Here is a 72,089-nt window from a genome sequence, read left to right on the forward strand (position 1 = left end):
GCAACTAAATAACCTCCCATCTAATAAAATCGTTCCTCTGGAAACTCTTTATATTCATTCCGATCTTTCTAAAAAGAAGTCACAGTTTTTTTGCCCTTGGATCATTAAGGCCATTTCCATGCCATTGATTCACTTTTAAAAGCTATATGTCTTCTAATTATGTAGGCAAGATAAGGTAGGATAAATCTTGGAAAGAGATAGCGGTAGCATCTTTAGGGATTAAATAATGCAGTCGATCTTTAGACTTTAAATTTTAGATGGAAAAAGTTTATATAAGATTGCAACCTTAAATTATAAAATTAAAGTGCGGCTCAAAAATCCATTGACAAAGGTTGTTTTCATATTGGAAAGCTCTTTGATTGATCATCTAGACATCGGGTTGTATGAAAATAAAAAAAAATATGATTTCAAGTCCCAAAGATAGTGCCTATTACAACACCTTATTTGGACTGTCTATTTTTAAGATTTTCATGTGTTTACATATCTATTTGATTTGAACTAATTTTTTATTTTAAAATTTTAGAATTAGATATGAAATTAGATTCTCAAGCCGTCATAAGAATTTTTAACACCAAAATTATACATCGTGATAAAATTTAGAGGTGTGCCTTTTATAGTTGCAAACTAAAATAATATATAAGAAATGGGCTGGGGTTGTGGTGATAGTATCTCCACATCCAGTTACCACATCGTGGTATCCATTCCAACCATTGACACCCCAATTAACACTTTCAAAAAATAACTTCTAAATCTATTGAAAAAACGAGTAGGGGTCTGTCTTCTCTATTGAATTACCCAAAAAAAAAATGCTAAAATAATATATTTGGGAATGGGGCTTGAGCTTGGGCTATGGTGATAGAACACCACAACCATGTTGTGATTTCCATTCCTACTGCTAACATTACCCCACTAATACTTTCAAAAAGCTAACTCCTAATCTACTTAAAAAACAGGTAGGGCCTTTCTTCCCTACTGAATTACTCAAAAAAAAAAAATAATAATAATATTGTGATCAAAGTTAAAATGCCAAAGAAGTTTTCCCTACAAGGAACCCCTAATTTTTTCACGCAAACAAATAACAGCCATGTTAAAGCATTGCTAGCAGAAAATCCATGACCATTTTCCTTTTGGGGTAAAATTTTGACCCAAAGCCCGTCATTTTATGAAAAATAAACATTTTCTCAATATGCAACTTTTTCTAATAAGAAAAAAGACCCAGTTTCTATGTGGCTAAGCCCCGCACATGTAGAAATGCAGAGCTCTTCATAGATCTATTTTTAGATGGATTTAAAAACTTATTTTTTAAGGACACGTAATCTCTAACATGGATATCATGAATATGAAAAAATAAATAAATTTTAAAAACTAGAAATAATAATTGTAGTAAGAAACCATTTGGACCGTTAGTTTCCATTATCTTATAGATAGAACACCTACTTGCATCCATCTTTAAGATGGATGCTTTACATTTTTTGGTCCGCATATGTAGAAATGCGGTCCAGCCCGCATGAAACAATTTTCCATAAAAAATGCTTATTGGACGGGTATTAGTGCATTAAGGCAGACAAAAATGGCCACAACTTTTAACACCCAACTTCTAGCAATTGATTTATCATTGGGTGTGGTTTGTATAAGACTAAGGCTTTAAACAATCAAAGTAAGATGCACCTTCAAATAGTGGCGGAATATGCTGTTTTGCTATAAAAAATCTTTATGATGGCCATAAAATTTATTTTCATCTTGAATTATATATTTAAAGAATAAAAATTAGTATAGATCGAGCAGATTTATGAACACTTCAAAATCTTGAAAATTGATGATCGAGATAATTATTTACAAAGTGCTTTATTTCCAAAACCTGAAATCTATTCTTTCTTATGTCCATACATCTAGAGATCGAGATGATTGAATTGATGGCTTTTTCGTATCGAAATAACCTTTCTTAATGAATTTTTGAGGTCCGCCATAATTTGATTGTTTAGGGCCTCACCCTTATATAAACTTTTGCCTTATCATTATCTCATGCGAGAGACTTGAGAAAACATATCTCTTCTAAATCTAGATGAAGAATCAATTGGTCGGAGTCAATAATTTGAACCAATGTGACCTTAGACAGGTAGCATCATATGGATTGGACTCTTAAGATGACGACATTGACGTTTTGCATTGCTCATATGTCATGTGTAGCACACCTAGGTTGATTATCATTTCATTTGATTATGTGGTAGAAAAACCAAGATTAGAGCTGACTATTTAAGTTTCGTATCGAGTGCTAGATGTGAACTCGGAAGCTTGATGAAGTGTCATTGACCAGGCACAAAATTCAAAATAAATTTTTTCGAATCACGAGACACTTATTGAAATGGTGATGTAAATCTCCCCTATTTTGTATTTTCTCTTTTGTTAAAAGATCTCATAAAATGCATTTTTTGAAAAAGATAATATTAAAAAAGAAAAAAGAAAAACGTAGAGAAGGTTTGGGAGGTAGAGATTGGGGGTTTCTTTTACAAACCTTAGCACCATTGTGACCCTTGTATTGGGCCGGATTTGATTGGGATTTCTTTACGGCAACGGTCTTGGTCGACGGAGACGAAAAGGAGATTCGATTGATGGTTGTATTGTGGTAGAAAATTCCTATTTGAACTTTCCTTTTTATTGTAGGACATAATCTCTACAAACCTCCAAACTTGTAAATTTCTTCTTCGGATAGTGAATGCATCATTGCCCTCGTTTCTGTAGACGTAGCCCATCTTGGGTGAACCACGTAGATATGTGTGTTCCTTCTACTCTTATTTGTGTTGTGGTTGTTTTTCTTGTTTTTATGTTTTTCCTAAATATATTGTTTACACATTGTTTCTTTTTGGTATTTTATTTGGGTGTTGGATTCATTTTTGTAGGGTGCTCACCACATCAAGTAGGAATTTTGGGTTATCCCTATTTGCCAATAAGGGGTAATCGAGATAGCCTCAGGTGCCAACAATTGGTATCAGAGATTAAGGAAGTGGTGTAGTATTTTTTAGGAAAATAGCATCTCACAAGTTTGAGGTGTAGAAGTTTAATGGGAAAAAAGATTTTGAAATTTGGAAATTAAAAATGCAAGATGTATTAGTACATCCAGGGCAATGCAAGGCACTACTTGGAAAATATAAGAAACCGACCGATAATGATTGGGGTGAACTTGATATAAAAGAACGGGTCACTATTGCTTGTGTTTAGCAAATGAAGTATTGTTTAATATTATTAGGGAAAAGACATCAAAAGATTTGTGGGAAAAATTTGAAATTTTATATCAAACAAAATTTTTTACAAACCAAATTTTCTTAAAAAGAAAATTGTATTCCTTGAAAATGAAAGACAGTGCAACAGTTTTGGACTACTTGAATGAATTTAATAATATCATTTGCCAACTTGAAAGTATTGGTGTGAGAATGGAAGATGAAGATAAGGCGGTCACATTACTTTGTACATTGCCGGAATCCTATGATATCCTTGTTACTATGTTGAGTTGTAGTAAAGAAGATTCTCTTGATTCGGGATCGGTGTATAGTGTTGTTCATGTCAATGAATTTCGAAAAATGATATCGATGGATGATTTGATTGGTTCGATGATGAATGTCATTATGGAAAGAATGCTAGTTGGATGAATAGGTTGGTTCATCAGGAGATTCCTCAATTAGCTAATCAAAGTCGATGGGGTCTTATGACAAAGGGTGTTGGTTTTGTGGCAAGCTTGGCCACAAAGAAAAATTGTTAGCAAAGAAAAAGGCAAAATTCTTGAGTCTTTCAAATTGGGAATGGAGGAGAAGGGTGAGGCCAATAATGAAGCTCACCAAGTTGAAGAATCAACATCCAATTATATTGAATATGAGGTGTTGAAGATGTGATGCAATTCCTTGTGCTATGAAAGTTGGATACTCGATAGTGCAGCCATACATAATATGTGCTCACATAGATCGTAGTTTGATGTATATGAGCTATGTGAGAGTCGTTTAGCATCAATAAGAAATAATTCAATAAGTAAGATGATCGAAATGAACACGATTTGCATAATGATGTATTATGAGATGGTTCAGACACTTGAAAAGATGTGGCATGTGCCATATTAAAGAGGAGCTTGATTTCACTATCTTCTCTAGCTATGGAAGGCTACAAATTTACCGGACAAGGTGGAGTGCTCAAAGTTTCAAAATGGGCTCAAGTTATGATGAAAGGAGTCTGAAAATGAAACTTGTATAAATTTTTAGAGAGCATAATTGTAAGTGAAATGATAAATTTGGTTGTAGAGAAAGTTGAAGCTCAAAAGGGGGGACATGATTTGGCAATTGAAGATCTTAGTGGCATAAAACAATGTCTTAATGAAGCTATTCAGCAAGGTGGAGAAATTGAATATATGATACTTTAACAAGGGGATGTGAAGCGGAAAACACCACATGAATTTTCTTTTGCCCAATGTTCAAAGTTTGGTGAAGGAAAAGCTGATGTAATTAAAGTGTTGCATACTACTCTGATGTTGATTACAATTATTGCCACGATTTCTATAAAATTTGTTATTTTACTTATTTATAGCTTTTTTGAATGACTTATGTTTAGCCTATGAAGAAAACATTGGAATGGAGTGAAAATGGTACTTCAAAGTTTGAGAAGTATGGACAAGCATTACAATGTCATGAACATAAAGAAGGCTTCATGAGAGAGACTTATGCAAGGGATCTCGGTGATATGAGACCAAGCATTGGTTGTGCTTGTACGTGTATAGATTATTCACCTAGTGCATGTGAGAATGCAAGATGACCTCAAGAATAAGAGTGTTGAAGAAGTGGAGTTTGCATGAGAAGCACAAGTATAAAAAAAGATGAGCAAGGCATGCTCATGTGGGTTATTGGGCTAGAGAGCTTGTAGAATTGGCTAAGTTCTTTAGGTTCTTCAAAAGGAAAATAACCAGATATGTTTGGTAAGGCAAGGGTATGACTTTGCATCAAGGTGGAGATTGTTGGGAAGGTGATGCAAATGACCCCTATTTTGCATTTTCTTCTTTGTTAAAAGGAATTTTTGTCATAGAAAATAGGCCTTTATGGAGGCTCATAAAAGGCATTTTTGGAGAGATAAAACATAAGGAGGAAAAAGAAAAGTGTATAGAAGTTTTGAGAGATAAAGATTGAGGGTTTCTTGTACAAACTTTAGCACCATTGTGACCCTTGTAATGGTTCGGATTTGATTGGGATTTCTTCACAGTGACGGCCTTAGTTGACGGAGGCAAAGAGGGGACTCGATTGATGGTGGTATTATGGTAGGAAATTTCTAGTTGAGTTTTTTTTTGCAATTGTATGAGGTAATTGTTGAAAAATTGATGGGCAAAATAGGGAAAAAAAATGATATGATTTTTGAAAAAATTAGAAGCTCGAACTGTTCGTGGTTTCGACATGCATGAGTGCTATCTCAATACGATATTTTCCCTCTTGGATACTATATTTGATGTGCATAAGAAGGGCAATTCGTCCTTGGGATACGAAAAAACAGAGATGTTCCTTTTATATTCCTAAGCTCTTTGTACCTAAGCTTGGAACCCACACACTTGACACTAGAGTCTTAATAGTTTAGAGAGAGAAAAACAAAATCAAATAGAGAGAGAGAGGTTGAGATATGTTACACTCCCTAGAATTTACAAAGACAGGTGTTTGTAGAGAGCTTTAAAAGGTGTTCAGGTCTATATTTCGTATCAGAGAGAGAACCAATTATATAGAGCTGCATAGAGGCTGCACATTTACTATAGTAGTGATTACATGCACCATCAACAACTATAAGTTACCTTGCCACCCCTTAACTCACTTGCAGTGGTGGTTACATGCATCACGAACAACTACAAGTTACATGCACTTTAACTCTCTTGATGGTTGTTGTTACAACCTCCTTTTGCCTCAATTTCATCAATAGCTAGATGACCGTTGGATCCCCACACGAATTAGGCTCCCAATAAGATAACGAGTGACGAGCCTGACCCACACGCGTGCTTGGGCGAGGGGCAACTCATGAGAGCATGTGAAATGCAAAGTGCACCATCAAATGCCCTTGCGCCCATGCCCTCGCCTTCGCACATGCACACACACGTGCACATGCACATCACATACTTCATGTGCTCTGCAATACACCATCTCTCTCATCTTTGTACTAAGAGTACAAGGCATGTGAATACGTGCTCTTAAATACAACTCAATTAACTCTCTTCTCTTCAATATGGGACTCAAACCCACAACTGTCTTTCTCTACAAAACAGCTTAGAAAAAAACCATAGACATATTGTTATTTTGATATACACACAAGTATTTTACAAAACAAAAATACTAACATTTTCCACCACTATTTCAAAATAACAAGAAAAACATAGGAAACATATTATTTGCATACCATGAAATTATCTTTCAATTTGAACTTTCACTTGGAGTGTACACTACAAAGTTCATCAAGTACCATAGTAACGTATAACTTTGAACCTAGTTGCTTATCTAACAAACCTCTCATAAACAATATTCAACACTGGTGTCTTTTTAGCTGCCAGCATGTTTTGGGCCTTGTGCTTATATCTTGATTTCATAACTACTCAAAGACAAGTCTCATCTCATAGGAAGCAACCTCACTTCCACACTTAAAAGTATTATTATTATTTTTTAACTTCTATAGTGATTTATTTGAAATGGCCATAATAAATTGACATATTCCAATTTATTATTAGTTATCAAAAAGTCTTTTATGAGGGCATTTTTGTCCATTCCATAAAAACCCGTTTCTTTCACGGGAGGATTGGGTATATCCTTGTGTCTGAAAAAAGGGTTTTTATGGAATGAACGCCCTCATAAAAGACTTTTTGATAACTAAATATAAATTGGAATATGTTAATTTATTATCGGTATTTCAAAGAAATCACTATAGAAGTTTTTTTTTTTAAAAAAGAAGACTTAAAACAAATAGCCCAGATTTTTTTTTTTTTTATTGACACAAAAAAAATTTCTCTGTGCGTTGATCTTTATGACATATGCAAAACAAAATATAAATAAAAATGAAAAGATGATCCAACAAGTTGTATTTGGAAGTCGACTTAACATCCTGACTCTGATACCATTGTTAGTCCCAATAAAATAAATAAATAAAATAAAATCGACAAACAACTTACTCGGATTTATCCTTAAATCATACTAGGGACCTACGGTTACATACCAAATCTTATAGACTAAGTCATCCGGTGACAGACAACCTTGAGAGTCCTCTTTGATGAATTTCATTCACCTGTTTCTTATCATTCTCTCTTCGTTTTTTACTTGAGGCATTAACCTTTTTTTATAGAGAGACATATTTTATAACTTTCACATTCATGGTTTATAGGAGTTGAGATCCAAGTGTAACTCCTGCCTTAATTCCCTTAAGTGCATCCAATTAGGATTAATAAGTTGTCACCAAATTGTTAATTTGTCATTAGTGCACTAATGACTCACATAATAGGATATCATCCAAGCATTACTACAATTTGATAAAAGATATTTAGAAATTAAATAATTTTGTACATCTATAATAAAAATAATAATTATTTTAAAAGATCCAAACACATCACTGGATTTTCCTTTCAATGACATGGGGTTTTCTCTTTAGTGCAAATCCTATAAAAGCTTCAAAATGGATTTTAGTATATGACATTACCTTATGTCAACCACATGAGATTTCACATATATTATACAATATGACTTTTGTACCATTATTGAAAAAATAAATTCTCGAGATAAAAGGGCCTGATAGACCACATTTTCAACAAAGTGAACACTCCGACTTATATACAGTTCATAGATAACATTAAGAGCATAGTTCATCCTACTAACATACAGGCCATCGCTAGATTTATTCGACGTATGAATCCTTCGAATGAGTGCTAATTATATTTTGTCATTTAGTAAGTTTGTTTTTACCATTTTGAACCTAGAATTTTGAGGTTACAAAGTTGGGTTCCCACAGTAGATAATTACTTAATGGACTATAGCCGCATTCATTTTGACATCTTATTAATATCATCCCTTGCAAGGCATTTTGTCAAGGGGTCAGCCAAATTTTCCTTTGATCTAACATATTCTACACTAATCACTTCATCCCCAATTAACATTTTAATTGAGTTATACCTTCTAGCAATATGTGTAGATTCTCTATTATAGTGAGAGCTTGTAATAATGTACATAATAGCAAATTATTTAGCCATTCTGCCTTTTTGCTGGTAGAGTCTAAAGCAATAATGTCAGAATCCATAGAAGAGCGTGAAATACACATTTGTTTATTTGACCTCATGATATCGCACTACCCACTAATATAAACATCCATCCGGATGTTGATAGTGAATCTTTGATTCTTTGTTCCAATTAATATCATTATACCCTTTTAACACTTTGGGATAACCCATTTATTTTAGGGTGTGGTTTGTATAGCGCCTAGGCTCTAAACAATCAAATTAGAGCCTACCTTCAAATAGTGTCAAGAAATGTGGTTTCAATATTGAAAATCTTTGTGATAGCCTTAAAATATATTTTTATATTTATTTATAAAGTTTAAAGCTTAAAAAATAATGTAGATCGACATATCTATGAAAAATTGAAAATCTTGAAAATTGACGATCCAAAAATGCATTACAAATAATCTATTTTTGAAACTTGCAATCCATTTTTTTCTCATGTTCATACATCTTGAAGTCGAGATGATCAATTTGAAGATATTTGGGCATCAAATCAATCTCTTCTAACTAAATTTTTGAGGTAGGCTCAAATTTAATTGTTTAGACCCTCGGCTCTATATAAACGTTTCCCTATATTTTTTGCCATAATTGGTAGTTCATTTTAGGCATTTTAGTACTCAAGATATAACATTACAATGCTTTTTACTTGGGCAACTTGTATATCTATTAAGTTTGCCCACTGTATATGCAATGTCAGGCCTCGTGCTAGTCATTGTATACAGTAAACTACCACTTATGCTCGCCTATTTAAGTTGAAATATACATCTCTCGTCATTTTTCTTTAACTTAATATAAGGATATATAAGAGTCGAGACTAGCTTACTATTAGTATGTTCAAATTTATGAAGCATTTTTCAATGTAATGAGATTGAGTCAAAATTAATTAATTATTTTTTTTTAATATTTGATACCAAGTATCACATCAGCCTCTCTTAAGTCCTTCATATCAAAGTTAGATGTGAGGAATCTTTTTGTTTCACCCACAATTTCTAGATTAGTGCCAAAGATACGCATGACATCTATGTATAGATAAATAATGACATATAAAGAATTTATTTTCTTCCTATATACATATTTATCATCTTTATTTCTCTTAAAACATTTGACCATCAACATTATCAAATTTCTTATGTCATTGTTTAGGTGCTTGTTTTAGTCTATAAAGATATTTAACCAATTTACAAATTTTATTCTCATGACCTGATATTGCAAATCTTTCGGGTTATTCCATATAGATTTCTTCATCTAAGTTATTATTTAAGAAAACAATTTTTACATCCATTTGATATATGATTAGATGGTTGATAGAGGCTCTTGCTAAAAGCAGTCTAATAGTAGAAATTATTGCCATAGGTGCATATATGTTAAAATAATCAGTGCCTTCTTTTGTTTAAAACTTTTAGCAACTAATCTTGCTTTATATTTATAACTTTGAGATGCCAAGGCTTCACTTTGTGATGTAGTATCTTCCTCCACATTTGAGACTATAGATAATGAATTTAAAATCTTATTCTGATTAGCTTCAACTAGATAAATATGAAAATCAGGTCAAAAGTTGTAAGATGGATCACCTCTAATTCTTTTACTTCTTTTTGGTTTTATTTTCCCATCATCATTATTTTTTACATGTTCTTCATCAATATGTTGATCTTTTTCATGATTATCTTCATTAAGCATCATACTCGATTTACTTAATTCACTTTTACAAGTGAGATACTAAAAATTCCGCATCTCTATATTCCATTATTGTGTTAGAATTTATTTATATATATATATATATATGACTTACTATTTTGTGAATATCCCACAAAAACATATTTAGTGGTTCTAGGATCTAACTTATTTGTTTTAGGATCTAGAAGTCAAACATATGCAACGTAACCCCATATTTTAAGGAAATTCAAAGAAGGTTTTCTATTAAACCAAAGTTCATAAGAGGTCATATCACTTTTTTTGTATGGAATTCTATTCAAAATAAAGCATGCAGATAATAAAGCTTTACCCCATAAATTCAATGGAAATGAAGATGAAATCAACATAGCATTTACCATTTCAACTAAAGATTTATTTTTTCTTTCTTCTAGTCCATTTTGCTGAGGAGTATAAGGAGCAGTCACTTGATGAATAATGTCATTATTTTTACAAAATTCATTAAAATCATTTGATAAATACTCTCCATCCCTATCACTTCTTACAATTTTAATTTTCTTATTTAGTTGATTTTCAACTTCTGCTTTGAAAATTTTAAATTTTGCAAAAGCCTCATCTTTATGTCTATGCAAATAAACATAAGCATATCTTGAAAAATCATCAATAAAGGTAATAAAATATCTTTTACCACCTCCAGTCAGAATATTATTTAAATCACATTTATCACTATGTATAAGTCCTAACAATTCACGATTTATTTCTATCGAAGAAAATAGTCTGACATTTATTTTAGCTTGTGCACATACTTTACATTTTTCTTTAGATAAATCATTATAATTAGATATCAATACTCATTTAATCAAAGATTTAATAGAACCATAGTTAACATATCGTAATCTACTATGCCATACATTACAAGAAGTCATAATATAAGTAGAAAACTTATTCATTTCATTAACTAGATCAAATTTAAATATCACATCATAAGAGTAACCATTGCCAACAAATACATCATTTTTGGTCAAGATGAGTTTATCAGACCCAATGAAACCAAGCTACCAAGGCAGTACATATTTTCTTTGTATTTATTGAGGAATTTTTATCAAACCATCATAAAATGTCACCACTCAAGACAATAAATATAACTCAAACTCCACTGAGATGACTGCACAAGTCCGAAGTTTGCAGGTTGGATCATTACAAATTGTCAAGTGGAGATGACTGCACAAGCCCGAAGTTTGCAGGTTGGATATTGTAAATTATCGAAGTAGAAAAACTAAGTTTTTGTCAATCCATCACAACATATTTCGATAAATTATCTGCATGGGCAATATTTATTATTAGTGAAAATGAGATTCTATTAAAAAATGTCTTACTATATCCATAGGTATGACAGAAAGGCCAAGTCCATGGAACAAAAAACGAATAAAGCTAAACAACTTCCAAAATCATTGACCTAATAAAACCAACTAATGAAATCGACCTTGAAAACTCATTCACCAAAGGTTCCAAGTGAAAGACACATGTAAATCTCTCTCTCTCTCTCTCTCCCTATCTCTCTCTCTCTCTCTCTCTGTATACCATGTAATGCAAGGTAAAGTTGTTGTTTACTGTAAATATAAAGTTAATATTTACTTAAGTAAAGAAATTTCTAAGACTCTTAAAAGTTGTAGGCATGGTGAAACACAACTGGAAGCAAAAATTTGTCTAAAATTTAAATAAAAGTGAACTAAAGACAACATTCAATTTAGGTATTTTTGAGGAAAATTTATTAGCAAAATTGAGAAAGCCTAGTTACCAAGGCAGTGTTTCTTTGAGAAAAAGCATATCATTAAATGCCCTTTAAGCATTGGATAGAAATTATATTTAGTATGAACATGCATAGTAGAGTGTCTCAACAAAAGATTAAGGAATTTGATATAAAGTGTTATATGTACACAATGCTGCTTTCATTATAATTAGTTTTAACTGCCAATAGCATAAGTAACTATATGTATGTATAGTATATGTATCTCAATAGCTTTTTCAATGAAACCCTAGTTTTAGTGAAAGAACGAAATTTCTTCTATATCCTGATTTTGTAAAATATAAATTTGTAATAAACTTCAAACTTAAAAGAAAATTTGATCTTATTAAGAAATATCTCTGTACAAAATCTTACTTCACAACAAAGGTAAAAGATAATGAGCAACATACTTGAGACGAAATGCTTCCTCTATTCTGGTGCGAATAGAGAGTTGATTTTACAACAAGGGGGTGAAGGAGAGAAATACATGAAAATTAGCAACAAAAATAAGTGTTGTTTTTATGGAAAAATCTAAATGAAAACCCTAATTTAAAAATATAACATACTTAAAGAGAAATATAAAAATACCTTGTACCTATCAAATGATTTACACATTCTACCTGTTCACTGCCCAGCCTCTTTCTTCCCCATGACGTGCACTGACTTTTCTCTCCCTATCTTTCACTTCCTAAGCTCGAGCCTCATGTTTTTATTTCATTCTATACTGCATAGCCTAAACCCCAAAGCTAACCCCAACGCTGCACCCGAACCTACCGTGTTATCTTTTAAGTCTTCTATTGAACCTATCTCCGAAACTGAAGTGCATTTCTTGATCAACATGTTGCAACAACCATCTTCATGTTATATATAGAAGATTAGGGTTAAAGGATACAACTCCACTCTTTTGACCAGTCTATTTGGTTATTATTAGTTAGATACCATTCTACTAGTGCGCTAACCTTCTCATCAACATTGATCATATGACCCGCTCCTGAAATAGAACATGTGAGTTTAAATGTTAAACAAACTAAATAAATTAATCAATATAATAACCAAAGAATATGATATTAAACATGTTATTAGGAGTTGAAGGGACTCGATACATTTAAATACCATTCTTTCCAGACTTTTTGTGATATATGATGCTCTTGTATGAGCGATATAGGAATATTAGGCCCTCCAATGACAATGCACTCCTTGGGCCATTGTTATCAAAACTTTCAATTCCTTATTATAACTATACATATGACTGTAGATGCTAAAATATTTGATATTCAATTGTATGCATCAAAAGGAATCATAATAGAACAAAGAAAATGGGCACTAGTGATATTCCAATGCACCAATTTCCATTTTGTTTGGAGTACGTACAACCAAAAACCCAATGATGATATGACTGTAGGGGATAAAATATTTGATATCAATAATATGCATCAAAAGGCATCATAAAAGAACTCACCATCTTTATGCAAAACCAAAACTCTTACTAGGGTAGGTTTGAGGCCAGTTTTCATATACACATTGAAAACCATATGAAAACCGAAATATTCCAAGTCTCTTAATCAAATTCATGGGAGTGAGATACTTTGAAAGATTCATTCTTCCTTCTCTCTTGTTATTTGATTCTAAAGACTGGAATTTTTCCCAGTTAACGAGGATACAGAAATAAGGCATGCATTTAAGAAACCATGTGCACTAAAACAAGAGAGGATTCCTTGCAAATTGCTTGACAAAATACAGTTTTAAGTTTTTATTTCATGTTTGAATTGATTATTGATCACTTCATTGGATTTCTAAGCATTTGCTTTTAGGGCATCAAAGGCTATTTCTGATTACCTCACATCTATGGAATCAGTTAAAAAGCATACAACAACTAATGACAAAAAAAAGGACACGTGCAAGTAAATTTAAAGAATGAAGTAAAAGTAATTGAAGAAAGTGGTTAGGAAGTTGCAAACTAATGAATATTTGCATGATGGCGAATGTTAAATTTACTTCAGAAAGGTTACCAGGATGAAGAGATGCAACTGCAAGAAAGCCTAAACCATTGAGAAGATTCAATTCTTTTGCTTGTAATTATTATGGACATCGACATGCTAACATGCTCAATGCCTTTGTTAACAATGTAAAACTCCACCACTAATAATTAAAGAAATACGAATAAATCCTACAAACGTCTTCCCCTTGAATACAATTTGATTGAATCACAACACATTAAATGGATAGAGAGAGTTCAAATACATGATCTGGTTAGCCAATATGGTCACTACCAAAATTGAGTTAACAAGCTGAGCCAAATGCTTAACTTGGAATAACTTGTCAATTTTTTTTAAATTTTATATGAAAAATATTAACGAAGTAGAATATCTATAATGGGAATCAGACACAAGTGTGAACTAAATCATAGCATAATGCTGTAATGTTGGGAGATATCATATAAGCATCGAACCAACATAGTAAATTATATTTAAGGAAAAACTCCGACACATGCGATGTTTAAGGAGCAGGTAGAAACAAAAAACCAATGATCATCGCATTGTTAGAAAACCACATTAAGAAAAAAACTAGAATCAATATGACAACATAATCAAACAATAAAATTCAAATGGAAACACATCCAAATAGAGTAAACCCACATACCAAAAATAAAATAAAATTCACACACATAAAATATCGAGATTGAATAGAGTGTTTCACATTCCATTTAGAAAATAATGGGGAATAAAAAAAATTATAAAAGGTAATCATTCATGGTTAGACAATAGAATCCTACATAGATAATCAATTAAAAAAAAAAATTCCATTGGTAAAAATAAACAAGCCAAAAAAGAAAAGAGGAAGCTCAATTAACAATACCATTACAAGAACATAATCTACATTGAAACGAGATGATATGTTCTAAATTTTGGATCCTCAAAGGGGAGGATAAGAGAACCGTCTTTTTACCTCGAGCTATGGTGTCTAAGTGTTGAGAACACGACTCAAAAGGAAAAGAACATAATTTAAGGAGAATAATCTCAAAAGGGGGATTGCACCAACTCAATTTTATATTTGATAATTCAAGATAATCTTCTTTAGCTTCTTCACGTTCTTAAATACAATAAAAGATACCCCACTTGGCTACAATATCTCCTACTAAATAGCCATGATCTATTAACAACAATGACTCCTACTAAATAGCCATGATCGACTAACAACAATCAACTCTTACTAAATAGCCATGATCTACTAACAATAATTGACTCTAATGTTAACCTTTGAACATGGCTTACATACATGGGAAACAAAAAATAGAAAATAAATTATTATATCAATCCTCCCCCTTTTGACAAACCTTGTCTACAAGGTTAGCTTCTGGAAAATTTTCTTGGATTTTTGTAAGCAATTCCCATGTTGCATTAACTTCATTGGTCACTTGCCATTGTACCAGTATCTCTGTGGCAGCTACATTCCCTATGCATAATCATTCTCCTAGCTAAAATATCTTCAAGATATGGATGCAAATACCCTTCTTCAATTAAAGGAGGAAATGTAGGATATGGATAAATATTTTGGTCAATCTTCTTTTTTAGTTTAGAGACATGAAACACTGGATGTAGTTTGCTTCCTGTACGCAACTCCAATTTATATGCTACTGTCCCAACCTAATGCAAAATTTTGAAATTATACATATCTCACATAGAGTTTATGAGACTTTCGAACTACCAAAGATCCTTGTTTGTAAGGCTGGAATCTGATATACACCCAATCACCTACATCAAACACCCTTTTTGATCTATGCTCATCAGCAAATTGCTTCCTTTTAAATTGAGCTTTGGATATTTTCTTTCAACAATTGTAATACCTTCTCTCAATCCCTTAATTCATCATCAATCGCATGTACCTGTGTAGTTCTTGGAACATATGATAATAATGTGGGAGGGGCTACACCATATACAGCTTTGAAGGGTGTGGTTTGTGTAGTTGCATGATAAGTGGAATTATACCACCATTCTGTGAGTGGATCCACCTTACCCAAGACTTAGGTTGATCGCTGGCATAACATCTTAGATAATTCTCCAAACACCTATTAAGAACCTTGGTTTGGCCATCTGATTGGGGGTGATAAGATGAGCTCACTTGCAATTTGACCCCTTGTAATTTGAACAACTCGTACCAAAATTTACTTGTAAATACTGAATCTCAATACAAAATTATTGAAGCAGACATTCTGTGTAGCTTAAATATATTTTCAAAAAATATTTAGCTAATGACTGAGCCGTATAAGGATGGGTGAGAGGTATGAAATGAACATATTTACTCAAACGGTCCACCACTACTAAGATAACCTATTTGGAGGATGAGAGAGGAATTCCATAAATGAAATCTAAGGAAGTATCTCTTCATACCTGTGTAGAAATTGGAAGTGGTTGAAGCAATCTAGGTAGTAGCACATTTTCAATTTTTTCTCTTTGACACATCACATGCTTTCACCCATTTTTTTACATATTTTCGCCACCCAACCCAATAAAAAGATATAGTCGCTCTTCTAGATGTATTGTGAAAGCCATAATACCTAGCTGTAGGTGAAATATGCAACTCCATGAATATCTCCTCCCTCAAAAGAAAGGTAGGTCCCACTAATAGCATTCCCTTTCCCCATAGAACTCCTTCTTCCTCTCTGTATTTAGATGAAGATAGATTCTTCCTTTTAAGCTTATCTTTTAGTTGTTGAAAATATGGATCAATTTTGACTTTTCCCTTGATTCTAGCTAATTAAGTAGGAGTTGAACTTCCTATAGCCAGAAATTCTCCATATGGGACATATGACAATGCATCAACCGCTCCATTATCTTTCCTTTCTTATATTCAATAATGTACTTGTATCCCATTAATTTCGATAGCCAACGCTGCTAGATTGGAGTGGTAATTTTCTGTTCAAGCAAGAATTTCAAGCTTTTTTCATCTGTTCTCGTCACAAATCTTCTTCCTACAAGGTAGAGTCTCCATTTTTGAACGGCTATAATGATAGCAAGCAATTCCTTCTCATATGTGGAGAGAGAGATATGTTATGACCATGTAAGGCATGACTAAGATAGGCAATGGGTCGACCTGCATGCATTAAAACTGCTCCAATGCTTGATCCACTTGCATCACACTCAATCGGAAATGGTTAAGAAGGAAGAGCTAATACTGGGGCTTGCACCATGGCTGTCTTGAGTTGTTGGAAGGCTTGATTTGCATCATCATTCCATCCCCAAGCATTCTTCTTTAATAGACCAGTTAATGGTGCTGCAATTTTCCCAAATTCCTTAATAAACTTCTTGTAATAGCCTATTATGCCTAAAAATGCTCTTAAAGCCTTAAGAGATGTGGGTTTCAGCCAATTCACCATGCTTTACATTTTTTGTTGGTTGACTACAACTCCATCTTTTGAGATGATGTGTCCCAAGTAGTTAACTTCACTATTCCCAAACGTACATTTGCTTACCTTAGTAAAGAGTTGATTTTTGCGCAAGATCTCCAACACAATCTTTAGATGCTGCAAATGCTCAAGCAAATTTCTATTATACACCAAAATTTCATAGAAAAGGACTAGTACAAATTTTCACAACTAAGGTCTATATATATAATTCAATAAGGACTGAAAAGTAGAGAGAGCATTTGTCAACCCAAAGGGCATCACTAGAAATTCATAGTGACCCTCATGAGTTTCTAAAGCAGTCTTAAGAATGTCTTCTTCGTTCACTCGAATTTGATGGTAGCTAGACCTTAAATCTAACTTTGTAAAAACTTTAAAACCTCTTAATTCATCCAACGATTCATCAATTACAGGTATAAGGAACTTATCAATCACAGGTATAAGGAACTTATCATTCACAATGGCTTTATTCAAGGCCTCCATACATATCCTGCAAGGACCATCTAGTTTCTTTACCAAGAGTATTGGTGATGAGAATGGGAATACACTAGGCCTGATCACACCATAATTCAATAACAATTTTTCTATTTCAGTTTTAATGAAATAGGAGTACCTGTATGGTCTCACGCTGATGCGTTGGGTACCTTCAATGGGTTGAATTTGATGATCTTGAGATTGGTAGGTGGTAATCATTATGACTTGTTGAATACATCTTCAAAGCCATCTAACACCTTTTGGATCCTTGGGTTACGTAAGCTTGGCTTGGTTACCATATCTACGCTATGCAATTGTAGTACATAGGAGTTACTCGATTTGCTCGTCTCTTTAGTCATTTGGTTGAGTCCAACGCTTTGTAGATTTGCAGCTGCAATCCCCTTTGACAAGAAGTCTTTTCCTCCGTCCTTGAATGACAAGAATGTCATGGACAAGGAAGAAAAGCCCCACAGGATTGGTCCCAAAGTGCTAAGCCATTGAACTCCTAAAACTGCATCATGCCCTCCTAATGATAAGAGATAGAAATCAATCTTGATTGGGACCCCCTATGAATGAAGGAGTACTTTGCATCGTCTGTTCCCCTTCAACCCTTCTCCATTTGCCACCATGACTTCAAATGTGGCATTGGATTGAGTTTGTGTTCTCCGGATGATAATGGGGTCAATATAATTGTGGGTAGACCCACTATTCAGATGGTGAGAGGACAATGTTTTATTGTTCCCAAAATTCTCACAGTTTGGGGAGCTTTGGTGCCAGCAATTGCGTGTAAGGAGATTTGAGGTGCTTCATCCAGATCTTCTCCCTCTTTTATTTCCTTACGAGTGGCTTTCAACTCAGGTTCATCATCGTCATCTTTTTCATCGTGCTGTAGTCCTTCTACCCAAAACAATTATTGGGTTTTACATTTATGAAAGGGAGTGAACCGTTCATTACAATGGTAGCACAATCCTTTCTCTCTTTGCACTCTAGCTTCAACTATAGTTATGCATCTAATTACAGGTACCAGATTCGTAACTTGGCTAGTGGTTGCCATCAGACTAGGTCATGGAACTTCAGGGTTCAATGACTTTCACCAAACAATCACATCTTTCTTTTGTAGTTGTGCCAAGCTGAAGGCTTCAGGAAGGGTAGTAGGATTCAACTTCTGGACTCCCACCCTTATTTCATCTTTTAATTGGCTGAGGTATACATCAATTGGATAGCTTTTTGAAAGCCCCTTGACTTTGTTAGATAGTCTTTGGAACTTTTTTTGGTACTCCATTATTGTATGTATTTGGTGAAGTTTGGATAGTCGACTGATTCTTGTAGGTTCGAATCTAGCATCCATAACTTCAACAAATTGTTCCCATGAAGCCCCCGGTTGGTATTCAACATATCATTAATACCATTCAAGTGCTTCTCTGTCTTCATTAAAAGATGCAATGGTTAGCCAATGATCTGGAAGTACCTCATGATAATTAAAATACTGTTTGTCTTTGAAAAGCCAATCAGTTGTGTTAGTTCCATCACAACAAAGAAATTCTAACCTCATGGTACACGTTTAGATGCCTCCATTGCTGCCAAATGTTTGACTAGCTCCAGTGAGAATGTGATATCGCCCTGTTGATCCTTTAGGGTCCCTAGGTACTCCTCTCCATTCGTCCAATCAATGTAAAATTTATACAAGTAATGCTCGATTTCTTTCAGAAGTTTCTCTAAGATCTTCTTGGGAGTTGGTATGTTCTAAATTTTGCATCCTCAAAGGGGAGGATAAGAGAGCAAATTGATAAGTTCTATGTTTTGGCCTCGAAGGGGAGGATAAGGAAGACTTTTTTTTACCTCGAGCTATGATGTATGAGTGTTAAGAACACGGCTCGAAAGGAAAAAGCACATAATTTAAGGAGAATAATCTTAGAAGGGAGATTGCACCAACTCAATTTGCTATTTGATAATTCAAGATAATCTTCCTTAGCTTCTTTACGTTCTTAAATACAATAAAAGATACCTAACTTCGCTACATTATCTCTTACTAAATAGCCATGATCTACTAACAACAACTTACTCCTACTAAAGGGAAAGGTTTCTATACTTCCCTTAGAACATAGAAGATCTATGCTTCCCCTACCATCCAATGGTCCAATTTTGATCAAGAGTGCCACTCACCATTTGATCTTAGATCCGATGTCTCAAAGTATTTTATTTTTAGTTTTGTTTATACAATTGTATGAATATTAAATTTGTTATGTGCCGTCTTTCATTGGGGCACACTTATAAAAAATATTAAAAATAAATTTTCGATAAAATATAATGAACAAATTACCCCTGAAACATTTTGAAATTTTCAGGGGTATTTTGGTTATTTTATTTTATTGAAAATATTTTTTTTTATATTTTCTGCTAGCATGAGTTTAATAGAGGATTGAACATACAAAATTTGGTATCAAAATAGTTTATAAAAAAAAATTAAAAATAAAATAGTGTAGAGATGTGATATTGTGAATGGGGCAATCTTAGCCCTCGATTCTGAATGAACGGTTGGATAAGGGGAAGTATATAAGTTTTATGTTGTAGGGGAAGCATCTAAAGCTTGCCCGCTACTAAATAGCCATGATCTACTAACAACAACTAACACCTACTAAATAGCTATGATCTACTACAATAACTGCCTCTAATGTTAACCTTGGACTCCAAAGGTTATATGGACTTATTCAATTCAACTAGCTATCCCTATTTACTAGGAACTAACAAGCTTGCATACATGCGAAACAAAAACCAAAAATTTGTTTGTCGTATCACAAGAACTCCATTTCTACATAGTATTTATAAATTCATAATTAAGAAAACAAGCATTTCCCATCCACAATGTTAAATATAAACAAATGTAAACACAAATAGCACTACTAATTGAGAAAACCGAGTAGAAAAAAGAGCAAATATGAAATATTATTACACAAGCACAAAATAAAACTTAAAAATATAGGTTCTTATCTTTTAACCATTCAATGTCATAACAAAATTAAAAATAAAATTAACAGAACATTGCAATCAAGATAAGAAAATGAAGCGGGAGAGAGACAAACATCTTTGTACGTTCCCGACTTGATATCTTTTTTGCATTCTAAAATTGGAGAATCCCCTTCCAAGGGGTTAGGAAGAGGGAGAGGGGGGGGGGGGGGGGGGGGGGGGGGCTCAATGCTGTTAAATAAAGAGGGAGAGGGAGGCATGGTGATGTGTGTGTGTGAGAGAGAAACTAGTACTACTATAATATAATATAATTATACTATAGTCATAACATATAATGTCATTATATTTTTATATTATAATATTATGTTTTAGGCCTTTAGCATAATATATCAATATCATATTATGTGAATACTAAAATATTGTATACTTTATTATAACATTTATGAATATTAAAATATGTATACTTTATTATAACATTTACGAATATAAAATATTATGTAATAAAAAGTAAATTATTATATAATGGGTGTGGTTGCTATAACGTTGCAACCTTAAACAATCCAATTAAGGCGCACCTCCAATTTTATCATAACATGTAATTTTGATGAAGAAAATTTTTAGGAGTATCTCAAAATCTATTTTCATATCTAATTATAAAAGTTTAAACTTCAAAAATGGTTAAAATCAAGTAGATCTATAAACATAAGAAAATCTTGAAAATGGATGGTTTAGATAATGTATTACAAGATGCACTATTTTTGGGACTCAAATCTTTTCTTTTTTTTCTTCATATTTATACATCTCGATGTGGAGATGATTTTAAGGTTGCAACCTTATATAAAATTTTTCGATATATAATTCTTATATTATGATATTATTATATAATTATAATATTTTTTTGTATTACTATTATTATTATTATTATTATTATTATTATCATTATTGTTATTATTCTCACTATTCTTATTAGATTATTAGTGTTATTACTGTTATTAATAATGTTATTAGTATTATTATTATGATTAGCATTGCTACTCACTATTATTAGTATTTAAAATATTTATTATTGAATTGTGATAATTTAATTATGATATTATTCAGTATAGTATTTATATGTATTATTATTTATAATATTTACTATGAAATATCATCAATAATTATCATATTAATATGCAATTATATTATTTATATTTATTTTTACTATTATTATTTTCTATGAAATATCGTTAGCATCAATAATATTAGTTTTATTTTATTAAACCATTTATAATGATATTATTATAATATAATTATATTATAATATTATATTAATACTAATGAAATAATATTATATTATATAATTATCATCTTAATATATAATTATATTATTTATATTTTCTATTATTTTCTATGTAATAATATTTAACATAAATAATATTAGCATTATTATATTTTAATAAAAAATTATTTTACTATCAAAACCTGGTTTTACATATAGATAAGCCAAACAGGAGATTTGTCATCGACCATGTTAATCTAAAAGCTAGGGCATTGTTTATGAAACTGTGTTTTATAGATATGAAATTTGTATACCGAAGATTTGATGTACAATCAATTTTTGCAAATACCAAGCCTGAAGACCCATAAATTACCATTATTACAAAATTCCTTCATATTTTATTTACGTTCAAACTCCATTTTTTCTTGAGAAAATTATGAATATATTTATTATATTTAGTGCTATTACGAAAATACTTTCGAGTTTCTATTATTACATATATCCGTTTTTTCACCATCCTAACTATTTTTTTTTTAAAAAAAAGATAGCCATTTTTAGTTTTTCAAAAATCCAAATTTTGTGTTCCTCTCTCTTTGAAATGGAGCCTGAGAACACCCCTTTGAAGCTTTGTTGTTCTAGAAGCAATCTTCGCACCATTATAAACTAGAGAAGAATGAGAAGCCGTACTTCCTCTTCCTTCTGCTATTTTATTCCCCTTTTTGTTCTTCTTTCCATAAACGAGTTGAAATCCATCTTCAAAATCCTCAAACCACTAGCCATTTTCCCATCTTTCTTCTGCAATTTTTGAACTCATCAGCTGAAACGACGATTCTCTCAAATATTTCATCATGGGTATCTACAAGCCAGTCGTATCTCATATGAGGATCACTAGGCAACATCAAAAACCTATTCCACAGATTCTTCGAAGCACTGATATCTTTCATGAGAGACAGATTTTTGGTATATCTCTCTAACTGGTTTCTTGAATTCCTTGAAGTTATCGTCGAAATGGAAATCTTCATCGCATGGAAAAGGCTTCGCAGAAGCTGAAAGCTTTTTAATAGACGAATTCATGGGGCATGAAACTAGGGTGTGGGCCTCTCTTCGACGGATTGGTTGGAAACTGAGAGGCCATTTCTCCCTTGAAAACTGAGAGCTGAGGTTTCATTCCTCCAACTAAAGATGATGTAAGTAGTGTGTGTGAAAGAGAGAGAACAAGATGTGCATATCAAATAAGAGAATGAGAGAATGATGGAAGTAGTGAGTGAGAGAGAATATTAGTTTTTTCAAATATTTAATTTAAAATTGAAAATAATTAGTAACATTTTTTTTTAAAAAATCGTTCCAATGGTAAAAGCACACACATATATATAAATAACAAAAACTTAAAGAGGCATTTGCGTAATGATGATAAATATATAATTTTTTTTCTATATTAAAAAAACAAAAAATCTTCATCCTACTCACAAAGCCAAAGTGATAATACTAAGAGTAATGATCTTAAGACCCTCCTACATCTATGGATCTAGAATTTTAGTAGATCATCATTAAATTTGGCACAAATCTCTAAAAAAATTTTCATATAAATATAAATTTTTTTTTTTTAAAATAATGATTACAAAAATATAGATCTCTAAAAAGACGTTATCACAAAAATGTAGAACTCGATTTTTTTATAAATCTTTGATAAATTGAATGGACATCACTATGGACGTAGGAGGGTCTCATCCCTTGTAGTAAACCCAAAACTAGAGCGGAGATGGAAAAAGGGCCTTTTGAAAGGTCAAGCCACGCAGCATTCGACGACGGAGGGAAATAAGGCATCCAAGAGTTGGTCACTTATCCGCGCACTATCACGCGGAACCCGCTCCAAGAAAGGAGCGATGACACGGCGCCTGTTCACTCTCACTCACCTCCAAAAGCACAGAAGAGGTTGATCCCTTCATATTCTTCCACTTCTCTCTGAAACACCTCCTCCTATGTTTCTCTCTCAACAATTCGATTGATCGTGGTTTAGATGGATCGTAAAGAAGGGGGAGAAAAAGAGATGCAACAAGAGCAGCAGCAAGAAAAGGGAGGTGGAGGTGGAGGAGGAGGAGGAGATGGAGAGGAGGAGAAGCAAACCCTAATTATCCCGGGCCTCCCCAACGACGTGGCGCGTCTGTGCCTGGCATGCTTGCCCTTCTCCCACCATGCGCGCCTGAAATGCGTTTCCAGGTCGTGGCGGTCGGCCCTCTCCTCCAGATCCCTCTTTGATATCCGCTCCCAATGGGGGAAGGGGGAGGACCTCCTCTGCGTCTTCCCAGAGGACCCGTCGCTGAGCCCTGGTGGCCTCTTCGACCCAAGGAGATGCGTGTGGTCCCCCATCCACCCCATGCCCTGTGACCCTTCGCGTTACGGCCTCTCCAACTTTGGGTGCGTGGCCCTCGGTCCTACTGTCTACGTCCTCGGGGGCTCCCTCTTTGATGCCAGGACCTTTCCCATGGACCGCCCCACTCCCTCCTCGGCTGTCTTCTGCTACGACCTCGTGCGTCTCTCGTGGGCCCCACGGTCCCCGATGCTCACTCCCCGTGGGAGCTTTGCGTGCGGTGCCTGCGGCGGGTCCACCATTGTGGTGGCTGGGGGTGGCTCCCGCCACGCCCAGTTTGGGGTTGGTGGGAGCAGGGTGAGTGCTGTTGAGAGGTATGATTCAAGGAGTGATGTTTGGGAGGCCGAGAAGGGGCTTCCTGAAGTCAGGGCAGGTTGCACGGGCTTTGTTTTGGGCGATGACTTTTGGGTGATGGGGGGTTATGGATTGTACCGCACTGTATCGGGGGTGTTTCCAGTGGATGATTATTATAGGGATGGGGCGGTGCTTGGTTTGGAGAGCGGGCAATGGAGGGAGATCCTGCCCATGTGGGAAGAGGGCGAGAGGTCGCGACTTGGTCAGGTTGTTGTGCTACGAAAAGGAGGAGATGATGGTGCCTCTGCTTCTTGGGCCATTTTTATGCTTGATGGCTGTTTTATATTCAGGTCAGTTTCATCTTTTTACTGAACCAAACTAAACTCGATCCCACTGCTTTCTTGCTTGCCATAATACCCCTTTTACTCTTAATTTAGATGATCTATTGATTCGAATATTGGCTCTCACTTGCTATGTGTACTTCATTTTAGATTTCCAGCATTGGCTTCCACTTGTTATGGCTACTTCATTTAGATAATTGACTTCCTTTTGAGTGCTGGAAATTTCTTCAGACAAATGGATGAGCAAGACTCTTTAATGAGCGAATGCCACTCCATGATTGTCTCAGTTAGTCATTGACTTTATTGTAATGGTAGACCATTGCCTTTTTTTTAACTGATTGGATGGATGATTGAAATAATTGTGCTTGCGATGGTTTGGTTCTTAACTACCTTTTCTTCTTCAGTGCATCTATATTGCAATGTCCAGGATCGATATTCTTGTGATTGATGACATATAGATAGCTTGATAGCTAGATAGCTTTTACTACAAAAAGCACTACTGTGCATGAGCAATGAAGCGTCCTCTTGGTCCAAGGTTCACTTAAGTATCTTCCATACTGTGGGAAACGATGGAAAGGGAAAGAGATATTTTTGAGGGTTATTTTTGACTGGTCTGGGTTTTATATACCAGAAAGAGGGAGAGGGGTTTAGAAGGGCTTAGAGAGGCGAGAGTGAGTTAGAAAGAGAGTAGAGTGGCAGAAATTAATAAGAGAAAGGAGAGAGAGCAAAGGATTGGATAGCCCTTAATCCTTAATTAACACTCCTTAATGAACATAATTAGAAGAATTTGGGAAAGAGAGTCAAAACCATTTTGCGGTTTCTTAGATGAAGCAATAGACAACAGAAGAGGTAGAAAGTAATTAAATAGGAAGATAGACAAAAGGGGATGACTACTGTGCTCAATTGCCAACAGTTTGCTAAGATATCATTTCAAGGGCCGCGATTTGTTGGCCTTCTCAGGTAGATAAGCTACCGAAATAGTTAACAACACCTTACGGTGTCCCTAACTGATATTACGCTTGCAATAGAAAAGAGCTTCGATATCCCAAGTTTCGCCCAGGATTAGGGTTGGACGCGTTTACCAAAGAACTATTGGAGCACGATGAACTTACCGGACTTGGTTATCCAATTTGTTTTGCACTAGCAAACACAACTTCACTTTTATCTCATTCAATGAAAAAATGATACATATTTATAGCCAAAGCAAAGTAAAAAGTAGTCCAGAATACCACACAGTGGTTTACAAAACAATAGGCTAAAACGATGGGCAGCAAGTAATACCACCCTAAAAAAAAAAACCACATAGTGATACATGTACTTGTCACTCATTCTTACATCCTCTCAAAAAGTAGAAGCAAATAGTACCTTGAGTGTTTAAAACTATTTGTGAAAAGTAAAACGACTTTCTTAAAGTAATACCACTAAGAAAACCATAACCACTCTCTTAAAGTAATACCACTAAGAAAACCATAACCACTCTCTTAAAGTAATACCACGAAGAAAACCATGGGCTGCTTTTATTCTGGATTTTTACGCTTCATCTTTAGAATTGATGATTCTACAATATTCTCCATGATGTATTGTACATAAATGTTCTCTAATTTGGCAACTATAGCATTTTTAAATATTTTTATAGAAGCGGTCTAATAACTGTATTGCTGTAGGTGCCCTTATGCTAGATGCTTCATGTTTGTAAAATAATTCATCTTTATATCTCCAAATAAATCCTTGCTCAGTGAAATTGATCCTTTGGAAATATTTGCATAAATCCTTTCCCAATTTGTATATCCTAATAATTTTGTCACGAAATCTCTGGCAATATGATTAGGATATAATTGTCTTCTAAAAGTTATCAAATCATCCAAGGCTTCCTTTTTAATAGTCCAGGCAATTAATTCAGGTTCTAAGGGTGTTCACCTACATTTGTTTATAACTATACTGATTCTTCCAGCAAAAGTGAGGAAACAATCTATGTTAAGGTAAGACCCTGCTGCTGAATCAATAATCTCAAGTTCAGGAGAAAAATAACTGTTTTTTTGGGCAGAATTTTTGTATTTCTTCTGGGGTTTCTAGAGGCCACGTTAGCCACTCATCTTTTTGAATTGTTCTTATCATCTTTATTTCTTTCGTGTGGGCATTTGGAAGATATTGTTCTGTTCCTGGGACTTCCTCAATTGAAAAATTATATTGAAAAAAGATGAATTGTCACCATGCATACCTCTGTAATTTTGGAGTGCGAGTAATTTTCTTTTTCATTACATTGACCAAATTTGAGAAGTCAGTATTAAGGATAAAGGTTTCTCCTATCAAACTGATGTGAAACTTTTCGACTCCTCTTACTGCACTCAAAATTTCCTTTTCTTCAGGCTAATAGTTCAGCTCATTCTTCTTAAATTGGTTGCTAGTGTAAACACATATTTTCTCTTCCTTATTTTCCTTTTTAAGTATGACAATTGCCGAGGTATCAGAAGATGCATCGGTAGAAGATATAAACGAACCGCCATATAGAGGTGCTAGAGGGGCAGGGTTTGTGCTTCTGCTTTGAGCTGTCTTACTTCTTGAGTAGCTTCTTCGGTCCATCAGAATGGTTCTTCTTTCATAGCTTTTCTATTTTTCTTGGTTTTCTCAGAAATCTTGGGAATAAAGTCTCGAACATAATTGAAACAACCAAGAAACTTCTGGCGTTGTAATTTATCTTGCAACTTGTCTGGAAAATTTTCAATCTTTTGGATAACATGGGGTTGCTTTTGTATTTGACTTTTGGAGACATGTACACTAAGAAAATCAACTGATTCTTTAGCAATTTGAAACTTGTCTTTTGAAGAAGAGAGGCCTATTCCATGTTTTTGGACAATTTATGCAAATATGTTGAGATGCTCCAAATGTTCTTGCATACTATTAGAAAAGACAACAAATCATCTATATAGTTGGCAACAAAATTTGAGATGGTTTGAATATTGAATCCATCCTTCGAATATTGAATCCATCCTCCTCTGAAATTGTGAGGGAGCATTTTTTAGTCCGAGGGGCATTACTAGCGATTTTGTATAATCCTTCAGGGGTAGAAAAAGCTATTTTATGAATGTCTTCTTCTTCAATTTTGACTTGATGGTAAGGATTCAGACTTGGTCAAGATGGTAGAAGCTGGGTTTTCTTAGCACAACGTCTCAAGTTCCATTCCTATGTAACCTTATCAATTTTTTTTTTGTGCACTTGACGGTATCTTGTGAGAAAATCCTTTTTTTAGTGATTCTTTATATCAGCTCTTCCTTGTAGAGTAATGGCCATCTAATATCTATTGTTTTCTGATTCAGAGGAATATATTTAATTGCCATTCTGGTCTTGCCTCTTATTTTAAATGATTTCTCACAATGAAACTTGCATATGAATAATTTGATTGAGATGGCCTAACCCCTTCTCTTCCAATTCTTTTATCTGAGTTTTCAACTCTTCTTCATCCTCTTTGTTGCACCTCATAGGTTTACTTTGAACTGGAATGTTATGGAGAGTTGGTATATGGGCTTGGGGTAAATCTTTCTCCCAATTCTCCAAGCGCTGCTCAACACAACATTTTTTGAGGATTTCTGTAATTTCTCTTATATCAAGCAATTTTGAACTGGCCTCTAAGCTCATACCCTTTATTTGTTTGATAAATTCATATTTTTCATGTTCTTTTTCCAATTTTTGAATATCTTTCATAATTTTTATTATAGAAGGATTATTTTGAATTTTAAACGTGGCACCAATAGGCGATAAAATGAGAGAGAGTAGACGTGATGAGCTGGCCAGGTGTGGCGTCGACCAAGTACATCACTTGTTAGGTGTTGCGAGTTAGTTCAAGTGGAAGGTCTGAAAAGGGCAAGGGGTAGGCCCAAAAGGACGTTGTTGGAAGTAGTCCGAAAAGATATGGGGACTTATGGTCTCACTGAGGATGTGGCCTTTAATAGAGCAGAATAGAGAACCAATATTCATGTAGCCGACCCCAATTAATTGGAAAAAGGCTAAAATGATGATAATGAAGGATTGTTTTAAATTTTGTTTGTCCTCATTTTGAAAGTTGGTGGAATTCGAGGTACAATTTCCTTTTCTCCTTTTGTAGTAAAAATTACCAGGTCTCTTGATACTATGTAAGGGCTTATTTCATCTAGAGTCACAGAGTCTATTCTTGCTTGATATCCTTCATCCTTAATATTGACAAAATTTACCAAAATCACTTTATCTCCAATTTTAACAGGAACATTGATAGCAAATCATGTTAATTTTATGCCACAATTCATGGTATCAACTTCTTGTCCTTGTGGGTATTTGATCTAGTTTTTCCATAGTTCTTTGGTGTAAGTATTTTATCTAGTTTCTCCATAGTTCTGTGGTGTAAAAATTTATATTAGCGCTAATATCCAGAAATAAATTTTTATCTTTTTCCAAATTTCGCCTCCATCTCTTGCAATGTTTGCTAGCAGTAGTAAAAGATTTTGAGAATGCACCATTTTTCAAATTTGATACATATTTTCTTTTGAAATCTTTTCCTTTTTGAATGGTTTTTCAAACAATTTCCTAAAGTCGCCTTTGTAATCTCTTTGAAAATTCTATTCGATTTTTTCAATCGGAGACTCTTCATCAGAAAGTCTAGTGAATCATCAGATTCATCATCACCGGATAGAGAAATTACAAAGTTTTCTTCGATTATCTGGTAGGCGCAAGATGTTGAGCATTCTTCTTTCCGTTTGCATTTTGTCTAGAGACTACTTCCTTCCAAGTAATCGTTTTGCTTTGTCCCACAATTTCTCCATTTTCAAAGCCTATAGGTTCAATCCTTTGGCTCCCTCTTTCTTTCCCTATTTTCTTCTGAGCCTCTAAGTTCAAAGCGTGGCGCGACAAAATATTTTTCTAAAAATGACAATATATATGTTTGGCACTGAACTAATTACTCAATATGACTTCTATGATGAAAGTTAGCCGAACAAATTCACTATTTCTGTAGCTGCTCATATAGGAGAAAATCAGTATTCATTTAGAGATCTACATCTAGACAATTCTCTCAAGGAAGAAAATTTTGATGATGTTACTCTGGGAAAAATCATTCCCTTTCCAATAGATGAAATTGTTCAGTGGGGAAAATATTTTCAGACTTTGAAAGAAAAGATGTATACTGTAAATTAGTACATATCGAAGAATGACACTTAGAAAATTGATATTGTCCAATTTTTAAAACCTTTTTGCAAAAAATTGTCCCTTGAAGATAAGAAGATTGCTGAAAAATCATCTTTAAAAAGAAAATTTGATGGTGAAGCCTCATTCTCTACCACTGAAAAGGCATCATGCTAAACAACATATCCGAAGTACCCTCTAGAACATGAGGACTATGCAAAAATGATGGAAGAAATGGATAAGCTGCTTGAGGAAGATTCTGATTCTGATGATAATATCTATTTCTCGAAAGAAATAAAGAAAAAAACATCAGTTTCTTAATGGGTAAGTGGCCTCTTGAGTGAAGAAAACTTTGATCAATATGAGCCTCCCAAATTCTTAGATCATCCCATTTCTCAAATAAAAATGTTAAGGGGCCGTTTGGATACCTGGAAATATATTGTCGGTGAAATATATTATTGGCGTAATACATTACTGCGTAATATTGTTACAGTTTGGGTAGTATTTAGATGCAACCTGGGAAATACATGGATACTGTTTGGCTATGTCTATAAGAAATATTGGAAATGCATTACCAACATTTTATCAGCACTTTCCTATAAACTATCATTTCTTTCTTTTTTTTTGTCACAAAATTCCACTGAAATGTGGAATTAAAGTCATCATCGCATCATTCCAAAAAGATTTTCTAATGATAACATCATCACCATTCTAAAAAAATTTTCTAATAATAACTTGTTCCATTCTAAAGTCATCATCACACAATTTCTTACTTATTTTGCATGCCTTTGGCACTTACATGGAATCACATGTCTTCTAACATGATTAGACTTTGGTTTCAACATGATAAGTCATTGGAATAATATGATTGGAATAACATATTTTTATTTTAAAAAGCCTTATTTTTATTTATTTTTTATAGAAGTCTTTCAAATGTCTATCTATATAATTTCAAATAAGCAATAAATTTATGATACCAAATTAAAAATCTTTATGGTACAAGTTACAAATGGGAAGAAGTTTGATTAGTAAACTAGAAGGTTTGGTAATTGCAGTATAAAATTTTGAGGTATTGGTGAAAAATAAAGAGGTATCTTATTTCAATTGAGCTTTTACTAATCTCTTATGAGGAGTATGTTGGGTGAAATTTTTTATTATAATTGTGTTGTGTAATTTCTTATGTTGGGTGAAAGTTTTTATTATAATTGTGCTGTGTAATTTATTATAATTGTGATGTGTAATTTCTCATTGATTAGATATGCTAAAGAAAATGGATATGCTAAGGAGAGAGGGAGAATGGAAAAAGTCCAGATGAAAGAGTAAGGGGGCTTAAAAAAAAAAGAGAAAAAAGTCCAGATGAGAGGAAGGGGATTAAAATAATGGGGGGCAAAAAAAAAAAAAAAGTACAGATGAGAAGAAGGGGCTTAAAGAGAGAGGGAGCACCTTATGCAAACCAGTTATTAGGGTTCTCAACCGAGTAAGCGGGTTGGCATTTTATTAAGCTAGGATAGGCAGAGAGACGCACACGAAAGATTTCTAAAGATTACCCGTCAAGCGCATAATAGATTTTTTACCTTTCATTGCGTGTAATGTGTTTCATGATTTTTGGAGAAATCTCGGGTAATCTCTTTCCATTTCCGTACTATAAAGTGTACCCAAACGGTGGAAATGTCATATTTCCTCGTAATCGATTGTCATGTAATAGATTTTCATGTACCCAAATGGCCCCTAAGAATCAGACATTCTTCAGCCTCTTCCTTAAATACTCAGCCAATGACCCCACAAAATCCAAAGTCCTTAACCAGATCTGCTTCTTTAGTTTCTTTCCATCTTTTTTTTTTTAGAATGAGAAGGTGTTTTTTAGAATGAGAAGGTGTCTTGGAGAGTCAAGGTAATGTCAGTTTCCCTGAAGTCATTAAGCAATATTTGTATAATCTTTCGTTTTTTGAGTCCAGATTTTCTAGGTCAGTTCACCAATCAGAAGTAAATCTCCATGTGAAAGTTAAAGGAGTATGTCTAGTATTTTTACACTTTTTTGAAAAATTAGATATTGAAAGATGGAAAAATAAGAACTAAGAAGTATCAATGTGTCCATAGTGGACAAATCGATGTTCTTGTTCATCCGCGTTTCAATTATTATTTAGGAGCATAATATTTAGTTTCTCTTTTGGATATTGGATATTTGGAATGGGAAAAGCCCTAGTATGTCAGTTTAAAGAATGTTTAGACAAAGATAATATTTGCACAGTCTTTCCAAATTTTTCTTCGAGCCTTAACGATTAATTTATTACCAAAGCATTTATGGTGTGCATAGAAGTCAAGGAATAAATTTATTGCTTGCGTCTATATATGCTACCATAGCTTCTAGATGTATTTTCAATCTAACCAGCTTAGCAATTACTTGTTCAAAATTAGATTATGGTGTCAAATTTTCAATAATTTCAAATTGTGTCTAAAGTTGCCCTTATATAGATTCTGAAAGTTTCATAACCGGTTAGATTCTGAAAGTTTCATAACCGGTTTTCTTGCTATTTCTAAATAGCTAGAGTCCTATAAGTTTTAGAAGAAAAAGCTAGATTTCAAACTGTGTCCCAAAAGTCCATTTAGAACACCTGTAAAATGGTCTACCATTACTCTCAAACCTGTGAATAAATCTCTCCCTCAAGACTAGCCAGAAAAATGCTTTGCCTTATATTTTCCCAATAGTATAGGTTGATCCACCTGCTAGAGAAGTTTCAGATTCTCCCAACAACGAAGCCACTCAAATTGCTCAAAGTTATATGGTGACTATAGTAAAAAAGGAATCCAACCAACCATTTATTCATTGGAAAAGGTGAGCCCCCTATAATGGCCTATGCTATAGCCACTCCTGAGCAATTTGAAGATCCTGAAGGTCCTAAATCAAGGGTAGATGCTAGCTATCTCCTGGTACATAATATAACTCTGAATGAGTTCAAAAGGATGACGTACAACAGTTGAACTATTTAATCCATTGGACCCCATATGCTGAAAAGCATATGTTAGCCATAGAATCTCAAATCCAAGAAATAAAGAAAACTTTAGAAGTATTGGCTGATATTTGAAAATAAAGAGAATTACAAAAAGAAGGAAGATGAAGCTGCAAAATTTTTCAAATTCAAGCCTCCTAGTTTCCCCTCATGTCTTCAAAACTTTGAAAACATGGATGAAGCATTCTTAGTTTTTCAAATGAAAATGATGAGAATTGCTACTGTTGAGCAATATGGTATTAGTAACATAGGCGATGATATTTTGATTTTGAGTATTGATGAGCTAACTCATTCTCCTTCAAAAACAAAACAAAAGATCGTTTCTTGGATAAATAATGACATATATGTAGCCAGTCTAAGGAGATGGCCAAATTCAAATGCCATAAAAGATGCAATAGGATTTCTGCAGGGAAGAGTGGTCACTGATGGAAACATCTTGATGATGCTAGACAAAATGTCATTGCTATAGCAAGATTTACTGGATTGGGATCCAAATTAGTCTCAGAATTTGTCTTCGAATCGCCAATACAATATGCTACAAACGTAATTTTACTGGGAAAAGGAAATCTTCAAAATATTGATGATTTTGAAAAATTACAACAATAAATGCTACAGCCCTTAAAGGGATATCTTGGCAGACTGCTGGCAATTTAGCACAATACTCATTCCCCTTCTTCTATCTCCCCATCTAATTTCTTTCTACCTCTTTTGTTGTACTCAAATCAGCAGGTAACCCCCTCAGACAAAAAGAAAAAAGAAAAAAAAAAGCTTGCCATGGTTTAGTTCTTAGCTACCTTTTCTTCTTCTTCTGCGCGTCTATATTGCAATGTCTAGGATCGATATTCTTGTGATTGCTGACATATAGATAGCTGATACTACAAAAAGCACCACTGTGCATATGCAATCAAGCATCGTCCTGGTCCAAGGTTCACTTAAGTATCTTCCATATTGTGGGAAAAGATGGAAAGGGGAGGAGATATTTTTGAGGGTTATTTCTGACTGGTCCAGGTTTTAGAAAATTATCTTGGTGGTTTCTTTCGATATGCTTTCATTGTACCTTCGATGAAAAGGTTCACTAGAATTGATTTATGGTTACTCTACTCATAGCTATTGTATCTTCCCTTGACTTGTGGACATGGACCTGTGTTGGTTCTCAGATAGTCATGCGGTGGGCCTACAATCGCTTTAATGTCATGTGTTTGACAATTTGTCACGTAATCGGAGCCTAGTTTATTTTACATGAGAACTTCAAATAGTTCATGTTTCTTATTTTGATCAATTTTAGAATTGAAGCATGCAGACTAGGTTGTAATGTTGTGTAACTGCTAGTGGTTTAGAGAATTGATTGTTGCTTCTACATACTACTACGGGATGTTAGATCATGGCAAAGCTTTGATTCTTGAGCACTACTATTGTAAGTTGGTGTTTTCACTAAGCTTTCTGATGCTGGAGTTTTTGAGGTTGAAGGTGTTGATTTTATGAGTTGTTCCAAAATTCTTTTTATAACAGAATTTTAGAAATTTAGAAACTTAAAAAACAACTCATAAAATCAACAATTTCGAAGTGTTAAGTGATTTTACACGAGATGGCTACTGGAAACTTGCTAAGAGCTATGTCCTAGGATTTTGTTAGACTGGAATGTGCAACACGACAAAGGTAAGAAACCCATGGTATGCTACTTTTTTTGGTAAAGTCGGTCATGTACAAAAATTTTGTATACTTCGATTGAAGCAACTAGCTCAGGCCAATGTGACAAAAAAAATTTGTTGCCATGATCTCTGAAATTAATGCTGTAGGAGGCACAACAGGATGGTGGGTGGACTTTGGAGCCTCCATACATGTTTCTTATAATAGGAACTTGTTTAACACTTACAAAATCGTAGGGGAGGATATTGTCCTTTACATGGGCAATTCTTCTTCCTCGAAAGTAGTTGGCAAAGGGACAATAGAATTGAAATTTACGTCTGATAAAGTCCTCACTCTTCTGGATATATATTATGCCCTTGAAATTTGGAGAAACTGCGTATACATACCTCTTGAATAAGAAGGGAAACCCTTGTTTTGTATCCGACAAGTTTATCTTTTCGAAGAATGGAATCTTTGTCGGCATGGGATACGCCTCTGAAATCATGTTTAAGCTCAGTGAATTCAATAATCGGGCACCTCTTCTTCTGTGTGTATGCTTTATTCTCTCGCGTTGTGGCATGGTAGATTACATCACATTAATTATCATGCTTTGAGAAAAATGAGTACTCTAAACCTTATTCCCACGTGTGAAAATTTTGAAAATACTATGTGTGAATGTATGTATACAATCTAAGATCACAAAGAAATCCTTTCCAAAAGTGGAAAGAAGTTCTAGGTTACTTGAGTTAATACACAGTGATGTTTGTGATCTAAGAAATCTTCAGACTCGTGGTGGGAAGAGATATCTTGTCAATTTTATTGTTGATTTTTCAAGATTTACCTATGTTTATTTCATTAGAAACAAAGATGAAATATTTGAAAAATTCAAACTTTACAAAAATGAGATTGAAAGCGAATTAAATTTGAAAATTAAAGTTCTACAAAGCGAATTAAATTTGAAAATTAAAGTTCTACAAAGTGACAGAGGCGGTAAAAATAGTTCCATTGAATTTTCTAAATTTTGTGAAGCAAGTGGAATTATTCACTAGGTTAATGCCCATGCACATTACAACAAAATGGTTTAGCTGAAAGAAAGAATCGCACACTTGTGAATATGGTAAATGCCATGCTCATTAGCTCTAACCTTCTTACTAATTTGTGGGGAGAGGCTTTAATGTCTGCTGGTTATATTTTGAATCGTATACCATATTCAAAATCTAATTCTACACCACATGAGCTTTGGAAAGGAAGAAACCTTACTTAGGGTTCCTCAAGGTTTGGGGTTGTGTAACCTTGGTTAGGCTCCCTGACCTTAAGAGGCCCAAACTTGGACCTAAATCAATTAAATGTGTGTTTGTGGGCTATGCTGAACATAGCATGGCCTATAGATTCTTAGACCTGGAATCTAATGTAATTGTAGAATCTAGGGATGCAAAATTTTTTGAACACTTTTTTATTGGTAAGCAAGAAAATGAATATGAAGAACCTCATGGTAAGCGTAAAATTGATGAGCATGAAAACCCTGAAAGCTTACAACCCAGGAGAAGTAAGAGAATCAAGAAACCAACTGACTTTGGTCGTGATTTTCAGATGTATTTATTAGAAGGAGATCCTAAAAGTTTCCAAGATGCCATGTCCTCATGTGATGCTCCTTTTTGGAGAGAGGCAGTCAATGATGAGATGAAATCTATTTTAGAAAATGGCATTTGGATACTAGTGGATTTCCTCCTTGATGCTAAGCCTTTAGGATGTAAATAGATATTTAAAAAAAAAATCAAGGCGGATGGTACTACTGAGAAATATAAAGCTCGATTGGTTGCAAAAGTTTTCGAACAAAAAGGCGGTGTTGATTTCTTTGACACTTATGCACTAGTTGCTCGAATAGCTACAAGTCGAGTACTCATTGCTTTGGCATCAAACTACCATCTAGAAATTCACCAAATGGATGTCAAAACTGCTTTCTCCATGGTGAACTAGATGAAGTGCTTTTCATTGAGCTACTTGAAGGTTTGTCCTCCAAGGACAGGAACACAAGGTTTGTAAACTTATAAAATCCCTGTATAGATTAAAACAAGAACCTAAACAATTGCATGAAAAATTCAATAGAATTGTTTTATCGCACGGATTTCAATTTAGTGATGCCGATAAGTGTGTATACGCCAAAATTGCTAACAATAATATTGTTATAATTTGCCTGTATGTAAATGATAAACTCATATTAGGCAATCATACTGCATTCATTGAGGACGCAAAGAAACTCTTATCTTTTGAATTTCATATGAAAGACATGGGGCAAGCCGATGTAATACTTGGAATCAAGATGGTGAGAAGACCGACTGGATATATCTTCATAGTTGCTGAAACCTTGTAGGAAAGATCACGGACCTACTCTGGAACCTTGATCCCACGATTCCAGCTAGGGATCTTGGATGGAATGCGGATCCCTATATTGTGATTCTCGTTCCCAGCAGGTTTGAACTGTGGTTTTGAAGTGTATGATGTAGTGCATATGTTGTTGTTTGTATTCGGCACTGATGCATATGCACTGCTTTAGGTTTGTACCCCGTGGTACTGTGAACCCACACATCATTCACGATCCCTTAAAACTTACTATTGCGATTCCTTCCTTATGGAATTGTGGTCCCTTGTGACAAGGATTGCGCTAGCTTCATATAGGATTGTACGGACGACTATCCCAACCATAAGGAGCTTCTAGCAATTCACGATTCTACGGACCCGACCCAGAGCCACTATATTGAGTACGTACTAACAAGATTTGATTAGTTTGATTGTAAACCGGTTTCGACCCCTTATGATGCTCATGTTAAACTCAGAAGGAATCAAGATGGTCATGTTTCCGAAATAGATTATGCTATAGTCATTGGATGTATTATGTATGCAATGTCTTATAATAGACCAGATATAGTATTTGCTCTAGGTATACTAAGTAGATATACCAGAAACCCAGGTCAAGGGCATTGGAATGCGATCTATAGGATCCTGAGATATCTCAAGGGAACTATAGACTATGTCCTACACTATGTAGGTGACCCCTCAATATTGGAAGGGTATAGTGATGCAAATTGGATTACAGATTTTGAAGAATCTAGGTCTACTAGCGGATGGATATTCATGTATGGTGGGGGTGCTGTTGCTTGGGGTTCCAAGAAACAGACCTGTATAACTAAATCCACTATGGAATCGGAATTGATTGCTCTTGAAGCTGCTAATAAGGAGGCTGATTGGCTAAGAAATCTATTAATAGACATCCCAATTATTTGAGGGCCTATGCCCGTAATTCCTATTCATTGTGATTGTGAAGCAGCAGTATACCAAGCAAAAAGCAAGATTTATCTCCAAAAATTAGATGTATTTTATTGAGGAACCGTTAGTTGAGCTATACTTGAAGATGGAGTAATATCAATACTCCATGTTAGTTCTAACCAGAACTTGGCAGATCCTCTAACTAAAGGCCTTGAAGTTTGGAAGATGGTTAGAGGGCTGGAATTAAATCCCAAATGTTTCTTGCCACAAAGTGATGGGAGTCCTACCTAAGGACAAGGATATCCCAAGTCCAAGGTTAAAGGGAAAAACAAGTCACCTACATGATGTCTGATGTATGTATGTACCAAAAATCTTTATTTAATAAAAATTTATATTTTGCCCCATTCTACAACCCTATTGAAGACCAGGATTAGTGCTGAGCCTTTAAATGCGCAAGCTTTTAAACAAATCAAAGTTTTTGAAAGATAATGTGTGGTATGTGGGAGGCTTATCAATAAAGGATGTAGTTTAAGGTTCGTCCACTTACTGTCCTGATGAGCGTTCTGCTTGACACTATGTAGAGGTTCAAGTCTTTATGACACCTTTACCTATATTTCATGATTTGTTTTGTATGTATCTAATTGTTTTGAAACAGGTGGGGGATTGTTAGCTTTTTAGCTTCATGTGTTTCAAAACAATAGTGTTTGGATTATATAAGTTTGTGGTCATGAAGACTACAATTGTGAGTAGTATTGTGCGAATGAATAGTAATATGCAAGACCATATGAAGTACATGCAAGACCATAGTGTATAATATGGTCCGCTTAGTATGGATCGGGAGGATCACACTCAATTTTTCACAATTTTTGTAACGCATTAATTGTATCATTGTAACATATATTGGTTACAATGCAAACCTAAAAATAAATGCACCATGAACAACACACGTGTCACTTTAATAATTAAAGTAATGAATAGAAAATGATAAAATAATATAAAGTAATGCACAATAGCTATAGGTGGTATTACTTTGGTACAACGTGAAAAGCATATTACTGTGCTAGCACGTGAAAACACATACTGTGCTCCCACATGAAAAAACATAGTACTGTACTACCACGTGAAAATGCATATTACTGTGTTACCACGTAAAAACGCATAATGCTATGCAATTTTTAATAATAAAAAATTGCACCTTCTCCTCTCTAAATAGATGGAAACTTTGTTCATAAAAAGCAAGAAGAAATGAAGAAAAATTGAGCGTGAGAGAATAGTAAAATCTCTTTGTGAGAAGATTGTAGCCAAGCACATTGAAAGTATGGTTGTCATTGTTTTTTTTTTATAACTGTTAACATTGTATTGCTATGGGAGTTTACAAAGAGTAAGACTGTAAGCACACCCTCCCTAGTGGCTAACAGTAAAAAAATACATTAGTCTTCCATTATTAGTAAAGGCTTATAAGAAGTGCCCATGTTACAAGATTTACAAAGAGATTTACAAAAAACTGAGCAAAGGGTTACTCGATGAGAGAGGTGCTAATCTGTACGGCTGAGGTCCTGAACAAAAAAGGAGTTGGACCTAGGCTAGGAGTCACTACAGCTGAGGTCCTGAACAAAAAAGGGGTTGTACCTAGTCTAGGAGTCCAAATGCAAACTAGCTCCCTCCTTCGCCAGTAGATCTGCTAGATTGTTGGACATCTTTCAGGTATGCTGCCATAAGACGCTGGTATCCTTGCATAAATGGGAATTTCATCAAAGATTGAGGACAGTTGCCAAGGAGGGGGGGACAAGCCTCTTACCTAGGATATGGTGTTAGAAGAATCTTCTTCCACTATCAGTGTAGAGCCCCAAGAGGAATTAAGGTTTCTCAATCTCAGTAACAGAGCCATGGCTTTTGCATATTGGGAGTCGAAAGTTCCTAGATGCGACGAAAGAGTAAGGACATTGCCTTGACTGTCTCTAAATACGCCCCCAGCGCCTGAGGGACCAGGGTTACGTAAGGAACAACCATCGAAGTTTGATGGTGCCTTCAGGTGGGGTTTGCCATCTGCTAAATCTTGGGGGTTTGGGAGGTCTATGCTTAAGAAGGTTTTGCCATTGAGGGGAAAAAGTGTTCCTTGGGATGCTCGAGAAGGATTTGTGTTGAGAGACCCAGAAGGTGGTTAATGAGACTATCTTGTGGAAGAGGGCTGGCTGTTGAAGGAGCGCCGTTGAAGATCCTATTGTTACTTTCCAGTCAGAGAGACCATATTGTAGCAGCCACCGTGGCCTTCCATAAAGTTTTCCCACCCACAGGCCACTGAGAAGCAAAATTGTGGGTGAAGAGTGCTTTGACCGTGGTTGGGGTAACCCATTGGAGGCCGAAAAGCTGGAGAACAAGTGATCAGAGTTTGGAAGAGTCGCAAAGAATGAATAGGTGGTGGTTAGATTCCTCCTCACAGAGACATAGAGCACATCTGTTTGGTAAGGAGAGACCTCTTCTTTGTAATTGGTCAATTGTGAGGGCTCTTTGTGATCCAACTAGAGAACTGGATCTTTGGTGAGGCTATGGTGGACCACACTTTTGACAGGATAGAAGTGGGGTTTAGGGGCAAAGTTGGGGGTTGAATGAGGGCCTTGTAGAAAGAGGCTACTGAAAAAAGGCCAGAAGGGGAAAGGCTCCAAACCAAAGAGTCACTGCCGGAGGAGGGGAGGAAATGGGAGTATACGGTACACCCAGTAGATGTAGGAACTGAGTGCACTCATCCTCAGAAAGATTTCTACGGAAAGGACGCTAGGTTCTTCTGCCACCCATGAGGGGCAATTCCTTGGCGATAGAGGAGTTACAGTCGGTGGAGAGGGAGAAGAGGGTAGGGAAGGCCTTGCACAAGGGTGAAGTACCAATCCAGAGGTCCGTCCAGAATCTAGTGTGCCTTCTGAACTGTGGTAGGGAAGAAGCTAAAGACAGCCACACTTTAGACGCCCTCTGTTTTTGAATGCTCTCTGGAACCCAAGTGTCATCTTGGATCTTGTATTTTTTGCGTAATATTTGAGCCCAGAGAGCATTCGGTTGAGTTGGCAAGCGTCACCACCAGTTGCCTAGAAGAGCTGTGTTGTGCTTTCTGAGGATTCAAATCCCTAAACCCCCTTGTTTTCTTGGTAGACAAATGTTATCCCAGGCTACCAGGTGAAATTTTGTCTTCTCCGCCTGGCCTGAACAGAGGAAATTACGCATAACTTGTTCTATGCAATTGGCCACCTATGCCGGCATCTGGAATAAAGACATGAGGTATACTGGGGTGTCTGCCATGGTAGCCTTGATCAGGGTTACTTTACCTACTGGTGAGAGATATCTACCTTTTTAAGTGGAAAGACGTGTCTCTACTTTGTCAAGTACCTGGAACCAAAGTCTTTTTTGGGTTTCCCTAGCCCCAGAGGAAGACTCAGGTAAGTGGAGGGGAGAACTTCCACTTTGCAGTTCTAGTATGGAATAAGGGTAGCCACCTCGTTAGAAGATAAGGCTATGCCCATCATTTTGGATTTACTCATGTTAACTTTGAACCCTGTATCAGTTTGGAAGCACTGGAGGAAGAGTTTGAGGATGTCGACCTCCTCTCGGGTGGCGTCTAGGAAAACCAGTGTGTCATCTGCGTATTGCAGGTGAGACACCAAGGGCCCTTGGTTACTAGTGGTGAAGCCAGAGAGGAGACCATTCTGGTAGAGGCGGGAGAGGGATCTAGAGAAGACTTTCGCGACAATGGCAAAGAGGAAAGGGGAGAGGGGGTCCCCTTGGCGGAGCCCCTTATGAGCCGGGAAGAAACCCTTGGGTGATCCATTAATGAGGATGGATAAATGGGGGTTGGAGTAGCATCCCTTCATCCACCTTCTCCACCAATCTCTGAAGCCCATCCTCGACATGGTTTCATCCAAGATAGACTAGTCTACATGATCATAGGCTTTTTCCCAATCTATTTTGAAGATTCAACCTGGTTTCTTAGCTAGGTGTCTACAGTGGAGACATTCATTAGCTACCAGAACCCCGTCCAAGATCTGCCTATCTTGGATAAAGGCAGATTGGGAAGGGGAGATGACAGTTGGTAGTACTTTTTGGAGTCTTGAGGCTAGGACTTTAGCCAGAATTTTGTAGGTGGAATTTAGGAGACTAATGGGTTGAAAGTCCTTGATTTCCTCAGCCCCTTCGATTTTAAGCACCAGGGCTATGAAGGTGGCATTAATGGCTTTGTGAATGATTCCTCTATGAAAGAATTCCTAGAAGAAATTGAGGAAGTCAGGACAGAAGGTACACCAGAAAGTTTTGAAAGGGGCGATAGGGAATCCATCAGGACCTGGGGCTTTGTCAACGGCGAGGGCTTTAAGAGCTTGAAGGATCTCCTCCTCGGTGAAAGGTTATTCCAAAGAAGCTGCTAAGTCCTCACTCAAAGTCAGGAAGGTAAGATCCTCCATTCTAGGCTTCGGGCTAGTGGGTTGAGAGTAAAGAGATTGGAAGAAATCTAAGATGGCCTACTCAATTTGTAGTGGTTGTGTCAAAAAGCTATTGTTGACTTTGAGCACTAAGATGGTGTTGTCCCTCCTGTGACAATTTGCTATCCGGTGAAAGAAAAGTTGAGTTTTGATCGCCTGTTTTTAACCATTTAACCTTGAATCTTTGGAACCAGTAGATCTTTTCCTTTTTAAGGGTAAATAGGTAATCGATTTTGGACTGGGCCCTGAGGTTAAGTTCCGAGTCATCAAGGGCTGTGGATTCTTCCAAGCGGTCAAGGCGTTGGATAGTATCCAAGTGAAGTGATTCGGTTTGAGAGAAATTGCTAGGTAAGGTTTTACTCCAGGTTTTTAGGGAGGCTTTTAGGAACTGGATTTTGGTTTGAAGTCTATATTTGGCTCTACCTCTGACCTGAAGCGAGAAAGAGTCCCACCAGATGGGTATCTGAGAATGGAGGGAGGCTTCTTCCAGCCAGTGAAGTTCAAATCTAAAAGGTTTTGGGCCTCTTAGAATAGCATTGGTATCTAGGAGAATGGGACGGTGGTCAGAAATAGGTTTGGTTAGAGTTAAGGCTTGGACCCCGGGAACATTAGATCCCATTCGGTAGAGAAGAGGAAGCGGTCAAGTTTGGAGAGGGAAGGGCTAGCAAAGTGGTTAGACCACGTGAATTGGCTGCCTTGAGAGGAATGTCCATGAGAGCATTTTTGTTGATGAAATCCGTGAAATCCCTCATATCCCGAGAGATGGAAGAGGAGGTGTTTCGCTCATGGAACCATCTGGTGACCTTGAAATTTCCTCCCAAACATCAGGAAGGATTAGGAAGAGCAGCAACGTGGTCCAATTCAGCCCAAAAACTGTCTGATGGAAGAAGTATTTGGGCCTTAAACTTCCGTGAATTTTCGAGATGAACCATTGGTCAAGGTGGAAAGTAGAACAGTGACCAAGAAGTCGCCAACATGTGAGGAGATGAGGTTGTGTCCTAGCGGTACCTAGATTACCCAAATATGGGAAGGAAGATTTCCCCATATTTGGCGAATGAGTTGTAAATTGAGCTCAGGTTGTTTGGTTTCAACAAGGGCCAGAACCGAGGGGGAGTATTTAAGAGAGATGTCTTGGACAACATTCTTCTTTGACTGGTGACCCAGTCCCCTAACGTTTCAAGTTACAATCTTCATAGGAGAGAGGAGGGGCGTGGGGATGGGGCCAGTTTGGAGGACCTCTTAGGGAAGGAGGTTGGGAGGAAGACAAGGGAGTCCCGGCAAGGCTTGTCCTGGAAGGAGGTGGAAGGAAAATGGCTAAGCAGTTCTCTTTGACCTTTAGGTCTTACCTTAAGCCTGTTGTGTGCATCTGCAGTCATGAACTTGTGGCTTGGGCCTTTTGGGCCTTCGTGGTGAAAGCCCATGATTCTGTACTTCTCTTTCATCTTGTCTTCGATGTTAGAGTTCCTGTCGGCAACAACCTCATACTCCCTATGGCTGGGATCTTCTGCTACGCGTGGGGGATAGGGAATAGGCTGACTAGGGTCACTAGGGAGGTCCTCAAAATGTTGTGGCTGCGACTCAGGGCTGAGGGGAGGGTAGAAGTTAGGGGGTAGATGAGGGAGTGGTTCACGAGGTGAGCTAGGTGCTGAAAAGGGCTCGATCTCCTGAGAAGTAGTGGAGGCAAGGGGACCCCTCGACTGAGGTTGGGGGAGAGACAGGTCTACTGGGGGTAGGTCCGAGAGAGGGACATGCTCCTGATAAGGGTAGGGGAGGTGGACAGGCAAACTGAACTCCTGTTGAGTGACTGGGTGGGGAGGCCAAGGGATGGGCGAAATGGAAGAGGGAAGGTAGGCGAGGTAGTGGTATGTCTGGATGGAGGAGAGGGTAGCGATAAGGGTGGAGTGGTAAGAGGGCCAGGTGAGGTGAAGGGAGTTGACTCTGGTGAAGCGAACCAGGTGGGGGGGGGGGTATAGGGGAGAAAGGGGGCCAACATGGAGGAGAGGGAGTCAGTATCCGAGGGAGGGAGGTCCCAAGAATGGGTGGTCACGATACCTTGGGGAAGGAGGTTGTGGTCCATAGGGGAAATAGAGAAGAGTCAGTAGGTTCGTCAGGGGAATGGCGGGGCAGAGAGAAGTCAGAAAGGCGGAGAGGGAGGAAGGTTATAGAGATAGGGGGGAAAGGAGTGTGCGGCGGCAAAGAAAGTAGCTGACTGGAGGAGGAAGAGAAACGTCGAGGTGACGAGGGAGAAACCTTTTCAGCCTCTAGCTGGGAAAAGGAAGGGCTAGAGGGGTCAGGGTAGAAGAGAGAGGAGCAGGGGGGTAGGGGAGGGGACAACGAGAGAGGTAAGTTAAAGGGGGGAACATGCAAGGACAGGTTGGTGGCGGAGGGAGAAGACAGGGATGGCTCAGGTGACGGGTGTGCAAGGGGGGCTCGAGGAGGACGGGTGGCTAGGTGCAACAGTCGAGGGTGAGATGGGCAGTGGCAGGTTCGTGGAAGGGACACGAGGAGGGAGGGGAAAAGGCGAAGGGGGGAGGTGAGTGGCGTCAGACGACGTTGAACATGTCAGTGGGCTGGAGGGAACCACGTATGACGCGTGTCCAGGGAGGGGAGAGGTCGCCACATTTGTCGGGGAGGGAGAGGAAGGGGCAACAGGTCAGGGGGTCTCGAGGCAAGAGGAGGGATCTTTCGAAAAAGACAGGCCTGGGTCAGAAGTGGTACCTGAGGAGAGAGGCAAAAGGTCCTTGCGGGCCTCTTTTTCGGGTCGACGAGAGGTGAGTAAGGAAGCCCTAAGGGGCTGGTTGGGGGACCTGCACCCTAGGAAGCGGGTCAGAGGAGGCCTGCCCTTCACTAGGCATGGACGGCGGAGTTGGTTGGGCCGGAGACAGGGCCAACAGATGAGGTTGGGCGGCTTTGAGGCTACCATTGACAAACGACCTCTCATGAGTCCGACGGCGTCCTCTGCTCAGACGAGCTTTCTTTGAGACCAGGTTCCAAGAAGCTTCCTTTGTGACCTTAGGTTTGGAGAGGGTGGTATGGTGAAGGAAATCAGGGGATGGAGGGGAAACCAGGGTCCAGATGGTAGAGATAGGGAAATAAAGGTCATTGGCTTCGAGCCATAGAGTTTTGGGAATCAAAAGAGGGTCCAAGACTTCCACCAGAGCTCTAATAGAGCCCATGGGGAGGGTTTTGATCGAGATCCAGTGGATCAAGATAAAGGTACCATACGCGTCTGTGAGGCGGTGGAAAGTGTCTGGTGTCCAAGCCTGGAGGGGGATGTTGTTGAAAGTTAACCACACCCTTTCTTTCCTGAAAGACGCCTTCGACGACGACCAAGGGCGAAGGCGGCAATAGGCTTCATGAAAAGAAAAGGAATTAGAATCTTGAAGAGCGATTTGGGCGCTGCTCAAAGAGGGGAAGGAGAAGAGGATTTCGCCATTAGCGAGGCGACTGCATGTGAGATCAGGTTCCCTCCAGTATTTTTGTGCTACCATTTCAATGCCTCTGATGTTATGGCGCGCAGGCTGGAAGCATCCAACCAGAGAAGCGAGCAGTTTAGGTTGTGATCTTTCAATCTCTTTCGGATCAATGGAGATACAGAAGGGGAGAAAGGGGACCAAACAGAACTGCATTGCCTTTGCTCTTGAAGCCGGGGAGGGGGATTGGACCAAGTGCGCAAAATAACAGGCTTAGTGGAGGCTTCAACCTAGGAGAAAGAGGCCTTAGGGAAGGGATGGGAAGAAGGAAGGGAGGAGGTAAGCGAGGATCTCAGCTGGGGGGGAGAAGGGAGGAGGATGGTGAGGTCCTAGAATAAAGCTTGTAGATATCGTTTCAGCAGGTAGGAAGATGGGAGGCGAGAGGGGAGGAGAGAGAGACGGGAGAAGAGACTTTCATGGCTTGAATTAATCTAGCCCTCTACAATTAAAATTGATTTCAGTATGGTTGTCATTGTTGAATTTGAAAAACAATCTGAGGTAATTTATGATTAATTTTAATTCTGCCAGAAAATTTTTAAAACTCTATTATTTTGGAATAAAGGATTTTTATAGTTATTTCCAATCGATGTTTGTGATTGTTTTACCTATTGGAAAGTAAATAAGTAATTGAGTTGTGGTTACGAACAAGTTATGGAGAATGCAACTCGGTAACTTAAAATTGAAATACTAAATCTGGATGTATCTTGGGAGTATACTTGTCAGGATTGATTGCATCTCGAAAATTTACTGAGTCTGGGGCATCTAACACTTCGAAGAAAGTGAGAACCATCTCGTGCCTCTAGGTATTATTTATGAGTTGTTTTTTTCTAGTAGGTTAATTGATATTTATGAGTTGCTTTTTAGGTTTTTGAATTTTTAAAATTTTGCTATAAAATAATTTTTGAACAACTCATAAAATCAACAATTCTAGTAGGCATCTCGTGTAAAACTTTTTAACACTTCGCAATTGTTGATTTTATGAGTTGTTTCAAAATTCTTTCTATAGCAAAAGTATAGAAATTTAGAAACTTAAAAAACGATTCATAAAGAATACTTGGAGTTACGAGATGGTTATCGCTTTCTTCGAAGTGTTACATGCCCCCGACTCGGTAAATTTTCGAGATAAAATCGGTTGCTACAAGTAAACTCCCAAAATACAACTAGGTTTACTATTTCAATTTTAAGTTACCAAGTTGCACTCTCAGTAACTTGTCCATAACCCAGCCTAATTACTGATTTTCTTTTCAATCGGTAAAACAATTACAAACATCGATTGGAAATAACTACAAAATCCTTTATTATAGAATAATAGAGTCCTAGAAATTTTTTAGTACAATTAAAATTAACAAAAAATTGCTTTAGATTGTTCTTCAAACTGAATGATGACAACCTTACTCTCAATGTGCTTGGCTATAATCTTCTCACAAAGAGAATTTACAATTCTCTTACGCTTGATTTTCTTATTTTCTTCTTACTTTTCAGGAACAAAATCTTTGCTTACTTAGAGAGAAGTTGCAATTTTTAATTATTAAAAATTGCTCAGTAGTATGCGTTTTCACATGGTAACACAATAATATGCATTTTCACATGGTAGAACAGTAGTATGTTTTTTTACGTGGTAGCACAGTAAGATGTGTTTTCACATGGTAACACTGTAATATGCTTTTTACGTTATCGAAAAATAATACCACCTGTAACTACTGTTCATAACTTTTTATTATTTTATTATTTTATTATTTACTGTTCATTACTTTAATTTTTAAAGTGACACTTGTGCAGATTCACTGTGCATTTAATTTTAGGTTTCACTGTGACGTATATATGCTATAGTGACACAACTAATGCGTTGCAAACGTTGGTGAAAGTAGAGTGTGGTCCTCATGAGCCATACTAAGAGGACCATATTATGCACTCGCGCAATATTATTCACAATGCTATTCATCATTGTAGTCCTCATGACCACAAACTTATGTAGTAAAAACATGATTGTTTTAAAACATATGGAACTCAAAAGCTAACAGAAGGTATCTTACTAATGGCCAATGTTGGGAATAATAGTTCTATGGTTTGAATTTTTCCAGCACTAGACCCCCTAAACTGTGGAGTCTTTCATGTGGTGGATGAAATCATGGAAAAACAAGGAATGCAATCATAACGGAGAAGTAAATGTCCAAACATTAGCACACGCTCTTAGAAAGACATCTATATGCTAAATTGACCAATTTTAATAGAATAAAAGGGAGGGTCCTCTGACCTCTCTAATGAGTTTTTCTTTTATTATTTCTTCTTTAGTTTTCATGTTGCATTTATTTTCCTCTTTTCTGTTTTTTTACATTTGTCACTGAGCAATTTCCCTCCTTTTTCTTTCTTTTTTAAGTTTTATTAGTGAAAATAAGCGAGGCAGAGATACCATATGATCTGAATGGGTCAGATGCATGATAAACAAGAGTTGCAAGAGAAGGTTGAAGATATGAGCTGTGTATTTCTGATTGCTAATAAAAGTTACATTCCACCTAACATGAATACTTCACAATATCAATACCCAGGTATCATATTCAATAAATAAAATGCAACGGATTAATCAACAGAACAAACTGACTGTTACAAACAACCCATAGCAAGTGTTGTCTCCTGTGTAGAAGTTCAATACAGATGTTGTCATTTTTGTTATCCAAACTTCCTCACATGATAATTATAACTCATGGGGATTCCTGCTGGTTGGCAGTCTTACCTTGGTCTTGTGTGGCTGTTTGTTCTTTGTATAGTAGTGGGAGAATTGCCCCTTGCTGATACACTATCAAATTGCAAACAATGGCGTGTTACCTAATTTATGTCATCATCATCCGAGCCTTATCCCAATAATCGCATGTTACCCTAATTTATGTCATCATCATCATCATCCGAGCCTTATTCCAACTATTTGGGATTGGCTTTCAATGTGTATGTAGAACTATCTCCATCATCTGAGCCTTTTCCCAAAGATTCTAAGACTCTAATTTCTTGCTTGAGTGTGTATGTAGAAGTGTCTCCTAAATGTTGGAATTTCCAACTAAAGCAAATACATTGATGACATGTATATGATGTAGGTACAAGTTCTACAATCTAGATCTCTGCATGAGTATATGTATGGTTTGGTGGGCTTGGCCAAGGCAATGAATGGATTGAGATAAGTTATCAGGGCACAAGGGTTTATTCGATTGAATTGGATGGGCACTGTAACTTGTGAAGTCTAGTGTTGTTGGGTATGAAATTGGAAAGTTGGGGTTGAGGTTTAGTGGCTGAGTTCAAAACTCAAATCTAAGAGTAACGTGTTGGATTTTACCAGTTCCAAAGGTTGAGGGTGAACCTGCAGTTTAGGTGCTGGCTTAGAGGAATCAGGGTAAGAATTAGGGGGGGGTTGTTTGGTTGATATGAAAAGGAATATTTCCTTGAAATATTATGGGGTTTTATGTTCAGGTTTGAGAAGAAAAATCTTAAGGTGGGTGATGTACATGGATGATTTGTGGGTCAAGGATAAGATGGTAGGCCTGAATTACCGTATGGTTTGATAACCGGATGGTGTTGCTGGGTTTGATCAGTCCAGCATTGAGGATATGATAAGAAGGTTTGAGGAGGGAATTTGTGAAGGAAACTAGGGTTGGTTCTGAAGGGTGTGATGATGGCATGGATGATAAAGTGGGTTTGAGTTAGCGGAGGATCATGAAGGAAGTCCAGCCTAGGTTGAGAGGGTGGCATGAATAAATGATGAAGATGGGTTTGTAGTGTAGGCGTATAGTTGGGAAGATGAAGAGATGAGAGGTATAAAAGAGGAATGAAGAAGAAGGCATTCTAGGTTTAGGGTTTGGAAGAAGATGGCACATAGGTGTACCTGGTTCTGGTTTGGGAACAATGTGTACGAGGGCTGGCTCTCGAGAAGGGTGAAGACAAATGGGCCTAAATGTGCAAGACATCAACATTATGCGTCACTTGGGTTTCTTGATTGTGTTAAGCATCAGAACATAACAAAATAAAGGGGTTATGGTTTCAAGTTTCAACACCATGGAAGAAGAACTAGCACATTGTGTTGGAGCACCAACAATTGAAAAAAACACAGTCACTGTTTGTTTCTAAGGATTGTATACAATGAGACCATTTACCTTTTATACAAGGAGGTCACAATTACTTACAACCATCCGATGTGAAATCTGATAGTTTGGGTATGTCACAAAGTTCGAGAAAATTTCTTTTGTACTTTGAGCTTGGTCAATGAAATAAATACACCCACCCAATTTCACATCCAATGGTCAAGATTAATTGTGACCACCTTGTACTGAAGGTAAATGGTCTCATTATATACTTTCCCTTATTTCTACATGCTTTCATCTTTAGCCAATGGCTTGTTCATGTATTTTTACAACTTTTACGACCTCTAAACCTACTCAACTAAGGCTACAAGTCTTATAACACTTGGCAAATGATTCAAACAAGAAACATAATGTTATCTAATCAACTAGTATAGGAAATAGAGAACTAGATCCTAAACTAAATGGATGGCAAGAACTTCACATAAGCATAGAAAGTAATCCTCATCTATTTAGCTTTCTCATGAGGGAATCATCTTTAGGAACCCCCATGGGGCCCACTTGGATGTTCACTATAGCTTTCTTGGTCTCTTATAGTGCCTGCCCTCTCTCTCATCTTGATCAACTAGGGGGCACAACTCTCTTACTGGGGTTCTAGAATGTCTCATGTACCCCTTCGTGTTCCATCATTCATGACCCTTTGTAGATTAAGGTGTTTAGGACCCACACTACCATAGGACCCTGCAAATGGTTGGAATGTGTGTAGTCTTCTTCGGTGTGCAAATTGTGGAATTATTTCAGTATTATTCGAGGTACATGGTTTTTTATCTTAATTCATATGCTCTTATCTTGTTTTGAGTGGGAGATGACTGATGTGTATTTGCAGGTCTAGACTGATGTTGTGCTCGCAAGTAGCAATACTGGCATGAACAAAAGAAAAAAAAAAAAAAGAAACATGTCAGACGGACTCAAACTCTCTTGGATGAACCCCTATGCATTTCTTCATTTTCTTCATGGAAAGAATGGTTGTCCAGGAAAGGTCTAGGGCCCCTATGCATTTCTTCATTTTCTTCATGACTCGTACGATAATGTGGCAGGTTAGGAAGAGTAGTACCAGGGACCAAATTAATACAATGCTGAATATCTCTCGTAGGGGCAAACTATTTGGCAACTCCTTAGGCATAACATCCATAAACACCTCAAGTAAGTGTATAACAGGGGTGGGAATAGCATTCAAATGACAATCCTCTTTAGCTACCAATGCATCCATTACCCCATACTCCCTGCATTCCTCAAGAAACCAACTTGAAGAGAGTATAACTTCTCCATCTCCCTTCTTGGGTTTGAGATGATCCTTTTCCTTCAACAATTGTAAGGTAACAGTTTCAAAAACAAATAAAATTGTAAGGTAATCTTAACCCCATCCTCCCAAAGGGTATACCTATTGTGTTTTTGCATGGTGAATAGTAGAATGATCCTACTGCTATGGGGTACCTACTTCTATGGGCTACCTAATAGTATATGACATGCATCCATAGGCAACAGTTCATGCTACATAGACTCCTCGTAGGTTTTCCTAATAGATAACTAACCACAGACACAGGACTTAACTGGAGCTTCATTATCCCTTTTCAACCATGAGATTTTGTATGCCGAAGCATATTTATCGCTCTTAATTTCAGCTTATCCACCATATTTTTTGACACCTTATTGTCGCGACTTGAGATTTTGTATGCCTAAGCATATTTCTCGCACTTAATTTCAGCTTATCCACCATATTTTGTGCATATTTCTCGCACTTAATTTCAGCTTATCCACCATATTTTGTGACACCTTATTGTCGCAACTTCCATTGTCAATTGTGATTAAGCACACTTTTGCCTTGGGCTGTACATCATCTTCATCCGAGCCTTATCCAACTATATGGTGTCAGCTACATGAATTCTATTCCACCATTCCTCTCTATCAAGGGCCATACCTTTTATCAAACCATAATTCTTAGGATTCATGATAGGGGATGTCGCAAAATTTGTATGCTGGCTGCCAACATAACAGAACTCTCCTCCTTTCTTATCCAGGGAGCGGCAATGGCAGAGTTCGTCTTGGGCTGTATTGGTGCAAAGCCATGGCTTTTCTACCACCTTTGGAATTGGTCAACACTTCCTGATTACGAGAAATTCATGTTCATTGGGATACAATTCAGCAATGCCCCCTTTGTCCTTCATCAGGCTCTTCACATAAATTGGCCCTTGCATCAGTGTCACCTTCATAATATTCGTCTTGTAATTATAGTTATGTCCTAGCCTGCCTTTTAGGGCACTCTGACATTCCCAGCTCACCACCCGTAGAACACTTCAGACCCTATTCCCAAATTTGAAGGGGCTTGTTCACCTCCAAGCCTTTCCCTGCCTTAAATCCTTCACCTACTGAGAGCTTGAGCCAACCACCTCTCGTTGTTTTTGATTTGAAGTGCATCCTTTTTGACCCTGAGAAAACCTTTGACCATAAGAGAAATTTACTGTGCTTCTCTTTAAATCTTGACTCATGATGTCAACTGATATGCTTCTCCGAAACTGAGAATTCAATGCATTATTAGCTCATCTTGAATGTGAATTTTGAGGCCACTCACGTTGCTGATCATTATTCTTGTGGATCTCATTTTAGCTTATCAAAAGGTTGAAGTAATCTGTGTACTCTGATATAATTCTTGTACAAATTTCTCCTTCAAATATACAAATTTCTTGTATATCTTCTTCCAAGTAGTAATTTTATCTTATCCTTTTTTAATCCAACCTGCTTCCAATTGCTGCCACCACATTAGGGGATGACATCTGATAATTCTTTCTGCTCTAAAAGAGTTTCACTACTAGCAATCCAATCCCAAAATTCATTAGGCTGTAATTTTCCAGAAAATTCTGGCACGTTATCCCTCTATTTGTACCTTCCAGAGCTCTAACCAAACGATCTATAAAAGCATCAGATTCATCTCTACCCGGCTTGTGGAATGAGTTAGTCTCCAACTTGGGCTCAGATTTCTCACTTTATGGCGACTGAACCTTGATAGGATCGATTTTGATGCACCTTGTGCATTGGTTCCTCGAGTCTCCTTAATTGGCTTTGGTCAACTTGTGTACCAGTTCCCCAAGTCTCCTTATTAGTTTGCTGATTTCTTGCTGCGTGGTGTATCCATCACCTCCACCATGACCACTTAGACCTCTAGCAGCCATTGTGCAACTTGCCGAAGGTCTATGACGCTTTGGGAAATGAGCTTACTCTGGTACCAGATGATGCAAATTCGAATGACAATAAGAAATCAAAGAAACGATATATTGACTGAAAATTAATGGAAGTTATCAAGCCTTAGGTTCAATGGCTCTGCGAGTTCAACATAATTCTAAAGAACAATGTTTTGGAATAACAATAATAAACTTTGAATGAAAAACCCTATGACAGCTCCTATTTGTAGGCTTTATTTGGACTCCCTAATTCTAATCCTAATGTAATTAGGGGTTCTAATTAAAATTGCATCCAAATTTGTTGCCTTTGCCCTTGATGTCTGATGTCAAAAAACGCTATTATGACCACATTTCAGAAATGGGAACATAAACCCTATAAGCTGAAAACAACTTGAGCAACAAAGGCCCAAAAATGCCTCTAAAGCCCTAAACATCGATGAGATTTTCTGCATGAACTCGGCCAGCATCAGGCAAAAAGAGCCCTTCGACAAGGAGACCCTTTTCCTGTTCCTTTTGACTATCCATAACAAATGGGTTTGATCATATTCTCCTTCAAGGCTTCAAATCTTCTAGGTGTGTACGCGATGACATGTTCAGTATGCAGATTTTGTATTTCTCCAACCACACTCAGTTCAATAACTTAATACAAAGTTTTAACACATTCAAAAAAAAAAAAAATAGCCTTTTAAAACTTTGTATTAAGTTAAAGCGCTGCACAATATGCCAAAATACTGTCCACGAGGGAGAGAAGAAGGCCTCAGGCTAGGTCAAAAAATGCTATACAACCCATAAAACATCAACAACTTATGGCTATTCTCAAGGCTTTCCGAACTCTCTAGAGGCTTCAAGGTAAACATAATTAGGTCAAGCTGTTTGGTGTTGGGCCTCTCAGGTAGATGCTTCAATGCTTGTTGGGCCTCTCTCAGGTAGATGCTTTAATACTCGCTAACACGCTTGGCTGCAGCACCAACGTCCTAACAAGTAATTCCTTGGGCCTCCTGCTTTGCATTGGGAAATCACGCAAAGCTCCATGGTTTCCCATTGTGGAGCATTTTGGATGGGAACTGACAGCCTGGAAATGCATCTCTCTAGGGGTTATAATCATCCTCATCAAGACTACCCTATCCAATATCCTTATCTTCCAATTGGCTCTATTCCATATGCCCATCTCAATAGTCAACTACATTGGAAAACTGATTAGAGCCTTCCTTTGGTCAGGGTCTGGCAACGAGTTTACTTAGTCAAATGGGAGACATTGTGCCTTCCCAAGAAGAACGGAATCTTTGAATCTGTACTTACTGCCCTCTTGGCCTCTTGGGCAGATGTAGTTGGAGATTTGTCAATGGACAAGGGAATTTGTGGCAGCAGGTTTTGTTGCATAAATACGACTTGGACAGTTCGGGGGATTGTGAGAGTTCTAGCCAGGCCAAATGCCTCAGGGGTCCTAGAAAGCCATTGTCTCAGCCAATCCCGATTTTGTGGGATATGTTCATTCCAGAGACACATGGGGAGACAAATAGCTGTTGGAAAGAACCTTTGGGTGGGTAGTCTATCTTAGACTCTCACTTCCCCAGGCTTTTCTCCACGACCAGCAGTGAAGACGATCTGTTATCTCAATCATGTGAGGCTAGTGGTTGCTGTACTATTTGGACCTCAAGATTCAGGGGCAACCTCTCAGACAAGGAGATAGTACAATTCATGGAATTCCTGGATATTCTTCGAGGGCAGTATATCTTGTGGGCAGGAAACCATCAAATGGATTGGATTGCAAATGCATCGAGGTCCTTCTCAGTGGCCTCCTCCTATAGGGCCTGGTCCAGGCCAGCTTCCCTGAAAGTTCGGGCTTTTATGTGGTTAGTTATCTTCAAGAAGGCTCTTACTCGACCAACTTCAATTGAGCCTATTGCAGCTCCTAGTCGATGCACAATGTGCTTGCAGGCTGAAGAGACCACAGAGCACCTAATTCTATGCTGCAACATAGCCTCCAAAATGTGACATGCCTCTCTTCAGCGCTGTAGCTGGACCTGGGTGTGGCTATACTCCGTTGAACAACTTTTCCTAGCATACTACTCCCTTCCCTTCCCAGCTTCTGGTCTCGTTCTGTGGAGATCCACCCATCTGGCCATCCTGTGGTCGTTTGGCTAGAGAGAAACTCTAGGATTTCTTGAGGGAAAACTCAAGAGCTTGGAATTTTTAAAGGATCATTTCCATTCCTTAAACCTCAAGGAATTTTGGATTTGGTCAGTGGAGGATTTTGTTAAACTGGAAACACATTCTTTCCTCGAACCCATGGCCATTTTGAGGTTGAACACTTGGACTCCACCCCCATAGGGCAACATCACGTTCATCTTTGAAGGCAACCCAAGCCGACCTAGAATGAGTGGGTTGTTTGGAAACCACTTTGGTAGAGTACATTACTCTCCTCAGGGCCAAATGGAGTTGTTAATTCAGTGATGGCTGAAGCCGTGACACTACTGGAAGGCTTGAAACTAAAGCTTGAAACTATACAATGCGGCATGGGATCCCAACCTCTTGGTAGAAGCCTAGAAGGTCAATTTCAAAATGTCATTTCTTGGGCCTCAATGAGTGCTAATTGGCCATGGAACCTAGGCCCCATTTTCGACCAGGTTTTGATGTAATCGCCCCCCCTTCTTTTAGCCCCCTTCACACACTCTTGGAGGGAGGCGAATTCTGAGGCTGACTTCTGGTAAAAGCAGGAGCCATGAGCCATAATTATGTCGTTCTATGCACCATCTGGCATCATCCCACACTGTGAACCCCTCTGCGTCTCTCCCTTTCCCATCCCTATTGCTCAGATATTTTATTTGTACAGGCTGAAAAGAATGGAAATACACACTCAGTTGTGCAGGAACATTTTGATGTGGTGCCTTGCCCTCAAACTATTTATATTCTTAACATCTATTTAATACAATAACTTTTCTCAAAACCTTAAGCTGTGGGCGTGTTTAGCCATGCATATAAGTCCTGACAAGATGGACTTTAAAACAGGCGTGAAACAGGCTTTTGACAAGTTTGCAGACATCCCCAGTTTCATGCTTAAAATCTATTGGGGTGCTACATATGTTATACTGTCTGCAAATATACGATGAGGTTATGTGAGTATAAGTTTGTTTGTCAATGTCCTTCATGCATGGCCAAGGATGCCCTGAAGTTCTATTTCTCACATGGTCTTTTTCCTGGTGAATTGGAAGTTGAGACAATGAATTTGGAAAATCTATGGGGCTTGGGGTCCTGTAGTCCAGTTGACAATTGGTCTCGTACTGAATTGTGTCAAAGGACTGTGGCCTGCAGCTTGGCACTGTAGTTCAGTTTGAGGCCTTCCAATTTCATTTACTTCTTTTTGTTGAAGTACTTTTCACTCTTTTTTGGGTGTGTGGTTGGCCTGCAATATCAAAATGGATCATAAAAATACCGCCTTCACTGTCTGTAGGCATTAGGTTGGACTTAGTTCCAAGCCAGCGGCATTTTTGTGCTTTGCCTTTGCTGGCAAACAGGACGTTAAGTAAACAGTAATCGCTTTTGGGAATCATGGACTGCAATTCAAGTTTTTCAAACTATGTTCACAGGGATATACCTGTTTCATCTACAGGTGGTTCATTTGAACTTGCTTTGAAGAGCTGAACCTGTTTAGAGTAGAGAAACTTATCTCTAAATAAGTAGAGGTGGTTGAGGCTTCAGATTGGGTGTTGCCTTTCCATTCAGGGAATTCGGTCTAGGTAGTAAAAAAGTTAAAATGGGCAATCAGTGTAGTTTTAATAACTTCTCATGATAGTAGAAGTAAAAAAGTTAAAATGGGCAATCAGTGTAGTTTTAATAACTTCTCATGATAGTAGAAGCAATTTTGGGTAATTTTCTGAGAGCATGTATGCTTCTGTCTTGATATCTACTGTGTACCTGATATTATCTGGTGTATGCCAAAATGCAAACAAATCATCACATGCATCGTGAGTATCACATTATGAAGAGTGCATTGTAGACACAAATATTTGCATCTTCTTTATTGCAATTCTACCTGTTCCTTGTGACCAATTGGGAATAGAACCCTCAATCTGGCACTGAGTTGGGTCCTTTGCAAGGTTATGCAGATTTGATGCGGTTTCAAACAAATGGCTAAAGGAATCAACCTTACCAAAGAAGGTCCCTTCAAATTTGAGTTGTGGATTTGCAGCGCTGAACGGACAGCTGCATGTAATGATGCCTTCGACAAGTCATCATCAAAAGAGCTACACTATGAAGTTGATAATTCAGGTTTACAACCCAAGGAAGAGGAGTTGGAGATTCTTGCACACTAAGCCGCCTTTCCAGAATCCCTTGGACTTCAAATGTGCTGCCATGTGTACTATCCACCTTTAAAGGAGAAAAGACAGTTGTGTATATATTCTCATCCTGCTTATGTGCAGTCTGAAGTTGATATGTATTAAGGAGATCTTGTTGTATTGCTCTCCCTCTCTCTCTCTCTCTCTCTCTCTATTTTCTTACAGTTCAGAAATGTACGTGCATTTGTATGATCATGTAGAGCATTGACAGTTGAAAGATAGATGTACAGTGAAAGCATTGACTGGACAGCAAATTTTAATGGGGAAGTTGTTCATGATTTGTATATGCATGCAAATTTATTGATTTTAATTCTTCAACGAGGAAATTGTGCTTGTAACGCGTAGGGATGATTCTGCCATTTGTCTTTTTTGTCCTTTGCTCTTTCGGTTGGATGGAGGTCTCTCGACAAGAATAACCACGTCCCATTTTGAAGTCATCTTGTTGAAAATGTTTATAATGAGGCTATTTACTTTTAGCACAAGGTTACAATTATCATTGACTGTTAGATTTGAAATTCAGTGGTTGAGAATGTGTTATTGTTTTGTTATAAATTTTATAACAAAATTTTTCGAATACTATGACATTTTGAGTTATTGCATTTTAAAGTGATTGTAACCTTATACTAAAAATAAATAGCCTCGTAACATACAATCCTTTCTATTTATTTCCTTGTCAAATTACAATATTGCAGAGTAGGTACCAATAAAAACTACAGTAACCCCCATGTAAAAGTAATTATACAAAATACAAAAGAATAAGATCTCACCACATTTTATACAAATAAACATTCTTAAACTTGACAACTTCTAGAATATTGAATCCACTATTTTTATTAACTTTAAACAAATAAAATCATCAATAATAGAGAAAAACAAAGCTATAAATCATGTCAACAGAAAAATTTCCTTTTTTTATAAAATAAAATTTTACGTCATTTTTCTAGTACAAGCTTCAAATATTGGAACCATTAGGGCCCCTCACTCGAACCGATATTTCCGTATGTACATTTATAGGTCTTTTGGATCCGTGTAGCTGCATTCACGTCTCCTGGCTCCTTATCGGTTACAAGGTTACACTTCATGTAGTCACAATTCATCAGGTTAGGTTTTCAGGCCATCTTCAATTTAACTTATGAGCCTTGCTAAGGTAGCGCCCTGTTATCCCAAGCAAGGTGATGAGACACTTTGGTAATCAGTTGCACACGTTCTCTGGTTTTCCCGTCCCGATAAGGTCTATGAGCTTGACATCTACTTGGGGTCCTTACAATGTCATCTTGAGATAAGAGAGGGAGACACCAATGCCGCATGCTGATGGAGATGAGCCAAAGATGGCATCAAAGTAAATTTAGTGATATATTAAGGAAGTGGATCTGTCGACCTTAAATAATTGAGATAAGGTTTGGATGATGATAATGAAGAATAAGGAGATAAATCCAATGGCTTACCTTTCCCCTAGGATGATGGAGTTAGCCGGTCATATTTGGGGTCCTAAGGCATAGCTTATACGCATTCGGATCTCTCAAGATTCTATCATAGGCTCTGTTATGCTTTTATGTCTTGGTACAAGAAAGTCACAACTTTTCTTAGCCATTGGATGTGAAATTTAACAAATGAAAATGTCTTACAACTTTCGAGAAAATTTATTTTGAACTTTGTAATCAATTAGTGATGTGACTGATGCACTCAATTAGTGACACTTCACGACCCATCTAATTTCACATTCAATAGATTGACAACGATTGTGACTTTCTTGTATTAAAAATAAATGGTCTCAATCGTATATATTTCTTTCACATAAACAAATATAAGTTTTAAATTTTGTTAATGAGAATAAAAAAGATAAAGAGAGTCCAGAGTAAAAAAGACAATAATTAGTTTCCACGAAGGAAATGTATTCTATGCTAACGCGCCATCAACAAGGGACGATCAGGAGTAGAAGCTTTTGACCGAGTTTAGAGGAGGAATGGAAAATTGAGATCTTCCATGGTAAAGAGTGATAGCTTTTTAAAAGATGAGTGATACGAGTTACTTTTCTTGAGAGATAGGATATTTAAGGTTTAATATTTCAAAAGGGGCTATTCCCATCCCCACGTGAGGGGGGCTATGTTCATCTCGCGGAGGACCAGGTTTACAAAATAATAAAAAACATTGATATATTAAAAAATATAAAATATATTAGAAAGAGGTTTCACAGAATGGTCACCGACGAAAATCAGTAACATAAATTTTGACTGTTTTTTGACCAAACCAAATTTTACCTTTAGACACCTATCGACAGCAATCGGCCGGACTGGGTGAAACCGTACGGTGTTGATAACTATGATCAAAACTAAACCTGCATTACAAGGTGAAAAAATCAAATTACAACCGTGCACAAGAATTAAAGATGATAACCATTGTGTAACTGTACCGATTGATATAATGAAAATAACGAGAACGTTGGATATTACTTCAGAATGTTAAAGAAAATTTATGAAATCTCGCCTAGAGTTGCAATTTTTACCATTTCATCCATTTGTTTTTCCTTTTTCATAAGGTTCCGTAATAGTGCAAATCATGGGGCTAATAAATTGATGGACCCGGTTTCTATGCCAAGTCCACATAATACAGGGGTCTTAATAAATCTATTTTGGGAGCGGCCCACCTTGAAATAATGTTGAGAAATTTGTTTTCAATGCTGAAAAGTTTTGTGATAGCCTTAAATTATATTTTCACATTTAGTTATAAAAATTTAAAGTTTAAAAAACAATATGGATCGAGCAGATCTATAAAAACTTGAAAATCTTGAAAATTGACGGTCCAAAAATGCGTTACAAGATGCACTATTTCCAAAACTTAAAATCTATTTTTTTTCTCATGTCCATGCATCTTAATGGCAAGATGATCAATTTGATGATATTTACGCATCAAAACAACCTATTCTAGTGAAAATTTTGAGGTAGGCTCTAATTTAATTGTTTAGAGCCTAGGCTCTCTATAAACTTTTCCCATCTACTTTTGAGATGGATTTTAACGCTCTAATTTTAAGGACACGTACTCTCTAATATGTAGATCATGAATATGAAGAAATACATAAATTTTAAAAAATAAAAATAATAATTCTAGTAAGAAAACATTTGGAACCTTAGTTTTCATTGTTTTTAGATAGAACACCTACTTGCATCCATCTTTATGATGTCCAAATGTTCTCTTATTAGAGATTATATATCCTTAAAATTTGTTTAAAAATCCATCTCAAAAATAGATTTTTAAGAGGAGACTCATTTCTACATGGACTCATATAAACCGTATCTGACAGTAAATACTGCATCTCTAGGGTTGTAGTGAAAGTTTTTTCAAATTTTAAAAAAGACACTAGACATGATAGTCTTTTGAAAAGTTTGAGGTATGATGGATGAATTTGTTGTAGTTTTATGAATTCCATGATCATTCCACAGTTGCATACGGCGAATGGTACTGGTACGAGGTACAAATGTTGGTAGTGGTAGGCCATGGTGATTATAAAGACTGAACTCCCTTACCCCTCCCATGCTCTAAAAAGGTTCACAATCACTACAAGTGTAAATAACATCTCTGTCCAGTGGGCTCATGGATTTGCATGTTTTTTTGTCAACTTATTCTCTCTTTACTTGTTGCATTCTTCCTTATCCTCTTCCATGTATTATGAATTCATAAATAAGTCTCTTTCTCTCTCCCTCTCTAACAGTGCAAGACCAGTAAAGGGCATACCGATGTCTTCTTTTTTGCTATTTTTTTTTTTACCTTTGATATATTAATGGTGGGAATAGAGGGTGGGATGTTATGTTGAGACAGCTGTCAGCTCTTTTGATAGCGTTTATTACTTTGTATTCTTTTTTTATGATAGTGACAAATAACGATGAAGATTGAAGACTATAACCCGATTGACCTAGATGAGATAATTATTGTAGATGCAGGCGAGTAGTGGGTGGTGGAAGAAGATGATCCAATATTATATTAAAGAGTATGCAATTGATGAGGAATGTAAAGAAGAAGATGCTGACGGGTGAGAAATAGGAGGTTCCCTGCCAACATATCTACAATTCATTTGACATGTAGGCTGTGTCGCACTTGTTGAAAGAAAGTGGGAAGGGGCTATGGGAGGCAATGAGAGAAAATATGATTCTAATTCTACCCTTTCCTAACCATGATATACATTGCCCGAGATCAATAGCCAAGGGTGGTGGGAGTAAACAAGAAGATGGGGGCTAGCGCGAGGGGTGAACATGCCGTTCACCAACTGCAGGCTCAACATTGTCGGTTGTGGTTGACGATTTTAAGGTGTACATGTATCGAATCAATGAATTGTTGAGACCAATGGTTTAAAAAATGGATCGGTGACTCGGATCGAGCTTCTAAAAAACCGATTTGGATCGGCGAATCGGCGATCCTGATCGGGAATCGGGTGAATCGGTCAGAATAAAGCTTAAAAAAAATCTTTAAAATTTATTAAAATTCATTATAAATATTGTTTTTTAGGAATTCAATAAAAAATGAGGGTACTCCATTAAGTATTTTCATGTTTTTGAATGAATATGCGAATATTGATATGTTCTTTCCCTGCATGAACCGCCATTTAGCATTAATTTACATCACACAAAAGGATAAACATATAATTATCATGGAATAAGTATATCAACATACATGGACTGCAATAAAGCATAAAATTAGTAACATATGACCTAAAAATAAAATGATAGACGACGTTATTGTTCTTCTTGGTCACGCTGGTGCCATTGATTGAATTCGTTTAACAATTCATTGATTCGATCTAAAAACGAATTATCGATATTAGCAGGCGTCTGACTATTCTCAAATCCCTGAGTGTTAGTGTTTTGTTGTGTTCCCAATCTAAAATCCTCGAAGATTGTCCATCCTTCATGCTCACCTGCACTGTTTTGCTCATCCCTACACTGTTGCTGTTGGGACTCGATATGTGAATAATATGGCTGGGATAGGGTGGCCTCAGAATTATCATCTCTCTCATTTTCTCTTTGAATAATATGGATTACAAAAAAAAAATAACAAATTTTCAAAAAAATCGATCATGGATTAAAAAAAAAAATCACAAATTTTCAAAAAATTCTATCATGGATTACAAAAAAAAAATTGATCATGGATTAAAAAAAAAAAATCACAAATTTTCCAAAAATTCTATCATGGATTACAAAAAAAAATTCGATCATGGATTAAAAAAAAAAAATCACAAATTTTCAAAAAATTCGATCATGGATTACATAAAATTCGATCATGGATTACATAAAATTCGATCATGAATTACAAAAAAAAACAAAAAAAAAAAAACAAAAAATTCAATCGTGGATTACAAAAAAAGAAAAAAACAATTCGATCATGGATTACAAAAAATTCAATCATGGATTACAAAAAACTCTATCATGGGTTACAAAAAAAGCAAAAAACAAAAAATTCAATCATGGATTACAAAAAAAAAAACAAACATTTCGATCATGGATTACAAAAAAAAAACAAACATTTCGATCATGTATTACAAAACATTCGATCATGGATTACAAAAAATTCTATCATGGGTTACAAAAAAAAAAAAAAAACAAAAAATTCGATCATGGATTACAAGAAAAAAAAACAAACATTTCGATCATGGATTACAAAAAATTCGATCATGGATTACAAAAAATTCTATCATGGGTTACAAAAAAACAAAAAATTCGATCATGGATTACAAAAAAACAAAAACAATTCGATCATGGATTACAAAAAAATCTATCATGGATTAAAAAAAAAAAAAAAAAAAAAATCCGTACGGGACTTGCCCGATTCCGTACAACGAATCGGCGAGTCACTGTACAGAATCGTCCGGTTCTCTCTTGAAACGGACGATTTCCGATTTTTTAGCCGATACGATCAACTTTTTGCGATTTCCGAGTCGAACAGGGCGAGTCCGGTTCGACTCGGAGTTTTTTAAAACACTGGTTGAGACAATTAAATAGCCAGCAATAATGTGACAAAGTGGAAAAATGACACCATCTTATTTTAGTATTATGGTGTATTGTAATAGTTGTATGTTCCATTTTTTAGACTATTTATTCATATCCATGATGATTGTATGCTCTTTTTTTTTTTTTTCTTTTTTGTTTGTGTTTTTGTTTTTTTCTTGTAATGTAATGATCAACGGACATTCACACATGAAAACTCAAAAAAATAATATCTAATATTTTTAGTGATTTTTTTAAATTAGTTTACAGCTGGATCCGACCGACTAATTGATTCGTACCGTCGATCTACCTACCTAAACTAATTTTCAAGATGGATGATCCGAGTCACCTATCCAACTTTTTAAACACTGGTTTTAATAAAACAATGGTTATTGTATCACATGTTAACCCTTGTGATATTGAGTTCCATTTCTATCATTAAAATAGAAGACGGAAATAACGGTCTTTGAACTCGAACGAATTCCTCTTTAGAAAAATAAAGCAGTTAGCTTTTACTCATTTTGTTCTTCCCTCGCTTGTTTGTTTGTATGCTTATCTCATTACCCTTTCTCCATTTTTTTCTTTTACCGATATTTCTTTTTTTCCCTACAGTGGCTCTTATGCCTAATCTTCTTTCATTTATTTCTTTTTACCGGGTTTTAAAAACAAGTATTTTAAGTAGAATTACCCGATCCAAATCAAGAACCGGCGGTGCCTAATTTGGTTCTTGGTTGAAACTGAAAAGCAGTCTGGTTCCGATGGAACCAACCGGTTTTATAAGGGAATCAAGTAATCCAAACCAGCCGAATGTGCTAAACTAATTAATTGGAAAAATGCTCTAATGGGGATGAGTTTTAAATTTTTTATTTTTATTGGCCAATTATCTTATGTAAGAACTGGTTGGATCACCAATCCATACCACTTTCTCACCATCTAGTGGCTCGCTTTTCATCAAAGTGATTTATGTTTCCAAGGCCATGGCACAAGACATGCAGAGCTTTTATTCCACAAGACTAAATAGACTGTGGAACTCATTGCTTCAAAGGGCACAAGGTACAAGGAAGCCAAGGGTGAAAAAACAGGCCAGGCCCGGAGCCCTGGCCCGAACCCTACCCTTGTCCCCATAGGACCGGCTGAGGCTCGGCCTTGGCTCTATTAGGGCTGGGCCAGACCAAAAGCAAATAAAAAAAAAAAAAAACTAAAGGAAAAAGAAAAAAAAGGCCAGGCTGGGGCCCAAGAATTGGAGCCACATATTGTGGCCCAGGCCCAACTTTTTAAAGGATGGGCTGGTCCGGGCCGGATGCCCGTTGCCAGCCCTAAAGGAAACGTTTCTTTTATGTACAGGGTCATTGATGGTCTGGCGAGACCATCGTCAACATATGGTCTCTTGGCTGAAACTCATAGGTTGCCTTTTCACCCAAGTATGCTCCAATTCATCCATACCTCGGTGATTGGATCATTGGACATGGGCCATCTTATTGAATTCGTTAAGGGTTTCAATTTATCAAATTATCTACAAGGTAAATAAAAAAGAAAAGAAAAAGTTTATATAGAGCCACTGAGGCTCTAGACAATCAAATTAGAGCCCCCTCAAAAATTTCATTAGAAGAGGTTGTTTTGATGCTCCCAAATATCCTCAAATTGATCATTTAGACATCAAGATGCATGGATATGAGAAAAAAAATGGAATTCAAATTTTCGAAATAGTACACCTTGTAACACATTTTTGGACCGTCAATTTTCAAGATTTTGAAGCTTTCATAGATCTGCTCAATCTATGTTATTTTTGAAGCTTTAAATTTTATAATTAAAAACAAAAAATATATTTTAAGGCTATCACGAAGATTTCTAGTATTCAAACTATATTTCTCGATACTATTTGAAGGTGCTCTTTATTTTGATTGTTTAGAGCCTCGGGTCAATACAAATTGTACCCATAAAAAAATGATTGAGTGGACTAAAAGTAATCCCCCTAACCAGTTGTCAAAAAGATGGGATGTTGTTGGGGTGAGAGGCCATGAACTAAGGTGGTCCAGCGGCCCCTTTGTAAAGTCCGTTAACGTTCAACGTACCCCCTTGCAAAGAGATACGGTTTAATATACCCCCTTGGAAAGAGATACGGTTTAATATATACGGGGATTGTATACAATCATATCATTTATCTTTTGTACAAAAAGGTCACACTTACTTATAACCATCATATATAAAATCTGATAGCTTAGGTTTGTCACAAAGTTGAAAGAAATTTCTTTTGAACTTTGAGCTTTGTCAATGAAATAAATGCAGTCAAGAAATTTTACATTCAATGGTCAAAAATAATTGTGACCACCTTATACCAAAAATAAATGATCTCATTGTATACTTTCCCTTTAATATTTATCGAAAAAACTTATTGTACATCTTCACCCCTATATATTTTACGTATGTCCTTTACCTCCTAGTCTACACCCCTCACCTCCTAGCTGTCCAATTTAAATTGATGGTTGGGATAGTTTTAACCATTGTTTCATAAGTAAACCACTGACCTTTTGATCTAGATCTGAAGTCTCATAGTAATTATTTTTAATTTATTTTTTACAAATCATGTGAACATGAATTTTGTTGCATGTCATCATCTTAAGGAATGCATCTAAAATAAATATTAACAAATTACCTTTTTTTAAAAATAAAATAACCAAAATATCTCTAAAACTTTGAAAGGTCTTTTGGTCATTTTTATCAAAAATATCTTTTTTTTCTATATTTTCACTAAATGTGAGCTTAAAGGAGGATTGGACGCCCCAAATTTGGTATCAATATCATTTCTAAAAAATTAATTAAAACAAAATGGCATTTAGGTGCGACATTGCGATTGAGAACATATCAGCCGTCCATTCAAACCCGACATATAGGAGATGAGGGATATAAGTTAAATGTATAGAGGTGGGGATGCAGAGTGAGTTTTCCCATATTAATAATGTGTCATATAATGTAGGTTTAAATAAAGAGAAAATGTTAGATTTATATACAAAGGAAGAAAAAAGCATTAAAAATATTTTGGAGGAGACCTCTGGTGAAATCCCATTTTGGATTAGATTAAAAGCACGTTGAGCCAAATAGGATGAGGTCTAAATGTGATAATGAGACAGCAAAATCAAAATGGTGGGCCAAACTGTATTGGGAAAGTATATCTCCATTTACTTTTTTAGTTTAAAATTAATTTGGGACCCCAAATTTCGGTGATATGACCATTTCAATTCCAAGATTAACTTCAATAAAAGAAATTTTTTAATTGCACCTTCTATCGCTCAAAAAAAAAGTCTTGAGATTGAATGGAGACCGTCCAATTTTTAAAGAGCGACATCTAAGTTGGAAAACTCAAAATTCTTTTTTTTTTTTCTGAGAATAATTATCTAATAATTTTTACGTGGTTCCCAAAATATCTGATTGAAAAAATCCTCCAAGTACATCTTCTGACTGAGGGAGTAGATGTACATTGTACTCCAATAAGAGCATATAGTATACACACTCTTCTATTTTTATGGTTTGGGTTTAAATTATTAAATGAGTATTAGCAAAAATAATTTTCCATTAATATTAGTAAGAGTAATGAATATGGATTTAATTATGAGAAAATTTTATATAAAGCAGAGGTTCTAAAAAATCAAATTTGAGCCTACCTCAAAACTTTCACTAGAAGATGTTTTGATGCCCAAATATCCTCAAATTGATCATCTTGACATAAAGATGCATGGACATAAGAAAAAAATAGATTTCAAGTTTTGAAAATAATGTATTTTGTAATGCGTTTTTGGACCGTCAATTTTCAAGATTTTCAAGTTTTTATAGATATGTGGATCTACAATGTTTTTGAAGCTTTAAACTTTATAAATAAAAATAAAAATATATTTTAAGGATATTACAAAGATTTTCAATATTGAAACCACATTTCTCCATCGAAATTAAGTTGTCGTTCATATCATCATTAATACGTCGAAAATCACTATCCAGCATAACAGTCTTTTCTTTTTAATTTAATTTTAAATTGGTAACTCTTATACCCATTATCAGTCCCTCACCACCTGGTGAGCATGTTGATATCAATACTTTTGCTTTTTAGATTTCACCCACGACATAATCAGGAAGTTGGTTAATATACGGATCGCAATGGATTGGGCCAGTGCCCAATCAGAGCCTGGCTAGGCACAATACCACAGCAGCTCAAGATTTGGGCCCGGGTTCCACATATAGGGGGCCCATTTTGACTTAGTCAAAACTTTTTTTCTATAATTTTTTTTTTTTCTTAATTATATTTGATCCAGCTTGCCGTGACAGGATTAGGGCTAGGTTGGGTCCAATGTTGGAAAAGTCAATTGGGGCTGAATATTTCGCTCATGCCCCAGCCGAGTACTCTTATGAGTCAAAGTAACTCGGATCGATTACTGTAGCACCTAGAAATTATTGAAAAAAATAAAAAACTCGAAGAATAGAAAATATATATTCAAAAGCAAAACACAACAAATTGTGGTTGAAAGAGTAACAAAAAATAGATTTTAAAAAAGGGTGTGGTTTCTATAAGGTGGCAACCCTAAATTTTATCATAAAATGTAATTTTGGTGTAAAACATTATTCGTATTATCTCAAAATCTATTTTTCATATCTAATTATAAAATTTTAAATTTAAAAAATGGTTAAAATCAAGTAGATCTATAAACATATGAAAATCTAAAAAATGGACGGCCTAGATAATGTGTTGTAAGATGCATTATTTCCACGACTCAAAATTTTTTTTTTTTTTTTTCCTTATCGATACATCTCGATGATCAAGTGGAGCGTTTTCCAACATATAAACAACCTTCTATGATGGATTTTTGAGATGGTGAACATCTTAAAGTCGCAACCTTATAAATAAAAGTTTTTCAAAAATAAATATATATATATATGTAACAAATTAATTGGTCAAATTTTTAGAACTTTTTAAATTTTTTTTAAAAAAATTAAAGATCATGCTGGAGTGGGCTCTATAACAACTAGGCCCGGGCTTGGGCGAGGTGCGAGGACAGGGCGGTGTAATAATTGGAAGAGGAGAGGCAGGATTTCCCGCGGTAATGTGACGATTGGACCCTCCCCTACTTTTTTTGGCACCGAACGAACATCAATCACCAAATAAAATGCAAAAAGATCGAAAGCGAAAGAACCAAAAAGAGTGAAGGGTAGTTGTTTGACCCAAACCCATCACCGACACTCTCACATCCCATCAGACTCGCCACAAAACCAGCCATTTTTCATTCTCTCTCTCTCTCTCTCTCTCTCCACACAAATCAAACCCAAATATCTCAAAACCCGATCGATCCCCAAATGCAAATTCATTCCTCCGCCCCCCTCTCCCTCTCCCTCTCCCTCTCCACCACCACTCTCTCTCTCTCTCTCTCCAAATTCGAAATCCATGACTGCCGCATCCCTCATCCCCTTCTTCTCTCTCATCGCCATCTCTCTCCTCCGTGCAGGTGGAGCGGATCCCTGCAGCGGCCGCTACATCTTCATCCAACACCTCCCGCCGCGCTTCAACCGCGACCTCCTGGCGGACTGCGCTGCGTACCCTGTTTGGCAGGATTTCTGCCCCTACAAGGCGAACCTGGGGCTCGGCCCCAAGACCCACAACGGCACCTCCTCCTGGTTCCGCACCGATCCCTACCTCCTCGAACCATTGTTTCACGCCCGCATGTACCAATACCCCTGCCTTACCCCGGACCCCGACCTCGCCTCTGCTGTCTTCCTCCCGTACTACGCCTCCCTCCACTCGCTTCCCTTCCTCTTTGGGCCCGACCAGAACTACAGCATCGCCCACGGCCTCGACTTGGCCCGCCTCCTCTCTGACTCCTCCGTTTACAGACGTCGCCACGGCCATGACTACTTCTTTGTGGCCTCGCGCACCGCGTTGGATTTCTCTAGGCCGTTGGACTCCCGACCCGACGCCTGGGGTACCAGCCTCCTGGAGCTCCCGGCCTTCTTCAATTTCACGGTGCTGGTGACAGAGTCACGGGCGTGGCCCTGGCAGGAGCACGCAGTCCCTTACCCGACGTCTTTCCATCCATCGACCCTCTCCCACCTCCACACCTGGCTGCGCCGGGTCCGCCGCTCCCCCCGCCCCACCCTCATGCTCTTTGCAGGCGGAGCCACCATGTCCCCCAACGGGCCCCCCAACATCCATCGCTCCATCCTTTCCCAGTGCGCATCCACCGATGAGAGCATATGCTCGATCGCAGATTGCTCCCGCTCCGCCTGCGACCACGACCCGGGCCGCTACATGAGGCCCATGCTGCGGGCCCGCTTCTGCCTGCAGCCCCCGAGCGACACCCCAACGCGGCGGTCGACATTCGACGGGATGATCGCAGGATGCATCCCTGTCTTCTTCGAGGACCGCTCCGCCAAGTCGCAGTATGACTGGCATATGCGGCCGGAAGAGTACCGGGAGTTCTCTGTCTTCATAGCAAAGGATGAGGTGGTTTGGGGCGGATTGAACATAAGCAGGGTGCTGATGGGAATTGGGGATGAGGAGGTGAGGAGGATGAGAGAGAAAGTGATTGAAATGATACCTAGTATCATTTACAGGGGGCATCGAAGCTCTAAATCCCTAAGGGAGGAGGTGAAGGATGCTTTCGATTTAGCAGTGGAGGGAGTCATCCGCAAAATCAAACACAGGATATCCAATTTGGGCGTAGATTAACTTGGGCATTTTGTCATTAGATCCAGATCCGGAAGGGTACCCTCCCTGCTGCCTGCTCGGAACCAGACACGTACATGAACTATCGAATTTTTTTTTTCATAAACCCATCGATGGTGATCAATTCGGGAAAGAAGCTGTGTAAAAATATACAGGCGATCCGGAATCGGGATCCCCATTATAGAGCCATTTCCATTAGTTGTATTTTTGATTGATTCTTGATGAAGGGCATTGGGCAATAGCCAATCCGTACTGAAGATACTTGTATACACACATTTTACTTGTTGATCAATTGAAACTGAATCTGTACTACCAAATTATCGGATTGTACCGCTTTAGCAGCTTTTTTAAAGATTTTTGCCTGTCAACCAACCTACACGAGGTTCTTTCTGATTATAAAAGTTAGAGCACGCATATCATGCTCCCTCAGGATCATAGTTTACTTCTACTCCCAAGATCTACTTCTTTCAATTTGAGATCCATTTTACAATTATTAGATGAGTATTTTTAAAAAATCAAAATTCAAGATATCTAACACTTATATCTTGCCTCGATATCCTCTATTCAATTTCAATATATTATTGTACAATCAGGAAATTTTTTTTTTTTTATATTGAAATTTATCTATGGGTTGAAGAAGTTAATCCCAAAAAAATTCAGGTGTTTAAACTAATTTTAAGCGAGGTTTTACCTGAGGGAGTAAATGAACATTCTACTCCGGCGGGAGTGGAATATCTTTTGACATACAAGTTTTCTTTTTCTATGGTGAATCTTGGAAATCATTTTATTTTGTTGGTTAAGACTTTATTTTGAAGGGTTAACGGTATGGAACCTTGGACATTAATTAAGAACTTCACTTTGCCTAATTTGCTATTTATGAACTTCACACTTTTTCCATGTTCCATTAAATTCTTAATGCATAGATTCGAGCAAGTTGCATGTGAGTCCGAGCTAATAAACATTTAATACATCTTATGCATCAGCCCAAGATTTAATACGTGTCATTGTTTTGCGTAAAAAAACAAATCAATGGAGAAAATTATTATAAATATATATTAATTTTCGACAAATTAGAAAGAACCATCCACTTTCATAAACTTTGTCCACACCCTTTTTTTTCAGTTTTGACATTTAAAATACTTCGAGTTATCATGGCATTTAAAATGACAGTACAAAATGGGGTAGTCATTACAATACTTAGTACTCAAGTTTCACAATAATATGGCTACCGTAAAAGCTATTTTGATTGAAAAGAATACAAAAAAAGGGTACGGATGATATTTATGAAAGTTGGTAATTTTTTTCTAATTAGGTGAAAATAAAAGTATATTTATGGTAATTTCCCTAAAATCAACATCCACTTGGACATGAAATTTAGACTTAAAATCTCATAGATCGTGGAACCATAAAAAATAGGGATTTTGAATTTTATAAAAAAGCTATTTTAAGTTTGCTTTAGGATCGGCTCATCAATTATATCATTCACTAATATAAATGAAAGTATATTTAATTATATTAGTAAATCTATTATTTACTTATAAGTAAGTATTATTTTGAAAATGGGATAAACTAGATATGTAAGAAAAATAAATATAGAAGAAATTATCTTTTAATTTTTGTAGTTTAATTACTTTTATGTTTTATGTTTTATTTTTATTTTTAATTAAATTAATTTTTAAAATAATTGAAATTAATTTTAGATAATATTAGCAAACAAATTATTTAGTCATAAATAAATATTATTCTGAAAAATTAGAAAAAAATGAAAATACAAAAAATATCTCACATGTGTAACAAATAATTCATAATAGTTAGATATCTGATGCAATTAAAACTAATAAAAAAATATTCGTACACATGCCAAAAATATTCAAATTCAAATATTTGCTTTACTCTTTATACTATGTAGCTTAATATTAAGTAATATATAAAAATTGACATCTAAATAACTTAGAGATGATAATATTATAGCCATAAGTCAATTACAAATATATTTTTTAATTGT

At 36.7% G+C, this 72,089-nt stretch overlaps 2 protein-coding genes across 3 annotated transcripts; both read left to right on the forward strand.

Annotated features, from left to right (window-relative positions):
• The first annotated feature begins 23,638 nt into the window (after positions 1 to 23,638).
• Positions 23,639 to 57,693, forward strand: LOC18432566 (Galactose oxidase/kelch repeat superfamily protein). Of its 2 annotated transcripts, none has more exons than XM_020666295.2 (2): positions 23,639 to 24,805; positions 57,170 to 57,693. In XM_020666295.2, the coding sequence occupies exons 1-2, from the start codon at positions 23,811 to 23,813 to the stop codon at positions 57,444 to 57,446; spliced, it is 1,272 nt and encodes a 423-aa protein (XP_020521954.1). In that variant the 5' UTR covers positions 23,639 to 23,810; the 3' UTR covers positions 57,447 to 57,693. The 2 variants fall into 2 exon arrangements, with proteins under 2 accessions (XP_020521954.1, XP_011622772.1); XM_011624470.3 differs by having other exon boundaries at positions 57,179 to 57,693.
• A 10,456-nt stretch (positions 57,694 to 68,149) lies between these two features.
• LOC18432574 (Exostosin family protein) lies at positions 68,150 to 70,401 on the forward strand. The gene has a single exon (XM_006842671.4). It carries the CDS (start codon positions 68,807 to 68,809, stop codon positions 70,085 to 70,087), a length of 1,281 nt encoding a protein of 426 aa, XP_006842734.1. The 5' UTR covers positions 68,150 to 68,806; the 3' UTR covers positions 70,088 to 70,401.
• The last annotated feature ends 1,688 nt before the right edge of the window (positions 70,402 to 72,089 follow it).

This window comes from Amborella trichopoda, chromosome 3 (genome assembly GCF_054954075.1).
Source record: "Amborella trichopoda isolate Santa Cruz 75 chromosome 3, AtrichopodaSantaCruz75HAP2 v2.0, whole genome shotgun sequence".
Taxonomy (NCBI): Eukaryota; Viridiplantae; Streptophyta; class Magnoliopsida; order Amborellales; family Amborellaceae; genus Amborella; species Amborella trichopoda.

Bases quoted from the DNA above. Each gene is read 5' to 3' on its own strand.
- LOC18432574 (XM_006842671.4), top strand. From the start codon at position 68,807: ATGACTGCCGCATCCCTCATCCCCTTCTTCTCTCTCATCGCCATCTCT.
- LOC18432566 (XM_020666295.2), top strand. From the start codon at position 23,811: ATGGATCGTAAAGAAGGGGGAGAAAAAGAGATGCAACAAGAGCAGCAG. The intron at 24,806-57,169 runs GTCAGTTTCATC...GTCCTTTGCAAG, and splicing joins GATGGCTGTTTTATATTCAG to GTTATGCAGATTTGATGCGG.